The sequence below is a fragment of the Benincasa hispida genome, chromosome 11 (assembly GCF_027475165.1).
Source record: "Benincasa hispida cultivar pf3 chromosome 11, pf3_genome.v1.1, whole genome shotgun sequence".
In the NCBI taxonomy this organism is placed as follows: domain Eukaryota; kingdom Viridiplantae; phylum Streptophyta; class Magnoliopsida; order Cucurbitales; family Cucurbitaceae; genus Benincasa; species Benincasa hispida.
Window position 1 is genome coordinate 59,850,491 of NC_143488.1, and position 57,618 is coordinate 59,908,108.

The following is a 57,618-nucleotide window of genomic DNA, read 5'->3' on the forward strand; positions in this document are numbered from 1 at the left end:
CTCCTTGCATCTGAAGATTCATCATGAACGACTTAAACAAACAAAAACTTGAATACATACTCGATTGCTTGTTAATTATGCCCAAAAACGCAGGGACCCTTACAAATTAACTTTGGTAAATGTAAAGAAAGCTTTCAATAGAGGCAATTATCTCGTAAACATCGATCAACAACAGCATCCACAACCACACTTAACACTTAAACGGATTGCAGAATATTTAAAACCCACCAAGATTGTAAATGACATTCAATACAGCAATGGAATTTGGAAATTAGAACAACCTGTCTCTAATACCAATTGCAGGTACTCTAAATATAGAGGACCTTTGAGCGGAAACGGATCATTCCAAGCTCCATTGTGAAAGAACTCAAACATTTCCAATTATACAAAAACAAATTATGCATTAAAGATAAATTACAAAATGTTTCTTAAATAAATACAATGGATTAAGTGACAATACCTTTGAAGAACTCTTTCTTCACGTATTTCCCTCTATCGTTCAGCAATGCAGTAAACAAGAACTTGAACGCAACAATCAAGAACTCAAACTCCCTTGAACACCAACAATGAGTATCAACTCAATCCTCAATCAATCAAACACAACCACAATATTACCTTGGTATTCTCGGTGTGAGAATCTAGGAGTTGTGGGTTCTGGCTGTTTTTGGATAGAGGGAAAGATTGGAGTAAACAATTGAGTATGGGATCACACAATCGTGTAGTAAAAGAAGTCTATCGTATAGACTCGACGCTCGATCGTTTAGGCTCTGTAAAACTGTCATATAGTAAAAATATTTTTACTTGATAATAAATTATGTGAGACGTATCGATTGAATTATTTGAAAAACTATTTTCCTTTTATCTCACAGTTACCATAAAACCGTGTATAACCACCCACTAAGGTCGGTTATTTAGAAAAAGAAACACTAATTATCATATAATTAATAAATTATAAATAAATACAATAACTAACTTATCATATTATATTTATAACCTATAGTTTTAATATTGCATCATATGCAACATATAAACCATAGTTCTTTTTCTATCATATGGCATTTAATATAAATCATACTTATATTAACTCCTCCAATCAAATAATAATGTATCAAATCAATTATATTATATATAATTCAATTAATTTAGTTATATCATATATAATCAAATTCCCTCTTGTTAATGTGAACATTTAAAACTAACCCAAAAAAAGATACGTGAATAACTTACTAAAGTCTATTGAGCTACCAAGGGACCTTATGGATCTGTAGCTTGAAGCTCCAACGGTACGTGAATAACTGACTAAAGTCTTTAATCATGATATCCACCATCCGTTAACTGTCGGGCACTCCACTAAAAACTGACACTGCACTCTTCGTACTACAGATATATTTATGTGTCCATGGGATATAACCAATCAACAGTGCAATGACCCTTCACAAATTGCTCGTAAGTACAGCTAGGCCAAATTACCGTATTTCCCATGTAGTTACATCTAACTCCTTAAGTACCACTGATTCCTTTAATGAACAATAATTCATAGTCCTACTATGGCTAAGTTCTCTCTTGGGAGAGAGGGTGTAGCTACTATGTTCAAGACCCGGAATCAGCCCTTAATGGAGAAATTTATCTACTTACCCCTACATCGGGGAATGAGTGAATTCCATCTTATGAAGCTGAGTTTCCAGCTCCCCAGTCAGACGAATCCCCAAAATGGTAGGCTTGTTGAGTTGGCAATCTGGCCACTCTCACCCATATAAATCAAAGAACCGCCTTCATGAGCAGGAGTTCACAACTCACTCATGATTCAGGTCATGTCACCTATGGTCATCCTATTGTAATGTAAGTCTCTATTATCAATGGTGTTATATAAAGAGACTAATCATTTCGTGGTCCAATTTTATACAAACTCTTTGTATAGGATACACCCACTCCCATGTCTCTACATGAATGGTTAGGATCAGATCATTTGTAGCACTTTACAACACTTGTAACATCTACAATGCGGGTCGTATCTGTAGTGTCACCAGGATAAGTTACCCAACCTTATTCATCTACTACAGACCATTTAGGTTATTATTTAAACAAGGTCCACCTGTATGTCTCTACATACTTGTTTATATTTACATAAAATAACCTCTAATCTTAGTTTATTGGATTGAGTAAATGCTTATAAAATAACACTTATTTTATTAATAACAATATGTTTATACAGAGTTTACAAACTACGAAATTACAAGGAGATTTAGGGCACCATTCCTAACAATCTGTAGGTCCACGAGGTCCCCCTACTAGCTCACAAATGAATTAGCCTTAGAGTAGTATGATAAGTTAATTTGAAACATTCAAATTAGAATTAAGGGAATTAGTAATTATATGTGATATAATTACGCATTAAATTTTGGAATTAAACGAAATTGAAAAATCAATTAATATTTAAATATGATTTGAATATTAAATTCATGAATAGGGATTCATGAAGGTGGAATTAGTGTTAAATTAATTTAATATTTGATATTGAATTAATTAGAATTAATTACATTATTTAGTTAATTAGTTATTATTAATTTTATTAAAAAATTAACTAATGAATTAATTTTGTAAAATTAATTTCATTTTTGAAAAATTTATTTTGGTAATCAATTGGAAAATCAAAATTGAAAAGAGATGGAAAATGGAAATCCCAAAGGTGGAATTTCTCCACTTTCAAACCAAGAAGCTCACACACACTCCACAATGGTCTTGAGTCAATCTTCCAGGCATGGGCTGCAATTCATGCAACAATCCTCTTTGCATGAAATTCATGAAATAAATAAAGAAGATTGAAGTTCAAATCGGGCATGCTTTTCAGTGGATTAAGCTGAAAATCTTCAAAGATTGAAGAAGACTCTTAAGCTGATAAACCAGAACCTTTTCTCCATTTTCCTTTAATCTAGGTTTATTTTGAGTCCCACAACTTAATCTAAGGTCTTGAGGTGGTTCACAAGCAGATTTGGAGGACATTTACAGCTGGAATTCGAGTTTATGAGCATGCTTAATTTAAAGCCAAAATTAATGAATTAGAATGCTTAATGATCCGTTTTACTTCTACTGTATATTTTCTAACTCTAACAATTAGTATCAGAGCATCATTTAAGCTTTCAATTTAGTTTAACTTTGGCTTGATGGGTGTTTTTCATTAGTTATATGAAAATGGCGCACTGATATTGTTTTTTGAGATTTGGCATTTAAATTCTCTTCGATTCATTTGTTAAATATGTAATTGGCTCTTAATTGATGAGCTTATATGTGTAGTCAAGAGTCTGTAATGTATTTAGAGTCATTAGAGTTGAAATTAAGATGTAATTCATGAAAGAAGTGAAGAAGGTTGAGTTGCAGAAATATGTTTCCGAGATACTGTCCAGGTAGTATTGCAACGCTCCTCTTGAGCATTGCAACGCTACTCATATTGCTAGCAAGAGTGACACCAAAATCGAGTGAGAATTCAATCGAGCAACGAGTTTCAATCGGTTAAGCGTCGAGAAGCGAGTTTCAACCAATCAAGCAGCGAGCATCGAGTTCCGAACTAGTTTCACGAGCGAGGACGAGCGAGTTTTGGCCAGTTCGACCGGTTTTCTTTAAATCCTGTCCGATTCGGCCTCAAAATTTTTTTTGCTGGTCTTGTTCAGGCAGTTCAGGTTTGGTTCAAGCTGTTCGGGTTCGGTTTGGGGCGATTCGAGCGGCCCAGAAGTGTTTTGGAGCCAATTCTTGTTGATTTTTGTAATTATTAGGCCTTTGTTTGCTTGAAAATGCCAAAAACTAAAACCATATCAGAATGTGTTTAATTATTTATATATGTGATGTATGTTATAATTAAATAAATCTTGTATGTACATCAAGTATGTCATATAGATTTAAAACCCCACCATAAGAAGCATGTTACATGCATTAAAAATATGTTATAAAATGTTATAATATATAGTATGCATATTTAAGGTTTCTTTTATTTAATATAAATGTGATATTAAATATTGAATGCCTTTGATGTATGTTGTGGATGTTTAGCATGTTTAAATTTTGTAAATTATTATAAAATTGGGTTAGACATTTAAAATCTGTAACAAAGTGTTGGGATTAGTGTCTTAATTCTCCCGGAGTCTCATTGTTTTTTAAAGATACACATTATTTAATGAATAAAATAAGTGTTATTTAATTCTAGCATTTACTCATATCCAATAAACAAAGCTCCTCGGTTATCTTATGTGAACTTAAGCACGTATATGTTATATACAAGTGGATCATGCCTTAAGTGATAACCCAAATAGGCCTGTAGTATAAGGATTAAGGTGGGATACCTGATCCTGGTGACACATGGATACAGCCCGCTTTGTAGAGGTTTGCAAGTGTTGTAAACTACTACAGATGATAGATCCTGATCATTCATGTAGAGATGTGCGAGCAGGGGTGTCCTATACAAAGAGTTTGTATAAGACCTGGACCACGAGATGACTAGACTCTATATATAACGTCGTTAATACTAGAGACATGCAGCTCACCTAAATGACCATAGGTGACACGACCTCAATTCTGAACTCCTACCTTTGAGGGCGGTCCTTTGATTAATATGGTTGAGAGTGGCCAGATTGCCAATTCAACATGCCTACCGTTTTGGGGATTTGTCTGTTCTGGGAGCTGGGAACTCAATCCATAAGATGGAATTCACTCCTTTCTCGAAGCAGGGATAAATAGAGAGATTGCTCCCTTAAGGGCTGATTCCAGGGCTTAAACATAGTGGCCACAACTTCTCTTTAGAAGAGAAGACTAAGTCATAGTAGTACTATGACTTATGTTCATTAGAGGGATCAGTGGTACTTAAAGAGTTAGATGTAACAACAAGGGTATAACGGTTATTGGCCAAGCTGTACTTACGAGCGATCTGTGAAGGGTTGTCGCACTGCTGATTGGTTAAGATGAACACATAATATATTTGTGGTAAGGAGAGTTTAGCTGTCGGTCTTTAGTAGAATGTCTGACAGTTAACGGATAATGGATCCCATGACTAAAGACTTTAGTCAGTTATTTACGTACCGTTGGAGCTTCGAGCTATAGGTCAATAAGGTCACCTTGGTAGCTCAATGGATTCAGTTAAGGGTCAGTTCTTGGTGTTGATTTGAAATGTTCAAATTGACAAGAGGTATTTTGATTATATATGATATAATCGGTATGATGTATGAGATACATCTAGTGGAGGATTGATGTGAATGAGATTTATATTAAGTACCATGGAATAGAAAAAGAACTATGGTTTACATGTTTCATGAGATGAAATATTAAAACTATAAGTTATAAATATAGTATGATAAGTTGGTTATCATTTATATTTATAATAATATTAATTATTGGATAATTAAATCTTTTTCTCTAATAACCAATTGAGTGGGAGGTTATTGGTGGTTCATGGTAACCGTGAGTTAAAAGGAAAATTGTTTTCCTAATTTTAGTAAGTTTTTACAAAAGGTTGAAAAAAAATTTTAAGATTTCTCTCGCAAAAAGAAACTCACAGAAGCTTGTCAAGTAAATACAGATTTACTAAGCGACAGCTTGAGCAAAATAAACGATCGTGTAGTGTTTTGTAGGCGACAAACACGGTACTAAGCACTGAGTTAAATGATCGCTTAGATTTTGCTAGACGATCACTTAGCTCTAGCTAAACGATTGGGCATCGACCTATGCGATAGGATTCTGTCTTCTCCCACTTGCCCAATCATGTACACAATTGTTTATTCCTCCTTCGCCTGCCTCATACCAAATCCACACAGAGTCCACCCTTTGGATTCTCACATCGAGAATACCAAGGTAACCTTCTTGGTGGTGCCATACTCAACTCGACACCGTCGAGGTTCTGTGGAGGTCGTTCGTGTTGCTAGGGCGTTCGTGACTAAGGCGATCACTGAGGACGAGTGCAAAGTGTTCGTGCAGTGTTGCGGTTGTGTTGTTCAAGCAGATTTAGAGGAGATTTGCAGGTGGAATTCGAGTTTCAAGTGGTTATTCAAAGGTATGTCATGAAACCATCTTAATAGTTTATGAGCATGCTTAATTTAAAGTCAAAACTAATGAATTAGAATACTTAATGATCTGTTTTACTTCCACTGCGTGTTTTCTAACTCTAACACCTAGGTCATCCTAGTGAAATAGAAACCTAACTAGTCAATGGAGTTCTATCTAGTGGTTACTTTTTCGTGGTCCAATCTTATGCAAACTCATTGCATAGAATACCCCCATTCATATTCCCTACACGAATGCGTTGGATCATTGCATTTGTATCAAATACAAAATCAGTCGTATCTATAGTGTCACCAGGATAAGGCTAAGATAAGGTACCCAGCCTTATCCATATACTATAAATCCTTTAGGCTATATCTTGAACACTAATCCCCGTATGTCTCCACATACAGTTCAAGACTCATACAACAGTCTAGGATGTTAGTTTATTGAATTAGGAGTATTTAGGCAAGATAAATACAAGATAAGCAATAACTATTTATTGTAATAAACATTTATAACACTTTATAAAAGATCTATCAAATGTTACATTTACTATCTACAAGTTTCATGGCATAAAACCTAACACTAAAAACAAAACACACTCTCAATATGAACAAATGCGGCAACCTTAAATGAAAGTCATTATTCTCCTTTTAAAAATTCTGGCCAATTAAAGAAAGAGTTTCTGGAAAATATTCCTCAAGTTACTTCATAAATAAAGAAAATATCGAGCAATATACATGTGTTGAGATTTTCCAAAGTAGGAAAGAAAAAATATTCCGCATATAATTTTCAAATTAGAAAAGAAATTCGGTAGGAAATAGTATTGTTTGAGACAAATATTAAGACTTTATTTGTGATAACCGCAAAAACCATCATAAACTACCTTAGAAAAAATATAAAGATGACCAACAAATCTCCAACATATATTATAATTTATATGTGTATACACACACGTTCTTTTTTTTTTTTTTACACACAAAAGTCCTTAAAAATAAATAGAGAGAATCTTTATTTTATTAAAAGAAAAAAAAATACAGAAGAGAAAATTCGAAAATTCAATGGCCAGTACATTACGTACGGCCAATAAGTTTAATTTTGCTTTCTTTTTCTTTCTAAGTTTCAACCTTTTTTTTTTTTTTTTTTTTTTGGAAGAAGTCGAATATTGCTCAACACTAAATGGTGAGTAGGGTACAATACGTACAACTGGCAAAATTATGCCCTTTCTTTTTATTTCTCTATAAATTTCAATATTGTTGTTTAGTTTGTCTTTTAAAGGGAAATCACCCATGTAGTTTTGTAGAGGTTCAATGTGTTGGAGATGTAAACGTGATTATAATTACCGTAATAAATTTGTAAATTTCAGTAAAACAAATTCACGACGATTTAGAGCTCAAACAGTTGTACTATTATAGAATTACGTAGACATTTGTTGATGCGTGCAAATCTTATCATATCATTTTGACAATCTAGTATCCTTGTTCAGCTGAACTGCACAATATATGATACTAGTATGGTATTGTGTCACACACACTATGATGCTTAAGTCAGTAAATTGTAATGTTCGATAGAGTTAAAACTCCAATTAGTTGTATACTTCTAACTGTTATGTGCTTGGGGCTTGTGCACTTATGACGATATTATGTTGTGAGGTCATTTAGCTTGATTTGATGAGTTTCCTTTTCGTGTAACAAATTTTAAGTCCAGTGCAGATGTCGTATTGTTCAAAGACTCCTTTTTATTTTATGTTGACGCAGACTTCGTCAATATCTTTAGGTCTATTTTTCTTTTGGGTCTAGACCTTGACCGAGATTTATCTCACAACATAACTTATTTACGATTGAGAGAGATAGTCAATGCACTTTGTGTTTGTTATTATTAATTTTTTTTCAATCATCAAGATTGTTGGTCTAGTTTATATACTTTTTAATCATTTAAAAGCATGGTTTAATTTCTTTCTTTGTATGTGTTTTGGACCTAAACTTTCTTAAGTAATTAGTTGGTTCTATAATTTATTGGTTAATACTGTTTAATCAATTAATAAGTAAATCCTATTATGACTTATAATAGAAGAAATCAGAGATTAGTCCAAACATTTGACCGTTACAATATTGACAATTGGATTTCTTTTTTAAAAAAGCAATCACAATAAAGGTCAGCAAATAGTTGTACAAATTAATTAAGTAGGGACCCACTGAAGCTTGTTTCTATTATGCAAGGGGCCCACATGTAATACTCATAGAATCCACAAATCTAAATATAGAGGTTTTGTAGGTCATTGATTATTATTATTATTATTATTATTTTCTTGTTCATTTTCAAATAAATAATCTTGACTTTGCTTGTTGAATATTTATCACTAAATAACATTGACTTTGCCTCATCCATATTTGAATTAGGTATATGTTAAACTACTTTTGCCGATTATTATATACGGTGTAGTTGTACTAAAATGTGTTTGTATGTTAAAAAATAAATAAATAATAATAATAATGCTGAAATATTGTTTGGTTCATGAAATTTAAGTCAAATGAATTGAAACTAAAGAACATATTAAATTCTAAAATTTACCTTTGACCTTAGTGTGTTAATATTTTTATTAAAAAAAATATGTTAAAATCTTAGAGGCTTTTTTTTATAGGGGTGTTCAAAAATTTGATCATCCGAAAAATTCGATCAATCCAACTCATCTTGTAGATTTTGGATTGGGTTATCAATTTATTTGAGTTGGATTGGGTTCAAATAAATGCAAATTTTATGACTTAGATTGGTTTATAGGTTTACCTAAAATAACCAAAACCAACCCAAACTTATTATTAGTTTTTAAAAAGTATGTTTTTTTTACTTATGATACAATTATATATACATATATTTATTTTAATTTTATTTAATTTTATTTTTTTAATATTTTATTCTTCGACAACTCCTAAAAATAATTTTTGAGTGCTTTGAAAAATTTTCATAATACAAATTCAAATTGACTTGTTCATCTCAATGCAATATATGAAAATAATTCAATAAAATTTATATATATTAACATTTTAGTTCATTTTAAAACAAAAATTCAACTAAATGACCCGATTAATCCGAACCATCCTAACCCAATGTTTCATGGTTAGGTTGGGTTGGATTCGTTATTTAAGAAGGGTTATTTGTATTAAAGAAGCTTACAATCTGAACATTTTGAATTAATCTAAAAAATGTTTCAACTCATTCTAACTCAACCTATGAACACCCTACCATTTTAATAGACCATTCTTTAGAATTAGAGAAAATTACCTTTTTAATCCACATGTTTTAAAAAATATGTACATCTGGTCCTCGAATTTTAAAAATTTACCTTTTTAATTCCCAAGTTTAAAAAATAGGTCTATTTGGTCTTTGAGTTTTCAAAGTGTACCTTTTTAGTCCAAGAGTTTATAAAAATAGGTCTAAAAGATCCTTGAAATATTTTTGTTTGATTTTTTAAAAAAATTATATGATATATAAAATTAGAAAAAAATAGTTTTGGAAAGGATGTAATTTTAAAATTATACTTCTTATTTAAAATATAATATAATTATTCAAAATAATAGTATAAAGATATCGGATAAACTTTTTAAACATCTTTTTAAAAAATTTAAGGACTAGAAATGTATATTTTGAAAACTCAAGAATCAAATGAGGCTATTGTTATAAATCTGGAGACTAAAATGGTTTTAGAATTTAGGGACTAGAAATACATACTCTTCAAAATTTGAGGACCAAAATGATACTTTTCCGTTAGAATTATTATACTTGAAATTCTGAAATTTCACATTAGGAAATCATGCATAAACTGAAACCCAACACATATAGATTAGGAAAAATTTGGGACGAAATGCACAATATTCATAAGAATTTTTCATTTTCTTCCTAACAATTTGCAAATTATGATTCTACCTTCGAATTTTTAGATCTCATTTGGTACTCATTTATTTTTAGTTTTTGGTTTTAAAAATTAAACTTATTTCATCTACATTTCTTACAATGATTTATATCTTCTTAAGTCCAATGATTGAATTCTTGGCCAAATTCCAAAAACAAAAACAGCTTTTTGAAAGCTACTTTTTTTAGTTCTCAAAATTTGGCTTAGTTTTTTAAACCATCGGTGAAAAGTAGATAACAAATAAATAAATTTGGAGGTAGAAGTAATGTTTATAGACTTAATTTTCAAAAACAAAAATAAAATACAAAATAATTATCAAACGGAACCTTAATTTTTTAAAGACATGTCACAAGGGTCTTCTTGAAATAAATTATAAGATGGTCTAGCAATAAAATTTTAAATTAAATGACAAATTTGAAAATACCTACAATCATTTGGGGTGATTTCTATGATTTTAGCCGAAGGAAAGATTGAAGAAGCTTATTTCTCAAGGACATTTTGATAATTTCATCGTTTTCTATTTCCACAGTTTGACAAAATAGGTGCAACTGTGGCCAGGTTTTATTTTTATTTTTAATTCCTTTTATAGTATTAGGGTAGAATTCCAACCTTTTGACTTTTTAGTGAAGTTAATTAATGCATATTCTAAAACAAACTAATGCATAACTCAAATAAACATATAGAATATCCAAAAATAACATGAATCATCAATAGGCTAAACTAGAACTAAGACTCGAATATTACCACACAATTTATGTTGAGATTGATGTCCTAAATCTCTTGTAATCTCGTAGTTTGTGAACTTTGTATAAACATATTGTAGTTAATAAAATAAGTGTTATTTTATAAGCATATACTCAATCCAATAAACTAAGATTCGAGGTTATTTCATGTAATTTAAACACGTATGTAGAGACATATAAGTGGATCTTGTTTAAATAATAATCTAAAAGGTCTGTAGTAGATGGATAAGGGTGGGTACCTTCTCCTGGTGATACTACGGATACAACTCGCTTTGTAGGTATTACAAGTGTTGTAAAGTGTTACAAATGATCTGATCTTGATCATTCATGTGGAGACATGTGAGCGGGGTATCATATACAAAGAGTTTGTGTAAGACCGGACCACGAAATGATTAGTCTCTTTATATAACGCCATCAATAATAGAGACTTATATTTTATTAGGATGATCATAGGTGACATGACCTGAATTCTGAGTGAGTTGTGAATTCCTGCTCATGAAGGCGGTTCTTTGATTTGTATAGGTGAGAGTGGCCAGATTGCAAACTCAATAACCTTACCATTTTGGGGATTCATCCGACTATGGAGTTGAGAACACTACACGAGACGAAATTCACTCCTTCCCCGATGCAGGGGCAAGTAGATAAATTGCTCCTTTAAGAGCTGATCCCGGGGCTTGAACATAGTGGTCACACCCTCTCCTGGCCCGAGAGGGACTTCGTCATAGTTGAACTATGACTTATTGTTCATTAGAGGGATCAGTAGTATTTAAGAAGTTAGATGTAACTACAGGGGAAACACGGTATTTTTTGCCCAATTATACTTACGAGCAATTTGTGAAGAGTTATTGTATTGTTGATTAGTTATATCCAATGGACACAAAAATTTATCTATAGTGCGAAGAGTACAGTTGTCGGTCTTTAATGAAATTATCGACAGTTAATGGATGTTGAGTAATTTACTTAAAGAGTTTAATTAATTATCCAAGTATTGTTGGAGCTTCAATCTATAGGTCTATAAGGTCCCTTTTGTAGCTCAATAGGATTTAATTAAGAATTATTGGATTAATTGAAGTGTTCAAATTAATTGAGAGAATTAATTATATATGATATAATTAATTAAATAATTATATATGAGATATAATTAATATAATATAGTTGATACATTATAATATAAGGTAAAATGAGAGGAATTTGAATTTGATTCAAATACTAATTATATGAATGAGATTTATGTAATTAAATTTAATATAAATATGATTTATATTAAATGTCATAAATAAGTTGAGAGGAATTAAATATTTAAATATGATTCAAATATTAATTATATGAATGAGATTCATATAAGTGAATTTAATATAAATGTGATTTATATTAAATGTCATGTATTGTTGAGAGAAAATACATATCTATAGAATATATTGTATTTGATACTATATGTAATAGATTATCTGTTATATGGGAAATAACATATAGTTTATATACATATAATAATGTTGTTATTATATGTATAATTATTATTAATTTAATTTTATTAAATTAATATTAATTAATTAAAGGGATTGAGTTACAACTTCATTTCCCACTAATTTCTCTTAGTCATATACGTGGGGTGAGTGAGAGAACGTGAGTTGATTAGATTCATCTTCTTCCTAAAATAAAAACGCTCAAAGAGAAAGAGTTCTTTCTAGAAAAATTCACAAAGAAGAAAAGTTCTTCTCCTCCCTCTCTTCCTCCATCTCCCTTCCCTCTTCCAAGGATTAAAGAAAATCCCACAACTCTAGCTTGAATCTTTTATCCCAAGAGAATACAGAGGGTTCTCAATGAAGGAACTCTTATACAAGAGTACCTCTGAGCGGAAGCGGATCGTTCCAAATACATTGTGACAGAATTTCCACATTTACAATCTAACAGACAAGATATGCATTATATTACAAATTACTGGAATGCTTTCAAACTAAAAAAACAAGAGAACAAGAAAACATATCGGTTGAAGAACTTTTCTTCACCAAAATCTCGCGCCCTCCAAGGGACTGCTGCTCTCGCTCTCGTTGGAACGTCCAAGCCTTCGTTCACCAACACCCAGTCGTCTACTCATGAACGGTCTTTACATGAACATAAGAATGGGGATGACACCACCACTTGGAACCCTCGGTACTCTCAGTGTGAAAATCCAAAGTGTGGGCTTTGTTAGAATTTGGTAGAGGGAAGGAGAAAAGAAGATCGTATACAACGATCAAGCAAATGAGAGAAAGGAAGGGTCTATCATATAGACAATGCTTGATCGTTTAGATGAAGGTATACGATCATGTATTAAATAGGCAAAAATCGTATAAATGATCGTTTAGTAATCGCTCGGGCGCTAGACGGTCGTTTAGAAAAACTTAAGCGATCCTTTAGAAAAAGGGGCGTGTGTATACGATCGTGTAGCAACGATGAGCTATCGTATAGTCTCTCGGTTTTCTATGTGATGGGCAATATATACTTCATGAGCGAATTACATGATCACTTGCAAAATAAAAATGATTTTAATTTTATTCTTTAGTTACAAAAATGAATGAAACATCCCATTAACACATGGTTACGAAGAAAACAGCAGGCACAATTATCCTATAATTATCCAATTAAAGTAATAAATATAATCATATTATATTCATTAACCTATAGTTTAATATCACATATAAACCATAGTATTTTCTCCTCCACTACATATAAATCATACTTATATCCATTTTCCTCTAATTAATGTATCTCATACATAAAGTCAATCATGTCATATATAATTAACCAGTTATCATATCATATATAATCGAACTCCCTCTTGTCAATTTGAATATTTCAAATTGATCCAAAAACTGATTCTCAACTTGAATCCATTGAGCTACCAAAGGGACCTTATGGACCTATGGCTCGAAGCTCCAACGGTATGTGAATAGCTAACTAAACTCTTTAGCCATGAGATCCACCATCCGTTAACTACCAGATATTCCACTAAAGACCAACAGCTGAACTCTTCTTACCATATATATATTTCTGTGTCCATCAAATATAACCAATCAATAGTACAATAACCCTTCACAGATACTCGTAAGTACAACTGGACTAACTTACCATTTTGCACTTGTAGTTACATCTAACTCCTTAAGTACCATTGATCCCTCTAATGAACAATACAACATAGTTCTACTATGTGTGGACACCTCTCGGGCCATGAGAAGGTGTATGGCGCCATATCGTTCAAGCCTCGGGATTAGCCCTTAAGGGAGCAATCTATCTACTTACCCCTATTTTGGGGAAGGAGTGAATTCCATCTTATGTAGCTGAGTTCCCAGCTCCCAAATCAGACGAATCCCCAAAATGGTAGGTTTGAGTCGGCGATCTGGCCACTCGCATCCATACAAATCAAAGAACCGCCCTCTAAGGCAGGAGTTCCCAACTCACTTAGGATTGAGGTCATGTTACCTATGGTCATCCTAGTGAAGTTAAGTCTCTGCCATGAACGGTGTTATATAACGAGATATAAACACTTCGTGGTCAGGTCTTATACAAACTCTTTGTATAGGACGCCCCCGCTAGCATGTCCCCACATGAATGATCAATATCAGACCATCTGTAGCAAGTCACAACACTTGTAACTATTCTACATAGCGGGTCGTATCTATAGCGTTACCAGGATAAGGTTTCCTTCCTTTATCTATATACTACAGACCATTTTGGTTATCACTTAAGACACGATCCACTTGTATGTCTCTACATACATGCTTACTTTACATAATGACAACAAGGAATTTTAGTTTATTGGTTTTGTGGTAAAGAAAATAAAACATCCAATATTCATAGACAATAAGGGAAGAAAATACAATATATTATACATCACAAGTGTTTGTTCAAAACTATGTTTACAAACTACAGGACACAAGAGTTTAAGGCATCATCCCCAACACTCAAGTGGTGGTGGCCCATTTGGAGAAGGATTTTCGTTCATGATTTGTTCGAGGGATTCTTGAAGAAAGTGTTCTTCAAAGGTAAGGGTTTCTGAAACCCTAAGTTTTCCTTTATTTATTGTATGCTATAATTTATGTAAATGCATATTTTGATCTTGTTTTATTGTAAAACTTAAATTCAATGAAAAATGGAAATTGGGACGATCTTACTTCCGCTCATGGTTCTCTCCAGTTAGAGTTCCTTCAGTTTAGCCTTTGAATTCATCATCACACTCATTCCATATTTCTATTCACATAGTAGTTTTGAAACATTTATAAAATATCAATAGTAACAATATTGCAGTTTTTGAAGAAATACGAGTATGTTTTTAAACGAATGACATCGTTCTTGAGTACCCTTTTAATTTAGCCAAGTAAACATTAAATATATGTACAAACAACACCGCATGCGAACCCATGATCGAAATATGCAGCTGAGCAACAAAAAAGCAGAGGATTGAGACACGTGTACAACTAACGGTGGTGCAGAATTGACGATCTAATTGCATAACAGAAGGAATAATATCCCTCCATCTTCGGAATTGCCATAACAATCAATGGAGACCACAAAGCTGGCTGGAGTCAAAGACCTACACCTATAAATATCCCATAGATTTCAGAGAAAAAATAATGCTATGGGATACAGGGTAAGTGCTACAAAACTGTTAAGAGAAAAGGCTGAGCTAAGTGCTTAAGTGAAGAAATCCGAGAAGAAGACGAGATAAGGCCGAGAGGTGAATCTCAGATCAAATATGCAAAACACACAATTGAAAGCTCTGTGCAAAGATCCTTGTTACCGGTGGAGCAAGCCTGAGAAGGAAGCTCTTCCTACCATCAAATCCATCCGATCTGGCAAGCAAATCTTCATCGAATCAGTGCCAAGACATTGGCACTTGTTTGTATCTGTTCTATCTCTTTCATCGTTGTATTTCACTGTTTCTTTACCTCTGCATTTATACCATGTATTAAATGCTGAATAGAGATATTAAATGTTTCGATAGCTTTCATTTACCATTTTTTGTTTATTTCCGTTCACCCGCCAATCACTTTCTTCATGATGTCTTCTTAATTCCTTGATAAGAAATATGAATTAACCAAGTACTTAATCTGTGTTAAAGATATAAAATGTGTTTAGCTAAGGCATGCTAGACAGCATCTTCACCTGTGAGAGCAGAAGTGAAGATGTCATTTTGATCTATCGAGAGAGGGTTAGAAGAATGTGTTAACTAAAATGAGTAGTACTTCCAGACATGGAAACAACCTTGCGTTCATTACGTTATTCTCTGTTTCACCACAGACATATGGGAATGTGGCCGATCACTGAAAGGTGTAAGCCAAGAGAAGAGCGGAACAGTATTTCTAGCTTCGACGCAATTGAGAACTTGTGCTGTTTATATTATTTATCTTCCTCTCTCTGTTCTGTTTATAAGACTTGCCGCCGCATTCCACGTCTTTGCACAACTTTCACAGCCAGCCTTGACCCCAGCTTCTTGTAACAGGAAGCCTGTATCTTGTATCATCTAGCTTAGGTTTATTGTATTTCATTTTATTATCGCATCTCTACTTCTTTACTTTATTTTATCGTAATTTATATACCTGTATAAACACATTTTTAAAGATTGAAAACCTGGTCGCATATTTCATGAACATACCACAATAACCTAAATCAGTCCCCGTGTTCGACCTCGGATCACACCGAGAAACTTGCGGTGGAATTACACTTGGTTCTATCGTAAGGAAACTTGTAACAACGCATGCATACTACGTGAACACCCATCATTAACGCATATCTAGTGGTAGTATCGCATCATTTTGAGCATAGAACATCATCAATCACACCTATCAAAATTTGCGTAGTAAGTTTATGGCGCCGTTGTCGGGGACATGGTTAACAGTTTATTGTTTGAGTGTGTTTTTGGTATTTTTATGGACAGATCTCATTGTACTGGCTGTTCAACATAGAGAGCAGCCTAACGGTTTATCAGTCCTGGTGTTGAACCAGACTTCGTAACTGACCCTGAGATCGAGCGAACTTTCCGCACAAGGGTACGTCAGAACTGAATTAGGCGAAAGAAGGCAGCCAGCATGGCGAACAATAATGATAATGCGGTACCGGCTGTGAACCAAGGGCCTGTTCGACTGGCTCAGGATCCTATCTTCCTAGCGGCTGATCGTAACATCCCAATGCATAATTATGCGGCACCCAATTTGTATGATTTTTTTCCTGGAATCTCGAGGCCGACTATGGAGGAGAACGTGCGATTTGAGATTAAGTCGGTCATGTTGCAGATGATTCAAAATGTCGGGTAGTTCAGGGGTCTGCAAGGTGAAGACCCATATGCCCATCTGATCAGCTTTGTCGAGATGTACGGTTATTTTTCCCTACCTGGTGTGACCTCAGAAAATATAAGATTGTATCTGTTCCCTTACACCTTGAGGGATGAGGCTAAGAGGTGGGCTTACTCACTAGAGCCAAATGAGATCACTTCATGGGAGTAATTGGTTGAACGGTTCATGAAGAAGTTATTCCCACCTACCTGTCAATGCAAGGCGACGAAAGGATGTGTTGAACTTTGAACAGAAGGAGAATGAAACCCTAAGCACTGCCTGGGTGCGATTCAGAAGACTGGTGAAAAACTGCCCGCATATCGGGATTCCCGATTGCATCTTGATGGAAACATTTTACAATGGCCTGAACAGAGCAATGTAGGTTGTTGCTGATGCCTCCGCAGTAGGAAGATTTATGGATAAGACATACACGGAGTCCAAAGTCATCCTCGACCACATCTCGCGGAATATGGATGATTGGATCGACGATGGTTATGGAGGTCGAGGCGCCGATAGAAGGAAAATTGAAACAGCCATTGACCCTGCGGAGACAATCACCACATTGGCCGCACAAATGGCCACGGTGACCTCGATCCTTCGATCAATGGCAATCAACCAAGGAGCCATTGCTCCACAATCAGCGCAACCCACTGCACCGACTCAAGTGGCCGCAATCAGTTGCGTCAATTGTGGAGGGGTGCACGAAGCTGATGTGTGTCCATTGAACCTTCAGCAAGTGTGTGCTATACAGAACAACCCCTTCAGCGACACCTATAATCCGGGCTGGAGGAGCAATCCTAACTTCGGTTGGGGAGGCAATCCCAACCTAGGGGGGCCAATGAACCATTAAGGAGGCAGTAGAGGAAATCCCCCTATTCACCAAAACCAAGGGCAATCAAGACTACATAACCAGTAACCATCATCATCTAACACCTCGGGAAGCTTGTTAGAGACGCTGCTGAAGTAGTATATGGATAAAAATGATGCAGTGATGCAAGCACAAGTGTCCTCTATAAGGAATCTAGAGATCCAAGTGGGCCAGCTGGCCTCTGAGCTAAGAAGTCTAACACCGGGAACATTGCCCAGCAATTCAAAAGCCCCGGGATCTACAGGGAAGGAGTAATTCCTTAAGACATTGAGCAGGCAAGCCTGTCCGCCTGTGGAGATGTGGATTGCGATCACCCAGGACAATGTAATTTTCGGTCCATATCTCAATACTATGTTTAATGCTTTATTGAATTTCTGTCTCTTTAAATTTTGAATTATGTCTTCAATTCTTCATTTAATTCAATTTTGACTTTATGAATTTATTTCCTCATTCACTTCTCTACATTTAATTCTGTCTCATCTTTAATTCCTTGACTTTTTTTTTATCAATGTGTTGTGCTTTAAATGGTAAATGATTGAGTAATAAAGGAATATCTATTGTCACAAGCCACAACACTTGCGTTGATGAAAAAGATATAATAAAAATAATAACAAAATCCTCAAACAACAAATATGCAAGGCGAAAATGGACGCATATCAAACCAATCAGGAATGCTTTGCGTTCACCTAACTCAACTGTATTGAGTTGAGGGGTGTGTTGCACTCGCATATGTCCTTTGCCCGTCCTTAGCCAAATGTACTATGTTGAGGTATCCTACAGAAATGCGTTGGTTAAGGGGTGTATTGCGGGGATATATGCGTTGTTGCCCGTCCTCTGCAAAGATACAGTTGCGTTGGTGAGCACAATGCGTTATTCTTTTTCATACGTCAATTCAAATAAAATAATAAAGAAAAATTCGTTTGGCAATTTAGGAAGAAGTCCAATCGATTCGTATCCCCAAGCAATTATGACTTGACAGACGAAAGGACATTTTTTCTGAAATTCCATAAATGATGGAGGTGGAACGACATGCCTGTTGAGCTATTCGAGGCCAGTCGCCATAAAAATCGCGTTGGGCCCCACCACGGCCCAACCTATAAATACGACCTCCTCTTTCATTGGAACCCTTTACCTCACTTTGACAAACCAGAAACCCTAAGCGTCTTGCATCCCAAACCTTTCTTTCTCCCCAGCAGCTCAAGTTTTTACCAGGCCTTTCCAAGCTCGTATCCATGGCTAACCAAACCCCAAACCAATCCGTTTCACCTACCACCCTTGATCAAGTAGCCATGCGAGAGGCAGCATTCCTGGCTGCCAATCGCAGGCTTGTCGCCCAAGCCCACACCATCCCTAGACTCGCCAGAAGATCCCGGAGAAATCCCTTGACCGTTAGGCCTCCAATGTTCAAGAGAGGAGGAAGCATCGAGAGCATGCCTACACCAACACCTTCCATCTCCACTGAAAGCGAAAAAAAGAGACGCGATGATACGAAGGTGTTTGGTAACATCCTAAGTACCTTGGAGCAAAGAGGTGAACTGCCCGAGTCAGGGGTTGTAAACCAACCACTGCCTATGGAGGAGGAGGCGACGATAATGGTGGATGAAGCAGTGAAGGATGGAGTAGTGGTGGTGGAAGAAGTGGTGGTTGAAGAAGAAGAAACGGGGAATGATGTTCTGGTCCTAGAAACTCAGGAGGCAACTATCATCGCAGAAGTCTATCACGGACCTCCACGAAGAGAATAACAAGTGATTGTGAGAAAGGAAAGAGAAGAAGAAGAGATTACGATGGAGGAGGTTAAGGAAGGCGAGGTTGCATTGGAGACCCCTACCATTACGTTGGAGGAGGTTGCAGGGGATGCACAACAAGAAGGGGTTGAGAATAAAAAGAAGAAGAAGAAGAGCAAGGGAAAGAAGACTGGAGAGGTGGAGTTTTCACATTATCGCAAGGCAAGAAAGAACAAAGAGCAAAAGGATGATGATGAAGATGAAGAGGCTAAGAAGGAGAGGAAGAAGAAGGAGAAATGGGAGAGAAGATTGCGTCGGCATGAAGAGAGGCGCTTGAGAAAAGAAGAGGAAGCGAAACAGAGGGCTGGGAGCCCTGATGGAGAATCAGCCTCCGTAAGGGAGGATAGGGGGGAAACGACATAGTTAATGGAACCGGCGCAACCAAAAGCAACACAAATAGTTGCAACGGATGAAGGGGAAGAAGAAGAGGGAACCCCCCTTATGCGGCGTCGCAGGGAGAATGCGCCACAAGGGTCCACATTTGACCCTTAAAGATTAATTTTGGCATTGGAAGAGAAAAAGAGAAAAAGAAAACAAGAGAAGGAGAAGCAAGAAAAGATGGAGAGGTGCAAGCTCATTATCGCAGAGGGGGATAGAAAAAGATTGGAGTTTGAAGAAATGCGACGCAACAATGACCTTGCCAGACTTGAAGGGATCCGGAAGCACGAGGAGGAACAGCGCCTGTTGCTGGCCTCTGAGCAATTCGAAGAAGAGTTTGTGAGAGAAGAAAGAGAAGAAGAGGAAGAAGAAAAAAGGAAGAAGGAAGAAGATGACAGATTGTTGTTGAAGGAGAAGAGGAAGAAGCACGAAGCCAATAAAAAGTACTTATATAAGAGCAAGGGCAAAGAGCTCACTGAGCGCAAGAAAGAAGAGCAATGCAGAGAGCGAGAAACGAGAGAACGACAAGCAGCCTGCCTTGCGTTGGCCAAAGGCAAGGCTATAGCAACGCATGCGAACCCATGATCGAAAGATGCAGCTGAGCAACGCAAAAGCGGAGGATTGAGACACGTGTACAACTAATGGTTGTACAGAATTGACGGTCTGATTGCATAACAGAAGGAATAATATCCCTTCATCTTCGGAATTGCCATAACAATCAGTGGGGACCACAAGGCTAGAGTCAAAGACCTGCACCTATAAATACCCCATAGATTTCAGAGAAAAAAGAATGCTACGAGATACGGGGTAAGTGCTACAAAACTGTTACGAGGAAAGGCTGAGCTAAGTGCTTAAGTGAAGAAATCCGGGAAGAAGACGAGATAAGGCCGAGAGGTGAATATCAGATCTAATCTGCAAAACATCTGATTGAAAGCTCTGTGCAAAGATCCTTGCTACCGGTGGAGCAAGCCTGAGAGGGAAGCTCTTCCTACCATCAAATCCATCCTATCCGACAAGCAGATCTCCATCGAATTAGTGCCAAGAAATTGGCACTTGTTTGTATCTATTCTATCTTTTTCATCATTGTATTTCACTGTTTCTTTACCTCTGAATTCATACCATGTATCAAACGCTGAATAGAGATATTAAATGTTTCGATAGCTTTCATTTACCATTTTTTGTCTATTTCCGTTCACCCGTCAATCACTTTCTTCATGATGTCTTCTTAATTCCCTGATAAGAAATATGAATTAACCAAGTACTTAATCTGTGTTAAAGATATAAAATGCGTTTAGCTAAGGCATGCTAGACAGCATCTTCACCCGTAAGAGCAGAAGTGAATATGCCATTCTGATCTATCGAGAGAGGGTTAGAAGAATGCGTTAACTAAAGCGAGTAGTAGTTCCAAACATGGAAGTAACCTTGCGTTCATTACGTTATTCTCAGTTTCACCACAGACATGGTGGAACGTGGCTGATCACTGAATGGTGTAAGCAAAGAGAAGAGCGGAACAGTATTTCTAGCTTCGACGCAATTGAGAACTTGCGTTGTTTATATTATTTATCTTTCTCTCTCTGTTCTATTCATAAGACTTGTCGTCGCATCCCACGTCTTTGCGCAACTTTCATAGCCAGCCTTGACCCCAGCTTCTTGTAACATGAAGCTTGTATCTTGTATCATCTAGCTTAGGTTTATTGTATTTCATTTTATTATCACATCTTTACTGATTTACTTTATTTTATCACAATTTATATACATGTATAAACACATTTTTAAAGATTGAAAACCTGGTTGCATATATCATGAACATACCACAATGACCTAAATCAGTCCCCGTGTTCGACCTCGGATCACATCGAGAAACTTGTGGTGGAATTATTCTTAGTTCTATCGTAAGGAAACTTGTGACAACACATGGCATACTACGTGAACACTCATCATTAACGCATATCTAGTGGTAGTATCGCATCATTTTAAGCATATAACATCATCAATCATACCTATCAAAATCTTCCCTCTAACGGAGAATCCCAGAAGAAGGAAGGAAGTTTATAATGAAATACTTCCCTCCAATGGAGAATCCAGGAAGAAGGAAGTTGATAACCAATTTCGAACAGGATATTGATCGCTGAGCGAGGTTTAAGAGGCGGGTAAGAGATTGCCCGCATAACAGCTTATCAGACTGCTTACAGATGGAGATTTTTTTATCACGGATTAAACTCTACTTCGCAGGCCGCTGCCAATGCGGCAACCGTTGGAGGTCTACTGGATAAAACTTATGATGAGCCCAAGAATATCCTTGATCGCATTTCTAAAAATCATGAAGATTGGAGAGAAAGCAATCAAAGATTGAGAATAAAGGATGTGACACGAACAATGGTGCCATCACATCCCTTCAGAGTCAAATGACTGCGATGATGAACTTAAAACAGGGAATCGTAATCAACGGCCCAAAAACACATAGTGGGGAAGTGAACACAATCAACCAGGCTACCGCAAGGTGTGCAACTTGCGGTGAAGGACACGCAAAGGAGGAATGCCCGCCAAACCCATAGTCAATTTATTTTGTGAAGAATAATCCATTCTCTAACACATACAACCCTGGATGGAGAACCTACCCCAACTTTGCGTGGAAAAACCAACAACAAAATTTTCAATCAGTGGCGTAAAAAAAGGGCCACCCGAATTTTTCCCGCGAACCAATGGTCAAACAAGTAATCAAGCCAGAAGTTCGCAGGCGCCGCAATCTTCCACTTTGGAAAGTTTGTTGAAGTAATACATTGAAAAGAACGAAACTGTGCTTCAAATCCAATCGACGTCCATCTGCAACCTGAAAATACAAATAGGCCAGATTGCGGGCGAACTCAAGAACAAACCGCAAGGTGCCCTACCAAGTTCAACAGAACTCTCACGCAACCCAGTGGGTACAGGTAAAGATCAATGTCAAGTCGTGACATTGCGTAGTGGAAAGACTATGGTGGGGGAGAAGAAAGAGCCTAGTCAGACTGCTCCAATTGCGGTGCAACCAGAGATTGCGTCCACTTAAGAGCCAAAAGAACAGGGGACCGTAAGAATACAGCTGCCACCATTCCCACATAGACTCAGAAAGAAGAAAAATGATGAGATACAGTATCAACGCTTCATGAATATGCTAAAACAATTGCATATTAACATTCCGTTCACTGAAGCAATTGAGAAGATGCTCGCATATGCGAAGTTTCTAAAGGATATGGTGACAAAGAAGAGAGGCATTGGTAAGTTCGCCACAGTGGCTTTGACGTAGAGTTCAAAATTATAATCCCACCGAGTATGCGCAACCCTGGGAGTTTCACTATACCTTGCTCCATTGGAGGATTATATATCGGGCAAGCGCTATGTGATCTTGGGGCCAGCATTAACTTGATGCCCCTGTCAATCTTCAAGCAGCTGAATGTGAGGCAACTTGCGCCCACGACGGTGACTCTCCAATTAGCGGATAGATCTCTTATGCATCTAGAGGGGAAGGTGAAAGATGTGTTGGTTGCAATCGACAAATTTATATTACCAGCAGATTTCATCATCCTAGACTACGAAGCCGACAAGGATGTGCCCATCATCCTAGGGTGACCATTTTTATCAATCGGTCGTGCCCAGATTGATGTGTACAAAGGAGAGATCACCTTGAGCGTGAATAGACAAAAACTCAAATTTGACATTATCCAAGCCATGAAATATCATGATGAAGAATACCTTAATGAATCCAATGATGAACAAAGTTTGAATGACGAAGAGAAGCCTGACGATGAAAATGAAGATGAGGATGCGATCGTATCCATTATAGCATGCAATGCGATCACAAAAAAAAAAAAAAAAACCAAAGAAGATGAGGTGATCACATCCCAAGAAGTTAAGTCGATAGTGAATGAAGAAAGAAAAACAACAAAACCGTCCATAGAATAACCACCAACAATAGAGCTGATGACCCTTCCTAACCACCTAAAGTATGCATTTTTGGGGCAAAATGAAAAGCTACTGGTAATCATTTCCTCTGCACTTAATGAAGACCAAGAAAATGCACTACTGAGCATTCTGAAAAAGTATGTAAGAGAAATTGGTTGGACGCTCACAGACATTAGAGGAATCAGCCCCGCATACTATATGCATAGGATTCGACTCAAAGAAAATCACAAAGGATTGATCGAACATCAGCGCAGACTCAACCCTGCGATGGAGGAGGTCGTAAAAAAGGAGAAAATCAAGTGGTTAGATGTGGGCATCATCTATCCAATAGCAGACAGCACGTATGTCAGCCCATGCAATTCGTACAAAAGAAAGAAGGGATGACGGTAGTCCCTAATGCAAATAATGAGCTGATATCACAAAGGACCGTCACCCGATGGTGGATTTGCATGGATTACCGCAAACTAAATGCGGCAACAAAGAAGGATCATTTCCCTTTACCTTTTATTTACCAAATTCTGGATCGTCTAGTTGGAAACGACTTCTACTGCTTCTTGGATGGGTATGCCGGTTATAACCAGATCATGAGTGCTTCTGAAGATCAAGAAAAAACCACATTCATCTACCCGTATGGAACATTTGCATTTCGACGCATGTTGTTCGGCCTCTGCAATGCGCCGAGCACTTTCCAAAGGTGTATGATGGCCATCTTTTTGGAATATCTTGAAGACTCTATAGAAATATTCATGGCTTCTCTGTGTATGGACAAACATATGAAGTCTGTCTTAACAACTTGGAGAAGATATTGAAAACATGTGAAGAGACAAACCTCATGCTTAATTGAAAGAAATGCCATTTCATGGTGACAGAGGGCATTGTGCATGGGTACAAGGTCTCTAGGGACGGGTTGGAGGTGGACAAGGCAAAAATTAAAGCAATTGAAAAGCTTCCACCTCCAAGGAGTGTAAAGGCTATCAAAAGCTTCTTAGGACATGCTAGATTTTATCGACTTTTTGTCAAAGACTTCTCAAAGATTGCACGACCACTGAGTGTGCTGATGGAGCCAGATAAAAAGTTTGACTTCAATGAAAAATGCCTCAATGCATTCATGATTTTGAAGAACGCATTAACGACCATGCCTGTGTTGATCGCACCAGATTGAACACTACCCTTTGATTCAATGTGCGACACGAACGGTTATGCGATGGGAGCAGTGCTGGCGCAGATAAGAAAAACAATGCTACATCCAATCGTATATGTGAGTAAGACATTGAATCCTACTCAAACTAACTACACCACCACGAAAAAAGAATTACTTGCGGTAATATTTGCGTTGGAGAAATTCAGAGCATATTTGCTGGAAACAAAAGTACAAATCCACACTGACCACTCGGTGATAAAATATTTGATGACAAAGAAGGATGTAAAGCTGAGGTTGATTAGATGGGTTCTCCTTCTCCAGGAATTCGATATGGAAATCATTAATCGCAAGGGGACGGAAAACCAAGTTGCGGATCATTTATCCATATTAGAAAATTCAGAAGTTGACCGCAATCAGTCAAAAGTGAGCGCAACGTTCCCAGACGAGCAGCTATTTTAGATTGAAGAATTGCCATGGTACACAGACGTGCTAAATTATATGGTTTGTGAGCAATTTCCTGAAGATTAGACCGACCACCAAAAGAGGCGACTCAGACATGAATGCATATCATATTATTGGGATGAGCCAAATCTGTATAAGAGGGGGCCAAATCAAATTCTGTAATTATGTGTACCGGATGCTACTCACCAATGCATATTATCACAATGTCATGATTCGCCATATGGTGGGCACTTTGGAGGCCAGCGCACAACAGTGAAAGTATTAAAAAATGGGTATTATTGCCCAACACTATTCAAGGATGCAAGAGACTACGCGTGACCGGTGCCAACGCACGGGTAATATTTCATGGAAACATGAGATGCCCATGAACATCATTTTAGAACTGGAATTGTTCGACGTCTGGGCATTGATTTCATGGGACCATTCTCACCATTGAATGATCACAGGTATATCCTGTTAGCCGTCGACTACGTTTCCAAGTGGGTAAAAGTGGTAGCATGCACCCCAAGCGATACGGCGGTAGTCTCCAAATTCCTGAGGAAAAATATTTTCACTCGTTTTGGCACTCCACGTGCCATAATAAGTGATGAAGGCACCCATTTTGTCAATAACACTGTCAAAGAATTGTTATGCAAATATAATATCCTCCATAAAGTGGCCACCGCATACCATCCACAGACGAATGGTCAGGCTGAAGTGTCCAACCGAGAAAACAAGCTGATATTGGAAAAGGTGGTAAAACCTTCGCGAAAAGATTGGGCAACAAAGTTGGACGATGCGCTATGGGCATACAAGACCGCCTATAAGACACCTATAGACATGTCTCCGTATGCATTGGTGTTTGGTAAAGCATGTCACTTACCACTTGAGCTGGAGCACAAAGCACTGTGGGCGGTGAAAAAGCTTAACTTCGACTTAAAGGCAGCAGGGGAAGCAAGAAAAATCCAATTGGTCGAGCTGGAGGAATGGAGAACTCACGCATACGAGAACGCAAAGATCTATAAAGAGCGCGCAAAGCATTGGCACGACAAACAATTATGCGGGGAGAATCTCCAAGCCGGGCAAAAGGACTTACTATTTAATTCACGACTACGACTCTTCCCTGGAAAATTAAAGTCACATTGGTCCAGACCCTTCATATTCAGAGAAGTATTCCCGCATGGCGCGATCGAGTTATCCAATGACGACGGAACCAACATATTCAAAGTTAATGAGCAACGAGTGAAAATATATCGCGAAGAAGACTGGCATCGCAAGGTCACCTCCGTACACCTGAGAAATGCTGAATGAAAAAGAAGTTGGCGGTCCCTGCGTAATCATGCGATTCAAATTCATCAGGCACGCAAGTTTTGTGAAGTATCCATTGAAATCCTGAATTCATGAACTTATCTCTATTCCCTTTTAGTATTATCATTTCACTATCTGATTTATTATTATCGCTTAACAAACAAAAAAAACAAAAAAACAAAAAAAATAAATAAATAAAGAGGTTTTGTGAACTTTTTTTTATTATTATTTGACCCTCTCAATGCCTTTTTTGCAACGATCGAGGTGAACAATTGCGGAGGAGCTACACGAAGACGCAACTACTTTATTTCGTCACCGCAATCCAAAGGAAGTCAATCACCGGAAAGCAAGATGCGTCCACAAATAATGCGGGCGACAGCCCAAATTTGGGGGTTGTATCTTTCCTTGACTTTATTCATTCCAAATTTTGCACTATCACATCGCATTTTAATTTTAAAAATTTTATCACCGCATCCTCTTTGGTTGGCGCAATCATTTAACATTGATTAATTTAGTAAGTCACCCCATGATTTCTCTTTGCCAATTATGATTTCAATGATGAAACGCATGCTTCTATTTTTTCATATATACTAGAGTCAACTTATTTTAGGATAGTCACGTCATAAAATATTTCTAGAAGTTAGTGGTCTGCTAGCTTTCTTTTAAACTGACCCTTTACGAAACTTCTTAAGAGCATCGCATGACTTCTTTCAATCTTTTAGCAATAAGGACATTGCCGCATTTTAAATTTGGGGGTGCGTTATTCTTTTTTCGGCCTTGCTATTTTTAACCTTACAAAAAAATTATTTATGTTGCGATCGGATCCTACTCGTAGTTGGATTTTCGCATGACACACGTGGGGGCAAGTCAAAACGAAGGTAGGAATCGTGATCAACGCATAAATAAAATGATCCCAACTCCGCTGCCAAATGGGCGTGAGTTTAGACTAAGAAAGGGCGCCTTGCTCGTAGTTGGATGTCCGCATGACATACGTGGGGGCAAGACAAAATGAAGGCTAGGCACTTGGATCAGCGCAAGGTCATAAAAAAAAAATTTTAAAAATGTCTAAAACATGCAAGGATAAAAATCATTTGAAAATACCCCAGTGAAAAAGTTTCTTTTTGTGAAATAAATGATGCGATGCCCGGGAATCTAGTAAAGTCTTTTTTAAGGTTAAACTTGCAGTCTCTAAATTTTAGAAATATTTTAAGAAGAGACCTGGATAAGAATTAAGGAAATTTTGGTGTATAGGATTTGAATAAGGCATCCTTGAGAAATCTAGGAAAGAAAAGCGGTCGACTTTCTAAAGGAAATCTTTAGCTTATGCTTGAGGACAAACATTGTTTAAATTTGGGGGTGTCATAACGGGCAGAAATGCACGTTATTACAGCGCAAATTTATAAAATAATGCAGGATTGCGATGATAAAAATTTACAATATTGCATCCAAAAGCATTGTTCACAACATTGCGTTCGCATGCGTCCATCGCATTAAAACAGCCAACTTATGTATTTTTGTGCAGAAAATGTGTTGACGCAAGGCGAAAATGCGATCCAAAGAAATTAACGTCCGAGCACATTAAGAGATTGTTTTGACACAAGGCTATGCGATCATTTGCGCTGGCGAATATATGCTCAAGAAGGTTGCCGCATAGAGCCAGCACATCATGGTGGGCGCATCTGGGTGAAAAGCGTAGTAAATCACAATGGGACAGAATTCTGATGACAGTCGATTCTGAATTAAGTTGACAAGCTGTTAACGACCTATTATAGCAAGCACACTCAACTTTTCGATGACAAATATTAGGCGCATCAAACAGAGAATTAATGTCATCCCATCAGTGCAATCATAAGAGAAAAGAAGCCTTTCACCTTGAAGCTCTATAAATACCAAAGGCCACCTTCAGTGAAGGAGTTCGTTCAGTTAGATAATTTTCCCTTTAGATAGAAGTAGCCTTGTTCATAGTTTTCTTTTACTTAGAAGGTCGAGCAAGAGAAGGGAAGAGACGCCAGAAAATTACCCTGGTCAGCTCGAAAGAGTGCCAGGGAACGTGGAAAAATAGAGAAGGGTCCAACTCTTGCGATAGTAAGAATATCTTTTGAACAGAGTAGAGAAGAACAGTGTAAAAGCCTTGGGAAGCAAGAAATTGCTACCAGGCTCTTTATTCTTATTCCGCATTTTCATTCTGTATTTCGATTATATATCTATAAAATGGAACTTTCTTATCAACATTTGTTCACTCTCTTTAAAACACGCATGAGTAGCTAAATCTATCGAATGGGTTGAGAAGTACTTAGCTAACATGACCTAGGATTTTCATCGCATGCGATCATCTTATCTTATGTTGCGTCCATCACCCCTTTAGAGCTACTCGAGAGAGAGTCTAAAGAAAGAACCTAAGAATTGAGCGAGCTAGGTTAGAATCTAGACTCGAAAGAGCAAGATTAGATCTACATAAGCAAGAGATAAAAACTAAGAAATAAGCTCTGTTTGTCAACATGCATCGTATGCACCCTAGAGATAGGTTATGGTACTATGCGGTCTCCTTGTATATGTGTGTGTCAATCTTCATCGCATAGACAAGTATAAAGGCTTATGTGTAAGTCCTATAGACATCATCGCATATATCGCATGCGTTCGAAAACTAGAAGCCGTAGCATTTGCGTTGAGAGATGATTTGTTGTTGTATGTGTGTAGCATGATCGAATAACATGAACGCAATCCTAGGAAGTGTTAGCTAAACCCCTTCTCAACCCGTTCCCCTGCATATTCATCGCATCTTTAATATTAACTCTATTCTTAACTCTGCCGCAAATTTTTTATACTGTAAACAACAAACTGTTGACATAAAATTTGATGCTTCTATTTTAAGCACACACACTACGATATATGATGCATGATACAAGTCCATGTCCCCGGATACTTGTAAATGCATAATGTGATGATGTGTAATGCGATGATATGCGATACTACTTCTAGATGTATGCGTTATTAATGAAATGCTTGTAGTATGCTATTCGTTGTCACAAGTTTCCTTGCATTGAAACCAAGTATAATTCCACCGCAAGTTTCTCGGAGTGATCCGAGGTCGAACACATGGATTGCGTAGTTAATGCGTTACATTCGTGATATATGCGACTGGGTGTTTTTCAATTAATAAAAGTTGTGTTTATACAGGTATTTAAATTGCGTTAATGTAAAATTATGCGGTAAGTAAAGTTGCGATAATAAAATAAAATGCGATAAAAGTAAACTTAAGCTATTATGATACAAGATGTCGGATACTGATACATGATACTGAGATTGAGACTGACTGTGAAGATTATACAAAGGGTCGTGTTATGCGGTGGCAAGTCTTAATGTATGGAACATAAATAGAAAGGATAATTAATATAAGCATCGCAAGTTCATTAATTGCGTTAAAGATTTCACTACGGTTCCACTTTCCCTTGGTGTACACCTCTCGGTGATCGGCCGCGTTCCCACATCTCTGTGGTGAAACAAGGATGAACATAATGAATGCAAGGTTGCTTCCATCTCTGGAAGTACTTCTCACTTTAGTTAACGCATTCTTTTAACCTTCTCTCGACAGGCAAAATGGCATCTTCACTTCTACTCTCACAGGCGAAGATGCCGCCTAGCATGCTTTAACTAAACATCTTTATTTCTTTAGCACAGATTAATTTACTGGTTTAATTCATACTAATTACCAAGGGATTAAGAAAACATCATGGAGAAAGCAATTAATGGAGGAACAGAAATAGACAGAAAAATGGAGATGAAAATGATCATGACATTCAATATTAATATTTAGCGTCTGATACATGGTGTGAATGATAGAGATTAAGAAGATGAATACAATTAATGATAAGACATAGAAACAAATACAGAAGAGTGCCAATGTCTTGACACAGATCTGAACGGTGGATTTGCTTGTCGGCGAATGAAGTGAATGGAAGGAACAGTTTTCCTCTCAGGCTTACTCGTCTGGTAGGAGTGACCTTGGTACAAAGCTTCACGACGGGGATTGAAAGAATTTTCCCTGAGACTCACCTCTCGGCCTTGTCTCTTAAATCTTTCCGGATCTTCTTCGATCAGCACTCAGACCAGTCTCTCTCTCAATATACAAATATCAAAATATGCCCGTATCAAGTATATTTCCTAATAGAATTTCAGAGGCTATTTATAGGCTCAGCTTTGACTCTCTGACTTGTGGACCCCACTTTATTGTTATGATAATTTCGGAAATGGTAGAGTGAATATTCCTTCTGTTACGCGATCAATCCCGTCTGAAATGCACAACGGTCAGCTGTACACGTGTCAGGATCCTCCGCAATTGCGTTGCTCTTTTGCATCTTCGATCGTTTGCCCCATGCGGTGTTGTTTTTTATTACCGCATGCAGTTGAAGTTGCGTTGATCGCTTAGCTCTTGATCGATTGTCGCATGCGCGGTCATTGCGTTGATCGTCTATTCATTTCTCAATGATTGGCGCAATGCGACATAGATGCATTGTTCTTTTTATCTTGAGCCATGAATGCATGCGGTGACTTGATTTCCTGCAAAACAGACTTGAAATATTCTTTTCTACCATCGCAATGGTGTCAGTGGATGCATTGGCGAAAATTTATAATTCTTGCATTTCTTATCTAATTTCTATACAATTGATGCAACTTTCCTTTCTTTTGGCCGCAATATCTAAATAAAGCAGTATAAATAACTTGTATTTCTACAAGTTATCACAAACCAACCAACTCTTGATTTATTGTTACCGCAAAGTGATCTACAAGTTACTACCGCATATTGTTTTCCTTAGCCCCTGAGTTCAATCCTGGGCTTACCAGGAAACTCAGTAAGGTTTATACTTGGGTCCTGCTGAGAAAACTTGTTTGCACAACGCATTTCCATCAATGCAATCCCGACCATTATTTCATCGCATAAAATAATGCATCAGTGTGTGCTATAAATACCACTAATCAAAACAAAACAATATAGAATTCATCATACTTTCTATTTTTCTTTATCTTCTTCTTCAATCTTCATTGAGTAGAATTCATCATAGTTCTCGAGTACCCATGGACGTAGGCTTATTGGTCGAACCACGTAACTCTGCGTGTTCCTTCTTCTTCTCTTTATCTTCTTCTCTTTATCTTCTTCTTCAATCTTCATCTGTTTCTATGCAAATTAACGAAAACACGATTTCATAATCAAATCACAACATTTTCAAAGTATCGAGTTGCAACGAGTAAAGAATTTCTCTCATTGAGTAGCATCGAGTAAAGATTAATACTCATCTAGTTCCATCAAGGAAAAAATAGAAACTCATCGAGGAAAGAAGAAAAAACCCATTGAGTAACGAGTAGAAACTCATCGAGTAACGAGTAGATACTTATCGAGGAAATAACAGTGCTTATCGAATAAGAGAGAAAAACAGAGAGAAATTCAGTGAAGAAATAGATCTTTCCTCAACCTTCTCTTCACCAACTCAGGATTGATCTTGATCGAATTGGCCTACACAAGACAATATAACCAAACAAAACTGGTATCAGAGAGTTTGAAGATCATCAAAATCAACATTCTTGAAGCATCAAGATACTTAAGAAAACCATTCTTGGCATTCTTTCCAGGTTAGTGATGGTTGTTTCTATATTTGAGATAGAAAAGTTTAATGGAAAGGGTGATTTTGGTCTATGGAAGGCCAAAATCAAGGCTATTTTTGGACAACAGAAAGCCACATAACCTTTTTAGACCCATCTACTCTGCCACCTATGTTAACAACTCAAGAAAGGGAAGATATGGAACTTACTATCTAAGAAACTTTAGTTCTTAATCTCAGTGATATCCTTTTGAAACAGGTGATCGATCAAGACACGGCTTACAAAATGTGGGTCAAACTGGAAGGTCTCTATACAACTAAGGATCTGCCTAACAAGATGTTTTTAAGGGAACATTTCTCCACATTTAAGATGGATTTTGCTAAAAAAAACTATCAGACAATCTGGATGAGTTTAAAAAGATAGTTTATGAGTTCAAGAGCCTTGGCAAAAATATTGGTGATGAAAATGAAGCCTTTCTTTTGTTGAACTCTCTACTCGAAGCCTATAAGGAGGTAAAAAATGCCTTGGAATATGGCAGAGAGTCAGTCACCACTGATGCCATTGTTTCAGCATTGAGAATTAGGGAGTTGGAGCTTCATACAGTAAAAAAGGAACAACCTAGTGAAAAAGAGCTATTTATCAAGGGCAAGAACAAGCAGAATCATTCTAAAGGGACCAAGAATTAGTTTGATAAAGAGTATAAACCAAAAACCAAACTGAGATGTAATTACTATAAGAAGAAAGGACACTTAATGAGGGATTTCTATAGTTTAAAACAGAAAAATCAAGAAAAAAAGAAGGATCATACAGGAAAACAGCCAGAAGCCTCAGTGGTTGAAGGGTCTTATTTCTATTAGGATGCTTTAGCCTCTACTAGAAACAAAATCAACCAAATAAGTAATCTTGAGAAGCATGACTGGGTACTTGACTCTGATTATACCTATCATATGACACCCTTTAGATCTTGATTTAATACCTACAAAGATGTGGATGGAGAATATGTGTACATGGGGAACAATGAAGCCTGCAAAATCAAAGGGGTTGGTTTACTATCCTTAAAGCCAAAGGATGGATCAATCAAGCTTCTTAGAAATATGAGACATGTACCTTTACTCAAGAGAAATTTGATATCTCTGAGTATGCTTGACTCCATTTGGTGTGAGTGCAGAGGAAATGATGGAATCCTAGAAGTGATTAAGGATTCTAAGGTAGTTTTGGTTGGTGAAAAAGTTAATGAACTCTATATAGTAAGAGGAGTAGAGATGATGACTAGTGCCTACTGTAACGAAAAAATTGATCTATGATGCAAGCAAGGTTCAAGTCCATGTCCCTGTTACCAGTTCCCCAGCAACGGTGCCATAAACTTGTAATGCAAAAATTAATCTATGATGCAAGCAAGGTTCAAGTCCATGTCCCCGTTACCAGTTCCCCAGCAACGGCGCCATAAACTTGTTGACTGTTCGCTGATAGGTATGATTGATGATGTTCTATGCTCGAAATGATGAGATACTACGGCTAGATATGCATTAATTATGGATGTTCATGTAGTAAGCCATGCGTTGTCATAAGTTTCCTTACGATGGATCTAAGTGTAATTCCACCGCAAGTTTCTCGGTGTGATCCGAGGTCGAACTCAGAGACTGTTTTAGGTTATTGTGCTACGTTCATGATATATACGACCAGGTTTTCAATCTTTAAAAATGTGTTTGTACAGGTATATAAATTGCGATAAAATAAAGTAAAGCAGTAAAGATGCGATAATAAAATAAAATACAATAAACCTAAGCTAGATGATACAAGACACAGGCTTCATGTTACAAGATGTTGGGGTCAAGGCTGGCTGTGAAAGTTATGCAAAGACGTGGAATGCGGCTCAAGTCTTATGAACAGAATAGAAAAAAAAAATAAATAATATAAACAGCGCAAGTTCTCAATTGCGTTGAAGCTAGAAATATTGTTCTGTTCTTCTCTTGGCATACTCCTTTCAGTGATCAGCCACGCTCCCACATGTTTGTGGTGAAACAGAGAATAACGTAATGAACGCAAGGTTTCTTCCATGTCTGGAAGTACTACTCACTTTAGTTAACGCATTCTTCTAACCCTCTCTCGATAGATCAGAATGGCATCTTCACTTCTGCTCTCACAGATGAAGATGTCGTCTAGCATGCCTTAGCTAAACGTATTTTATACCTTTAACACAGATTAAGTACTTGTTTGATTCATATTAACTATCAGGGGATTAAGAAGACATCATGGAGAAAATGATTAATGGAGGAACGCAAATAGACAGAGAATGGTATATGAAAGCTATATAAACATTTAATATATCTATTAAGCATTTGATACATGGTGTGTGAATGAAAAGATAAAGAGAAAGTGAAATACAATGATGAAAAAGATAGAACAGATACAAACAAGTGCCAATGTCTTGGCACTGATTCGATGGAGATCTGCTTACCAGATAGGACGAATTTGATGGTAGGGAGAGCTTCCCTCTCAGGCTTGCTCTACTGGTAGTAGAGATCTATACACAGAGCTTTCGATCCGGTATTCGGCAGGTTAGATCTGAGATTCACCTTTCGGCCTTATCTCGTCTTCTTCCCGGATTTCTTCACTTAAGCACTCAGCTCAGTCTTTTCTCTCAACAGTTTAGCAGCACTTAGTCCTGTATCAAGTAGCATCAGTTTTCTCTAAAATCTATGGGGTATTTATAGGTGCAGGTCTTTGACTCCGGCCTTGTGGTCCCCACTGATGGTTATGGTAATTTCGAAGATGGAGGGATATTGTTCCTTCTGTTATGCAATCAGGTCGTCAATCCTGTACAACCGTTAGTTGTACACGTGTCTCAATCCTCTGCTTTTGTGTTGCTCAGCTGCATCTTTCGATCGAGTATTCGCATGCGGTGTTTGTTTTATTACCGCATGCGGTTGAAAGTTAGCTCTGGATCGACTTTCGCATTGCACCGTCATTAAGGTGATCGTCTCTTCATTGTTGATTGACGGGTGCAATGTGACAGAGATGCGTTGATCAGTTTCTCGTGAGTCTTGAGCGTAAGCGGTGACTTGGTTTCCTGCAAAACAGAGTAAAATCTCCTTTTCTTCCATCTTTATGGCGTTAGTGGGTGTAATTGCGATCATTTATAATTATTATAATTCTAAGCTAATCTTCATACAATCGGCCCATTCGGCCCCTGTAACGCCCCAGGCCCAGGAGTCAGACCAAGATTCGGCCTCTGATGGCCCCGGCATTCCCCTGCGTCTCCTGCAACCTGGCTACGTCATCCTCACTTGCCTTGAATGCTTCTGGAAGTGAAAGTTGTCCCCACAAACCAACACGGATGCTTTCAACATGCTTTGTCCTCACTCACATGCATCCTAAAAAAATTCCCAGGAGGTCACCCAATATAGGGTTGACCCAAGAAAAGCACGTTTAACTTTGGAGTTCCTATGATTGAGCCACCAAAAAGAAAGGTGCACCTTGTTGGTATAGGTAGTAACTTTCAATTCTTTTAAGCCTTTCTTAACCATACTTTCATGTCCTCAGGATCCCTCTCACTCGGATGTGATATCGATTCATTCATGTACCCCTCCTGAATTCAAGTCGTTAGAGTTCCAACATCAAATTTGACAAAGGCAGACTTGTGGCACAAACAACTATCTCATATCCGTGCAAAAGAGATACAAGCACTGTCTAAATAGGGTATACTACCCAAAGGGATCAGTGAGCATCTTTTCTTTTGTAAACATTGTATTTTAGAGAAAGCTACCAGACAGAGCTTCACAAAATCTCAGCATACCACTGATAACTTGTAGAAATACAAGTTATTGATATTACGGCCAAAAGAGAGAAAATATGCATCGATTGTATGAAAATTAGCTAAGAAATACAATAATTATAAATTGTCGTCAATACACCCACTAACACCATCAAGATGGTAGAAAAGAATATTTCAAGTCTGTTTTGCTGGATATTAAGTCACCGTATGCATTCATGGCTCAAGAGAAAAAGATTAACGCATTTATGTCGCATTGCGCCAATCATTCAGGAATGAATAGACGATCAACGCAATGACGGCGCATGCGACAATCAATCAAGAGCTTTGCGATTAATTCAACTTCAACCGCATGTGGTAATAAAAAAAACAACATTGCATGTGGGCACACGATCGAAAGATGAAAATGAGCAACGCAATCGCGGAGAATTTTGACACGTGTACAACTAACTGTTGTGGCAAAAGCTGTAGCCTACACTGTTTACACCTTGAATAGGTGCCCTCATACATCTCTAGAGTTGTTTACTCCTGAGGAGAAGTGGACTAATCATTCTTCTAATCTAGACAACCTTAAGGGTTTGTTCATCAAAATAAGGAAAAGTTGAAGACCAAAGCTGCTAAGTGCATGTTTGTAGGCTTTGTAGAGGGAGGCAAAGGATTTAAATGTGACATCCAGTAGAGAGGAATTTCATAATTAGCAGAGACATCACCTTTAGAGAAGAGGAGATGTTTATGCAAAAGGAGAAGAGACTCAGGAATTGAGGTGGACTTAACTATTGAGCAACCAGCAGAACCTAACTTACCTAGTGACACAGAATAAGTTGAGGAAGAAGCAGGGGAACAAGAGGAGACTGTTAATCAGCAGCCAGACTTGAGTCAATATGCCTTAGCCAGGGATAGACGAAGGAGAACCATTACCCATCCAGTAAGGTATACTGAAATGAACTATATGAATTTAGTTCTAAATGTTGTTGTGGCTCCTACTGACCAAGAATCAACAACTTTTGAAGAAGCAATAAGTTGATCTAATGCAAGGAATTGGATAGAAGCCATGAATGAGGAAATGCATTCACTAAATGTGAATGATACTTGGTCTTTAGCTCCTCTGCCTAAGGGTTATAAACTAGTAGCTTCCAAATGGGTTTTCAAACTCAAAGAAGGTGCATCATGTGATTATATATATATATATATATATATATATATATACACACACACAAAGGGGAGGAATAGACTACTCAGAGATTTTCTCACCAGTTGTCGAACAAACTTCTATAAGGCTTATCTTATCCTTGGTTGCTCAAAATAACTTAGAATTGTATCAATTAGATGTGAAAACTATCTTCCTTCATAGACATTTAGAATAGACAATCTACATGATGCAACCTAAAGGATTTGAAGTTAAAGGGAAAGAGAATCTCTATTGCTTACTAAACAAGTCAATCTATGAGCTGAAACAATCACTTAGGTGCTTGTATAGAAGGTTCAATGACTATATATCTAGCATTGGATTCAAAAGAAGTTCCAATGACATATGTGTTTATCTAAATACAAGTTCCTACAAGGACAAGGTTTATTTACTCATATATGTGGATCACATGTTACTGGCAGGTAGGTCCAAGGAAGACTTAAGTCATGTTAAAAACCTCATAAAAAGAGAGTTTATCATGAAGGACTTGGGAGAAGCAAGCAAAGTGTCACACCCCTTCCCAGATTACCCTCTTAATCTGAAAGAGAATATGACGGTAGTAGTTACTAGCCCTCCTGCTAGCACTCACCACCCTAGCATTCCTACCTAAATACCGGCCTGTTAAACATTAATAATGTACGCATACAGCATTCCTCCTTAAGGTTCTACATGAGAGTATATGAACATATGCAAACGGTCATGACATAACATCTACGGAAACAATATTTACAGTTGGGTCCAAACATCACTGACAAGCCCTAGTCCCTTACAAAACATGTGTACATAAATAGATCATCAACCTAAGTCTTCTTAATAAGTCGGGCCTTTCAGTGGCATGTAGTAGCAGGATCAACCTTGAGAAATCTGACCGCTACCTGAAAAAGGAAAACACAGAAAATCTGTGAGCTAGTAGCCCAGTGAGTGACTATAGAATCATATTACACCATGCATTATATCACCATAAATATGTAAATATACCGATGAGCATCTCAAGAAACCTTCTCAAAATATAAGCATTAAGAACCATTATTAGACATCATTAAACATCATTATTCCTTAGTTGAGAACGAGCCTACATCGCTCTAGCTCCTAACATTTGTTACCGGCCAAGAAACCCATACTTCGGCCTCCCTTTTGTGGTATATGGCCTAGAAGACCCATACTTCGACCTCTCATTCAGAACTACCTACGTGCACGTGGAGTTTTCTAAGTACCGTCAATACCTTAAGTACTATTACCCAGATACCTTCTCTGTGTCCTTCAGTACCGGGTTATTTTCTAGCATCAAATTAAGTTTCATTGCATGCCAATTACACAAGGACTCATTCTATCATAGCCCTCCTCCAGAACAAATGCTTCATATTAGAAACTTAACTTTTGTAATAAATTCACAACACACCTTGGCCTGCATTAAAACATATACAAGCCGGAGGAGAAACGCTAAGCTATTCATTAAACATTTGTTGCTTGAGGAAATATGAATTCATCACCAACATCACTGTAACTTACATGGTCCTTTATGCATAAGTATTGAAAGCATTAAGTTCATTTAGTCACTCATAGCTCGTCGGGGCTCTTAACAGTTTATACGCCTCTCCTAGCTCTTCTTGGCCTGAAAGGACATAATTACCGGTTAAATTCCTTAGAATTCTTAGCAAAATACCTCAGATAGTTCGTTTACTAATGGAACTTTCATCAACAAAAACAGCACTACTAGCGAGATAATCATCATGAGTGAATTCATCTTCATGAGCGAGATCCTCATGAGCGAGATCAAGCATTTCACTAGCAAAACTTCAACCTAGCGAGACTTACCTCTTCTAGCTAGCTTTGCTTCCTCACCAACGAGATTCAACCCAAGGTTTAAGCGAGATTTCCTTCTTGAGTGAGATTTAGCACAAAAATCAGCAAGATTATCATCTTGAGCGAGATCCTCATCCTCCTTATCTCGCTCTCGCTCTCTACAGTGAGCTGTTTGCTTGTTCTTCCCTTTAGTTGTCTGCTTATGAACAGATTCTCTGTTTCAACTTCAAAAATTTATAACTCAAAATTCATAATACTTTTTAAGAAACTTTCTTCTACAAACTTGTTTAAAACTGAGTTAACTTTATTACCTTAAAATATCAGCTGAAAGTTCTTTGTAGTTTGGCCTATAGCTTCCAATCTTTACCTTGGGCCCTGATTAAACCGAGAATCTGCCCCCTTCTGCAATTTCTTCACTTTTATCCTTCTCCTCCTGAAATCTTTCTCCGGTAAGACAACCTCGAAAACTAGATTATCCCAGATTTCAAATGGCACCAATTTCACTAAATTTGCTCATGCAAATTATCGAAACCAAGATTTTGAAGTTCCACTTCCTTTTAATCTTCCTGCCGCCTCCCGAGTTCAAAGATTAAACCGCCACGTCACCCCACACTTAGTGCCTCCAGCCAAAGCCAACTAGTGAGTTTCCTCATTTGTGTTTTTTTCCTTCCCTTCCTCTATAACTCCTATAAATAACATCGGTTTCCATTTGTTAAATATTTAATATAACATTCCTTTGGCTAAACATGCTTACCTAGGAAACTTAGAGTTCGGGGTTTACACAAAGTTCTAGGGATTGAGATCCTAAGGAACAAGAAGGAGTCTATCCTAAGTATCAACCAGTTTAACTATTGTGAGAAGATCCTAAAAAGGTTCAACCTAAGTGATGTTAAACTTGTAAGCTTGCCTATTGCTCAGCACTTCAAGTTATCCTCTACCAACTCTTCTAAAGATTCTGACCTAGAACATAAAAAACAGATGTCTATTATACCCTATAGTCAGGCAGTTGGAAGCCTAATGCATTTAATGATTTCTACCAGACCTGATCTCTTATACTCAGCTAGTCTTATTAGTAGGTATATATCTAACCCAGGTAAGAGATATTGGGAGGCCACTAAATGGATCCTAAGATACTTAGTTTGGTCTAAAAACTCAAGACTAGCCTACCAAAAATCAGTTGAACCAAACTTAGAGCTATATGGATATGTGAATACTGACTATGCTGGTGATTTAGACAAAATGAGGTCCCTAACAGGCTATCTACTTCTTTATGATCCTAATCTAATCAACTGAAAAGCCACATTACAACCTATAGTGGCTTTATCTACAACAGAAGCTGAGTATATGGCATTAACTGAAGAAATTAAAGAGGCATTGTGGTTTAAGGGATTATTGAAAGACTTTGGATTAAGTCAAACCGTGGTAAGACTCTACTGTGACAATCAAAGTGCTAAACATTTATCCCGAAATCCACAATACCACACTAGTGTTGGGATTGGTGTCCTAATTTTCCCAGAGTCTCGTTGTTTTGTAAAGATACACATTGTTTAATGAATACAATAAGTGTTATTTAATTCTGGCATTTACTCATATCCAATAAACAAAACTCCTTGGTTGTCTTATGTGAACTTAAGCAGGTATATGTGATATACAAGTGGATCATGCCTTAAGTGATAACCGAAATAGGTCTGTAGTATAAGGATTAAGGTGGGATACCTAATCCTGGTGACACTATGGATACGGCCCGCTTTATAGAGGTTTGCAAGTGTTGCAAACTACTATAGATGGTAGATTCTGACCATTCATGTGGAGATGTGCGAGTGGGGGTGTCCTATACAAAGAGTTTGTATAAGACCTGGACCACGAGATGACTAGACTCTGTATATAACACCGTTGATAATAGAGACTTGTATCTCACCTAAACGACCATAGGTGACACGACCTCAATCCTGAGTGTTTTGGGAACTCCTACCTTTGAGGGTGGTCCTTTGATTAGTATGAGTGAGAGTGACCAGATTGCTAACTCAACATACCTACCTTTTTGGGGACTTGTCTGATCTGGGAGCTGGGAACTCAATCCACAATATGGAATTTACTCCTTTCCCGAAGCAGGGATAAGAAGAGAGATTGCTCCCTTAAGGGCTGATTCCAAGGCTTGAACATAGTGGCCACAGCTTCTCTTTGGAAGAGAAGACTCAGTCATAGTAGGACTAGTATTTATGTTCATTAGAGGAATCAGTGGTACTTAAGGAGATAAATGTAACTATATCGGCATAACGGTCATTGGCCTAGCTGTACTTACCAGCAATCTGTGAAGGGTTGTCGAACTACTGATTGGTTAAGATGGACACATAATATATCTGTGGTAAGGAGAGTTTAGCTGTCGGTCTTTAGTGGAGTGCCTGGCAGTTAACAGATGGTGGATCCCGTGACTAAAGAGTTTAGTCAATTATTTACGTACCGTTGGAGCTTCGAGCTACGGGTCCATAAGATCCCCTTGGTAGCTCAATGGATTCAATTGAGGATCAGTTCTTGGTGTTGATTTGAAATGTTCAAATTTACTAGAGGTATTATGATTATATATAATATAATCGGTATGATGTATGAGATACATCTAGTGGAGGATTGATGTAAATGAGATTTACATTAAGTACCATGGAATAGAAAAAGAACTATGGTTTATATATTTCATGAGATGAAACATTAAAACTATAGGTTATAAATATAGTATGATAAGTTGGTTATCATTTATATTTATAATAATATTAAATATTGGATAATCAATTCTTTTTCTTTTAATAACCAATTGAGTGGGTGGTTATTGGATTCATCGTAACCATGAGATAAAAGGAAAATGGTTTTCCTAATTTTAGTAAGTTTTACAAATTGTTGAAAAGTTTTCATAAAATTTTTTTAAGATTTCTCTCGGCAAAGAAAAAGAATCTCACAGTAGTCGTCAAGTAAATATAGATTTACTAAATGACAGCTTGGGCGAGCTAAACGATCGTGCAGTGGCGAGCTAAACAATCGTACAGTATTTACTAAACGATCGCATAGTTTTGCTAGACGATCGCTTGCTAAAGTAAACGATCGTGTAATATTTGTAGGCGATAGATCGAGCTAAGCGATGAGCTAAACGATCGCAAAGCTTTTGCTAGAAGATCGCTTAGCTTTAACTAAACGATTGGGCATCGGCCTATACGATAGGTCTCTGCCATCTCCCATTTACTCAGTCGTGTACATGATTCGTGTTTCCTCCTTCGTTGCCTCAATCCAAGTCCGAACAGAGCCCACTCTCTGGATTCTCACACTGAGAAAACCAAGGTAGCCTTGTTGCTGGTGTCATACTCAATTCGACACCGTCGAGGTGCTGTGGAGGTCGTTCATGCTATTGTTGAGGAGTTCATGACCGAGGCGATCGTTGAGGACGAGTGCGAAGAGTTTGTGTTGTGTTGCGATCGTGTAGATCGAGCGTTCGAGGTTGCTGTTGTCAAGCGATCATGCGCAAAGGAGCATGGAGACGCATTTTCAAATGTGCGTAGAGTTTTCTCTTTGTTCATTTAAGTTATTCATGTTGTAATTTCTGAATTATTTGCATAACCGTTTGTTTTAAAGTCGACTGTAAATGTAATGTTCATTCTTGATTGTGATTTGGAATAATCTTATTTCCGCTGCTCATGGAAATCTCGGATCCGATTTCCTTCAAATAGAACAAAACATATTGATATAAAGTATCATTTCATCAGAGACAAAATTGAGACAGAGTAATAGAAATCTTAAAAATTCACACATTAGAGAACGCAACAGATATGTTGACAAAACCAGTATCAAAACTTAAATTGATCAAATGTCTAGAACAAGTTGGTTTCGAACTTCCAGACACAGGGTAAATAGAATGGTCAGAATCAGGAAGATTAGAAGATTGCAGGCATTAGAGTCAAGGTGGAGAATTTGTAAAAACAGTGACTCAAATACTTTTCAGCTAGTTTAGTTTACATAACAAACGTTATATCTTGTAATGGTCAGATGGTGTGTTATAAATACTACTGATCAGAACAAAACAATATAGAATTCATTGTACTTTATATTTTTCTGTAAACTACAACTGTTGTAAGTAATCTTCAAGTGAGAAAGAAAAAGAATCTTCTCGTAGACGTAGGCTTATTGGCCGAACCACGTAACTCTGTGTGTTCCTTCTTCTTCTCTTTATCTTATTCTTCAATCTTCATCTGTTTTTCTGCAAATCAACGAAAACACGATTTTATAATCAAATCACAACGTTTTCAGAGTATCGAGTTGCAATGAGTAAAGAATTTCTCGCATCGAGTAAAGATTAATACTAATCTAGTTCCCTCGATGAAAGAACAAAAACTCATCGAGGAAATAAGAAAAAACCCATTGAGTAACGAGTAGATATACATCGAGGAAATAACAGTACTTATCGAATAAGAGAGGAAAACAGAGAGAACTTCAATGAAGAAACAGAGATTTCCTCAGCCTTTTCTTTACTAACTCAGGATTGATCTTGATCGAATTGGGCCTACACAAGACATTATAACCCAACAATATATTTTTGCCATATATTACTTAAAAATAGAAAATAGAAATTAAAAAATGGCATAATTGAATAACGAGCTTAACTCAATGGTATTAATTTGAACTCTGATTCAAGAGGTCGAGGTTTAATCCTCCACCTGCCATCGTTGTACTAAAAAAACTATATATTTTTTAACCATAATATTTCGGTTCTCTTAATTGCACGGCTTAATTGTGGCTGAAACTGAAGCGAGCGAGAATAAAGGGAATAGAATGTTGCTGTTATAAATGCTTAATATCTCAACCAAATTAAACCTTAATTAAAACGAGGTTTTTTAATTAATTAAAACAAAGAATCATACCATGTGAAACTCAAATACTCAATCGACAAGATTTTTGGGGACTGATGAGATTCTGTATTATATTATTTATATAATCTTAATTTCTCCAATCTAGAAACTCTCTATTTATTAAGAAAATTATTGTACGAAAAAACAAAAATATATCTATACTGCTTACTGGTATTGTAATTTTGTAAATTGGGTTTTTTTTTTTTTTTGGAATGAAAGAAAATATAGTTTTCATCTTCAAGAAAATATATTAAAGGTAATGCATATGTTGTTTTTCTTCTAGACTTTTCTCTCTTCGAAAACAAAAGGTTTAAATAAGAATTTGTAAGCTACATTTGACATTGTTTTGGCTATATCGAAAAGGCATTTAAAAAAAAATGACCCTTTTTTTTTTAGTTTTGATGAAACATATTTAAATTAAATCAGTTAAAATCATTTTAAAACACGTAATTCCACGTCTATTTTAAAATCAATGTTCTACTAGCTTTTAAATTCTCTTAAAATCAGATAAAAAATTTAACTAATATTTAGTTTTCAATTTTATACTTTAAAAAGAAGATTTATTTTATAATATTTATATATGTCTCACATAATCAAATCTATATTCTATTTTTCATGAGTTAAATGCATCGATTTTTAAAAAAGTATATCATATTGATTTTTTTAAGTAATACTATTTCCCTTAATATTTAAAAAAAATAATCTATAACGAACAAATTTTCTCATACTAAACAATTATTTAAAATTTTAAATTACAAAAAATTAAAAAAAAAAATGAAACGTTATTTTATTTCTTTCCATAGCTAATTTTTCTAAAAGCACAGCTGCCATCAATTATTTTAAAAGCTACAGCAATCTCAAACAAAATCATAGTCAACCTACCATTGTCTTATATAACCTCAATTAAAAGATCTAATTTTCGCTCCACAGATTGTTAAACTTATTATGAGTATGGTGAAGGAAATCGGACATGAGGATTCCCATGAGCAGCGGAAGGATCGTTCCAAATTTCAATCATATATGAACATACACAATTACAGTCACAAACAGAACCAACAGGCTATGCGCAAAACAGAAATTATAGCATGCTTTACTACACGATCAAGGGAAGAATTCACATACCTTTGAAGACTCATCTTCAACCCTTGATCACGAACGCTCGAATAACCCGCAAGACTGCAATACTCGAATGCTCGTACACCACGACCGTAACACCGCACGATCAACAAACAACTCGAACACCACGATCTCCAAGATCACGAATACAGCAACCACCATACGAACACCGCGAACTCAACGAACGACCTCCGAATAACCTTGAAAGTGTCGAGTTAAGTATGACACCACCACAATGGCTACCTTGGTATTCTCAGTGTGAGAATCCATAAGTGTGGGCTCTGTGTGGACTTAGTTACAGGACAAGACCGAAAGAGAATAATCGTGTAAACGATTGAGCAAGTGGGAGATGTCAAAATCTATCGTATAGATGATGCCCAATTGTTTAACAAAAGCTATGTGATCGTTTAGCAAAAGCTGCATGATCGTTTAGCTCATTGGTCGGCTGAGTGTCTATCATATAGAAACACTCCACGATCGTCTAGTCTCTCCAAGCTGTCGTTTAGTAAACCGTATTTACTTGATAACCTTTCCATAAGTAATTTCCGAGATTGGAAATCTCAATTCAACATTACTAAAATTAGGAAAACGTTTTTCCTTTTATCTCACAGTTACTATGAAAACTACCAATAACCTCCAACTCAATTGGTTATTAGAGAAAAAGAGATAATTATTCAATAATTAATATTATTATAAATATACATGATAACCAACTTATCATAGTATATTTATAACCTATATTTTAATATTTCATCTCATGAAACATATAAACCATAGCTCTTTTTCTATTCCATGGCACTTAATGTAAATCTCATTTACATTATTCCTCCACTTGATGTATCTCATACACCATACTGATCATATCATATATAATCGAATTACCTCTTGTCAATTTGAACATTTCAAATCAACACCAAGATTGATTCTTAACTTGAATCCATTGAGCTACCAAGGGCACCTTATGGACCTGTAGCTCGAAGCTCCAACCGTACGTGAATAACTAACTAAACTTTTTAGTTAAGGGATCTACAATCCATTAACTGCCAAGCACTCCACTAAAGACCGACAGTTGAACTCTCCTTACTACAGATATATTATGTGTTCATCTTAACTAATCAATAGTGCGATAACCCTTCACAGATCACTCGTAAGTACAGCTCGGCCAATAACCATTATGCCCCTATAGTTACATCTAACTCCTTAAGTACCACTGATCACTCTAATGAACATAAGTTATAGTCCTACTATGACTGAGTCCTCTCTTCCAAAGAGAAGCTGTGGCCACTATGTTCAAGCCCTAGAATCAGCCCTTAAGGGAGCAATCTATTTACTTACCCCTGCTTTGGGGAAGAAGTGAAATTCATCTTATGTAACTGAGTTCCCAGCTCCTAAATCAGAAAAGTCCAAAAAAAAGTAAGTTTGTTGAGTTGGCAATCTGGCTACTCTCACCCATACTAGTCAAAGAATGGCCCTCAAATGCAGGAGTTTCCAAAACACTCAGGATTGAGGTCATGTCACCTATGGCCGTTTAGGTGAGATGTAGTCTCCAGTATCAACGGCGTTATATACAGAGACGAATCATTTCATGGTCCAGTCTTATACAAACTCTTTGTATAGGACCCCCGCTTGTATGTCTCTACATGAATGGTTAGGATCTACCATCTGTAGTAGTTCACAACACTTGCAAACCTCTACAAAGTAGGTTATATCCGTAGTGTCACCAGGATCAAGTATCCCACCTTAATCCTTATACTACAAACCTATTTAGGTTATCACTTAAGGCATGATCCACTTGTATATCTTATATACATGCTTTAGTTTACATACGATAACCTTGGAGCTTTGTTTATTGGATATGAGTAGATGTCATAATGAAATAACTTTTATTTTATTCATAACAATGTGTATATATTACAAACAACGAAACTCTAGGAGAATTAAGACACCAATCCCAACATATGGTTACGGAGATAGACCAACACATGGAGTCTAGAGAAATAGATGCCCGAGATGGCATATCACTAAGGCCAACGGGGCCATGTCCAACCAATAGTCGCCTATGACATTGGAAGATTAGTTTGGATGAATTGGTGAGGTCAAGACAAATGAGGGAGCTCAAAGGACCTATAGGAACCCTTAGTAGGACTTGTGAGGGACCTTAAAAAACCCACAGAAAACCTCAATAATTGATGGAGTTTAGAGGACCCATGGGAACCTCAATAAAACCCATGAGGGGGAGCTCAAAGAACACTACAAGAATTTTGGTTTTTCCCAACAAAAGTTTTCCTGACGAAAGAAAAATCGTCGAGATAATCCATTTTTCCCGATGCTTATACTGAGGCTTCGGGAATAAATTATCTCCCAATGGATGTTTGATTAGGGTCGGGATAAATTAGTTACGACGGTAACCCAAACACCGTCGGAAGAATTAACCACACACGACGATTATATGACTATCGGGAGAGGGTCAATTTTTAAAAACATATTAGAAATTTTTATTGAAGTTCTCCCGACGGTGGTAGGTACAGCTCTCGAGAGATCCTGGTTAGCCTGATGGATTTTATAGTGTCGGACGTGCGTCAATTTTAAAAATATATTAGAATCTTTTTATCGAAGATCTCCCAACGGTCATTCAAACGACCGTTGGGAGTACGTACTTAGGCCGACGAATTTTTAAGTTGTCCAGATAGGACCAATTTTTTTAAAAAAAAATTAAGAATTTCTTTAGAGCTTTCCCGATGGTAACCCAAAGAACCGTCGGGCATAACTACTTATCCCGACGGTTTTTCCACTGTCGGGAGAGGGTTGAATATAACCTCTTTCTTCCCCCCATTTTCCACGCCGCATGTGACCTTTTTCGTTTTCTCTCTAACCCTAAATGTCTGTCTCACTCCTCCCTGCACAGATCGACTATCACACAAATCGTTGTTTGCCGTCAGTTCATTGTCCTCTCCTCTCCGTCGAAGCTGTTTTTCGTCCTCACCTCCTCACTGTTCATCGTTCGACGCCAGTGACCTTTCTTATCTTCAATCTCTTCTTCTTCGTTTTCATATCATTTCCATTTCCTACTTTTTTTTTTCCCTTTTTAATCTATCTCCGCAGTTATTATTGCTTGTTGATTCTTCTTCACCTCGTCATTACATTTTATGGTGATTTTCCGATGAGTTTTTATGGTTTTGATGATATCTATAGTAATTTTTGCTTTGTTTTGGTCGTTATTCTGTTCAAATGCGCACATTTCTATGCTTATCACTTTATTTTATTTTTGCTTATACATTTTTACGCTTTTTGTTTATTGAGTTGTTTTGTGCTTAATAATCCGTGTTTTTTTTTTTTTGTTTTGTTGATCTGTTGATTTATGTTCTTGCTTGCGTAGAAATTGATGCCGAAATTCCTTTGTGTAACTTGTTGATTTTCGTTGATGTTCTTGGACGATCTTCTTCATTTTAAGATTTTTTCTTGATGAATGTGAATTTAATTTCTACTTGTTTATTTCTTCCACTTTTCAGTGTGATTGACTTCCTTTTGTTGTTGCATTAGTAATTGATGTGTGTATGGAAAATGGTAGATATATATTCATTACAATTGCCCAACAATATATTTGGTACTGTCTTTTCTCCTAAGTTGTAAGTTTGTAGTATGTCTTGATTTGTTTGTTTTGTTTTGCACAGTGAAAGTTAATAATTAAATAAGATAAGATCATCTTAATGATACAGAATAATCATGTAAATAGTATCTTCTTTTTCATTTCACAATTTACGTATTGTTGTATAACATATATATTTTTGTTTGCATAAGAATAATGGTAGATCTTACAGCTCATGAAAGATAAATCGAGATAGATATGAGCTCTTTGACTTTCGTAGTAAACTAATTAAAAGACTATGTATGTTGTTATCCTGCAATATTGAGTTTAAGTTGGGTTTTAAGTTCTGTATTGACTTTGAGATTCAAATATGTTGATATGCATTAGTTCATTTCAATTCTTAATGTTCTCAGTTGAGTTTTAAGTTCTATATTGAGATTGAGAATAATTTTGAGATGGTATATGCTATATTGAGTTTGTAGTTAAAATAAGTTGGTTGTCTAGTTATGTTTATGCTTAAGTTGAGTTTTAAGTTATGTATTGATGTTGAGATTGTTATTTGCATATGGAGTTTGAGTTTAAAATGTGTAAATACAGGTTAGTTTCAAGCTAAAGTGGGTTTTATTTGTTAATATTCTTATATTGGGTTTAAAGTTGGTATAGGGGTAAATGTATAATTATGGTTAACTTTAAGTTGAGTTTTAGGTTCTATACTAAGTTTGAGATTGAAATATATAAATTCGAGTTGGTTTGTTTCAATTAATTAATGTTCTTAGTTGAGTTTTAAGTTTTATATTCATTTTGAGATTGGTATATGGTATATTGAGCATTAAACTTATTTAAATTTATATTTTGTAGGTATCTCAAGATTGATGTTGAAGATGCATCTCCCGACAAGCTTAGTTAGGTTGTAGAATTGTGTTTTATAGGTAGTTTGTTATTATGTAATGTTATTTCGGAGTTAAGGATTTGTGGATGTTATGTTATATTTAGTAGTTGTTTACTTGACAAATTCTTAAGATTCAAACATGTTTATTTGTAAAATTATTATACAGTAAATAAAGAAAAAAGTTAATGACTTATATTCTGACGGTCTACGGGTCGGAAAAAGTTTAATTTCACCCTAAAATAGTTCATTGTTAACTTTTGCCGACGGTAGTATCGTAGAGAAAGCATCAGGATAAGTAACAATATCCTGACGACCAAAACAAATCGTCGGCATAAGCTAACTTTTCCCGACAGTTGTAATTTATTCTTACCGTCGGGAGAAATGACTTATCCCGACGCTAAAAGGAACCATCGGCATAAGTTGACATATCCCGATGGTTGTAATTTATTTTTACCGTCAAGAGAAATGATTTATCCCGGCGGTTTCGTTTAGGGTTGGAAAAAAGCTCACATCTTTGATTCGTCAAGATATCTTTTTTCCCTATGACATGGTTTTTTTGGGTTGGAAAAGATTTCTCCAACGATGCTTTCCCGATGATTTTTCTGACGATTGGATTATCGTCGGGATAGGTTTTGCCAACTATTTTTTAAAATTTTGCCTACGGTTCTCATCGTTGGAAAATGTCCAAATTTTTGTAGTGGAACCAATGAGAAATCTCAATAGAACTCATGAAGAAGCTCTGGTAGAGTTCAAAAGAACCTCATAGAACCCATAATGTTAGCTAAGAAGACCCATGGGGAACTTTAATGACTCATGGGGAACCTTAATAGGACCCACGAGGAGAACTAAGAGGACTCATGAAGAAGCTCAAAAAATCCATGAGGGAATTTAGAGAATCCATAGAAAAGGTACATCGAAGTTCTAGTAGGATTGATGTTATACAATTGTATGCTAATTCAACTATATTCGTTGTGACAAATATAATTTCCATCTTTATTGCTAATGTAATGTTAAAAGATAAAAAATTAGTTAAAGGTAATGTATAGATTACTTTAAATCTAGACTTTTGTATCATTGAAAACAAAAGGTTTAAATTAAAAGTTGTAGTCAATCAACCATTGATACTTTGTATCTTCAATTAAAAAGATCTATTTTTCACTCAACAAATTGTTAAACTCAAAAGAAAAACATGGAAGGAAGAGGGGGGGGAAAAAAAGGTCAACAATACATTTATATAAGAGAGAATTTAATTTCATTTGATAACAATAATTTTGTTTGTCGTTTTCGTTCTATTTTCTTACAAAAGTGTGTTTCCATTGAATATACTCTTCAATATTTTTCTCTTTCATCTATCTCATTATCACATTTAAAGAAATAAATTACAAGTGTAGCCTAACTTTATCGTATCTACAAAGATCTTGAGTTTTTAAAATTATCTTAAATCTTTGAACTTTTAATATTATTGTGTTCTTTTTTTCTTGAGAAAATTAATATTATTGTGTCTAATTTTGATATACTAAAATTTTATTTGAATTTTATGGGTGAGGAGATTGTAAATCAAACTTATGTACTCCAATTTTAATATATAAGTTTATCTACTTTAATTTAAAAAGTTTTAAATAGGTCAAACATCTAAGGTATAAAATTGAAGGGCAAAACTGAAAGTCTAAGAATCTAGTAGACGTTTATATATATATACACGTTAATTTTAGTTTTTTACTTTTAAATTTTCAATATTTTTACTCTAATTTATTAATTTGTATCAACTCACTTATTATTAACCAGGAATGTACCAATTCGATAATCCATTTTCACAATGGTTCAATTAAAGGGAAAAAAACTGAAAAACAATGAAAAACATCAAAATGTAGCATTATTATATATATACATGCATGCATACACATACATATAGCATGAAATTAACATATATACGTCTAATGAGAAATAATGCACCATTGTACACGTATATTTTTAGTCTCTAAACTTAAATCGTTAAAAAAATATTTTAAATGATAAAAATACCTAAAATATTTATAAATAATAATAAAATGTCATAATTTATCTACGATGACTACAATAAATTATTATCTGTCTATCATGACATAGGTAGACCAATCACGTACAATAAAATAAATAAGAAAAAAAAATAATACCTTTTTGGTCCATAGACTTTGAGTTTAGTTTCCATTTGGTCCCTAAATTTCAAAATGTCACATTTAGTCCTTAAATTTTGAGTTTAGTTTTAATTTAAACTCTAGGTTTAAAATATTATAATTTTATCCTTGACATTTGAATTTGCTTCAATTTGGTCCATATGTTTCAAGATCTACTCTTTTAACCTCGATTATTCACTAAATACTCATTTTTCGTCTTTAGTGTTAATTTATGTTAATAAATTTAAAATAATTATAATAATTATAATTAATTAAGTTTCACTATTTTTTATTAGTTTTAAAATTAAAATTAAAATTCAATTTCATAATTATTTTTAATTAATTAATGAAAATTGACGCTAATGATTGAAAGTGAGTATTTAATGAAAATTTAGATTAAAAATGTAAAATCTTCAAACTTAGGGACTAGATTGAAATAAAATTCAAATCTGAAAAGTAAAATTATAACATTTTGAAAGTTATGGACTAAATTGAAACAAAATTCAAAACTTGGATCAAATGTGTAACATTTTAAAACCTATGAATAAAATAGAAACTAGACTCGAAACATAGGGACCAAAAAGATATTTCTATCCATAAATAAAGTAAAAATAGTAATAAATAAAAAGAAAATTAACCCCCTAAAAAAAACAAAAAAGAACCTAGGAGCAGGTGTATGGGAGACAACATGGTGTGTCGGTGAAATATTATAATCGGATGTGAAGTTACTGTGCCATTTCTGAAACAAAAACACGGTTTTGCCCAATTTCTGTAACCAAGCTGTATATCATAAAACGAAACTTCTCGATCATCACATCTTCCTATGTTGATTTCTTCCTCTATAAGGAATTCAATTTATTTATTCTTATTATTTTTTAAAAAAATAAAACAAAAAAAAACCCTTGCCTCATATTTTCTGTTTATTCAGAAAGAAAATAAGCACACATCATACGAAAATAGCCCTGATAAATAACGAAGCAAAAGATCACACTTTTTACCTAATTAACGAATTTATATTAAATTCAAAAACTCTATAGCCTAATAGATTTCTAATTTAGAAGCAATTCAAGAAGAAATTTGGTATCTATTTGCCATTACAAAATAGAGAAATATGCAATTTTATCACGCAACAACATTGAAAAAAATGGCCATTACTTCAAGGATTGGAAAGAAAGTAATCATTTAGAAGAGACATCCTTTTGGATTCTAATCAACACATTCACACAATAATATACAATAATGTTTCCTTTACAACTCTCAAATTGTTTGGTCACATATTTAATCAATAATATGAAAAATACACATTATAGAATCATTGAATGCACAAAAATAAAAATAACACGGATGATAAAGATGAACATGCGATGCAATAAATTAAGGTTGGGCTAAATCGAAAAATTCATCCAAAGAATTAAGAGTGGGTTTGAAATGCATTTTCAAGTGTTTAATTTTAAAAATAAATTATTTTTTAAGAAAATAAAATATTTGACACCACTCAAAATATCTTTTGAACTCTATCAATAATTTTTGTCAAAGTGTTTAAATAAAAATGAATATTTTGAAAAATATTTTCTTTTTAAGCCAATCCAAACGGTCTCCAAGTATGATAAAATGATTCTAAAGAATTCTTACAATTATCACAGGTGGTTATAAAGGCAAATTAGATCCCAAACTATTGAATTAAATACTAAAATTAAAATGAGCAACTAAACTACAATAATGACCTAATTATTCTCCCACATCTCAATATCATACTTTTGCTTGATGAATTATCAAAAATCAAGTTTACCTTTAAACAAGACTGTTTAAATGTTTTTTAAACTTGAATCAAGTGGTATTAATGGTAAAAAGTTCCCTATTATTGCATGCCTCTTACTAGCATATAATGTTCAAACCAAGAAACAAGCTTCATTTGCTCTAAAAATTAGACAAACAATATAATAAAAAAAAAAAAAAACTTAGTAAACAAATTCTTTTGAAGTACAAGTTAATTTATTCTAGAAAAAAAAAACATATAACTCATGAACTACTCAAGTATACTATGTGAGTGGTCCAAAATCCTAAGAAAATCATCTCCTAAAGCCCCTTAGATACCATCAAAACCTAACAAACTAGGTTTCAAGTCAACACACTTCACAAATTAAATAAAGTTATGAATCCACATACCTAATAATTGCTAATCCACCCGTAACGATTCGTTTCCATAACCCTAAAAAAATCGTTGTAGTGATTATGAGTATATATGTGTAAATCACATAACATAAACATTATAATTCTAGTCTTAAAATAATAGTACATACAATAAACACTCTATTGGAATTAAACATCATGTTAAACTCAAAAAATAGATATACATTTCAATCTAAAAAAAAGACACTTAAACTTTACCCAATATCTAAATATATGGTAGGGTTTAATTGCTTGCAAGACAATAATCAATGTCTAGATCCAAAAAGAAGAACTTTGATTGATTATTATCATAAGGAAAAAAATGATAAAAAAAAAAAAAAAAAAAAAAAAAAAAAAAAACAGATTAACTAAACCCAGAAGAAAAAGTAGCTAAAGAGATTGATATTGAGGCAATAAAATTCAATAAAACTTTCATAAATGAACTTGAAAATATGAAACTATGAAAATAAGATAACAAGAGAGAGAGAGAGAGAGAGGTAATACTAAATATGATCATCTCTTCTAAGTTTGTTTAACAAAGCTGTGATTAAAGCATCTCTTTTCTCAGCCCTAACTTCTTCTCTCATTCTCCTTTGTTCTTCTCTTTCTCTCCATCTTCTTTCCAACATTATCCTTTCATGTTCTAAAGCTTCCATGTTTCTTCTCCATTCCATTTCCTTCATTTGTCTCTCTTTTTCTCTTGCCTCAAATGCTTCCCTCCATTGCACTTCCATTTGCATTTGTTGATTCATGAAATCTTCCAATATTTCTTTCAAATCATTGATACTACTCTTTCCGCTGCCCTCGCCGCCTATCGTCGTCGTACTGCTCGTTCCTTTAATCCTTTTCCTCTTCCTACCACTGACTTTCGTCTCGCCTCCATCGCCATCACTATCGTCGTTTTCTTCATCGTCATCGGACGATAATGCCATCGTAGTCTTCTTCTTCGACCCGCTACCGCCGCTTTCCGCCTCCGCCCATAATATCCTTTGCATTCTTGCTCCAAATATTGCTTGTAATTCTGTGAAGAACGGGAATTGCTGCCTTGAAATTTCTGGCTCCATTGTTTCACAACCCTACATATATATTTCCTATCAGGGTTATTATTATGTCTTAACTATTGAGCTATATCAAACGATTGATTTGATGAAATTTCGAAATAATCATATGATTATATTATGAAATTAAATTTCTTCATATATATGTTGAAAAAAAAAAAAGAAGAGATTAAAAATTGAATTAATTACCTTGTAACGAGTAACGAGGTTTTTCCATTTACATTTACACTGTTCAGCGCTGCGATTAAAACCCTTTTCCTTCATTTTGGAGGCAGTAATTTCCCACAAGAGCTTGTTTCGTTTGGTTTCCATGAAGGTTTGATCCAGCTCGGCTCTGATCATCAAAAACTCCTTTGTTTCTTGAATACTCCATTGAGGGAATCTGTCGGCGGCGGAGCCGGTGGTTTGATCGGCTGAGACGGTGAGGCTTTGGTGGAGATGCGGCGGCGGAGGATGTTGAATTAGTTGCTGCTGGTGGAGCTGAATAAGGGGGTGAGGATGAGGATGATGACCTTCCATGACCAAAAAAAACTCGAGAAAATTATATAGATATCTCAAAGAAAAAAGAAAAGAAAAAAGAAAAAAAAAAAAAAAAAAAGGGATTGTCGTGGGAAGAAAGAAAATGAAAGGGGGGGGGGGGGGAATTTTTAATATGTGGGTTGGTGTGAAAACTAAGTGTGAAATCGTAAAAAAGGGGGCAAAAAAAGAAAGGGAAAAGGGGCAAAAAGGAAAATAAAGAATAAATTCGATGGGGTTTATAATAAAAATAAAAATGATGATTATTATTATTATTATTCTTTTGGGGGGAAGGAGGGGACATAATCTGTTAACGCGGAAATGAAAATTTTGTGTTTAATTTTTGTATATATTAAATTAAAAATATATATTAATTGAGTAGGTTAATTGTGGAGGTGTCTTTTTCTCCGTGTGTGTTTTGGGTAGGGAAATGGGCGCATTTTATTAAAATTTATAAATAATAATTATAATTTTTAAAAATTAAAAATATATTAAAAAAAAAAAAAGGCGTACGATTTGTTCCCATTGCGTTTGCGCGTCGTCAGCCTTACGGGACAGTCATTGTTTGAAGTTGGAGGCTTTATTCTAATTTCTACGCGACTAGTCAAGTCCTATACAAACAACTTCTATCCCAAGTTTTAATTTATTTCTTTTTTCTTTTTTCTTTTTCTCTAATGGTTTTTCCCAACCTTTTTAAATTTAAAATATTTATAAAAAAAAAAATTTAATGACAAATCTGTTAAAAATATTTACAACTAATAATAAAATATCATAGTCTATATTGTAATATTTTACTATAATTTATAAATATTTTTTATTATTTTTTTATATTTGAAAAAAAGTCCAATATTTAATTTTTGTTCATATATCTTTAATTTTAGAGTTTTATGAATAAGTTCTTCCTCTTTCTAAATTTTTAAGTTTGGCCATAAAAAAATCATTTAAATTATTTGATGTGAATGTCATTTAAATTTGTTCATATATTAAATTTGATCTGAATGTCATTTAGTATTGATATTTACTCACGAGGACCTGTTTTATTGTCAATTGAATATAATTCAACCAGTTGTGATGTAATAAGAAGATAAAGATGTTTAAATTCTCGTCCGTTGAACTAAATAAAATGTTTTCTGGGAAAATAATTGTTATTTAGCCTAAATTTTATATTTCTTTTTGTTTGACCTTAACCTTTAATGGAAAGAGAGAGTTTGGTTGTTTAGTTTAAAATTTATATTATTTATATATATCGATTATGTAACAGTTAAAATTTTAACTTTTGTTATTTTTAAAATTATTTTGAAATATGTTTTTAATTATTTAAAAGTAATTTTGATGATATAAAAATTATATTTAAAAGTACTATTAAATATTAAATTAACTTTGAATGATTAAAGGTGTGTTTCAAAGTGATTAATGGCATGATTTAGAGTGATTTTAAAATGGTTAAGATCAATTTTAAAAAAAGCACTCGGAAAATGCTTTTAATCATTCAAATCAATTTTAGTAATATGAAAAATGCGATTAAAAATTTCAAATCAATTTTAGTTATAGGTATGTTTTGTATCGATTTTTAATCTGACAAAAGATATCTTAATCATTTCAAAATCACTTCCAAGTAAACATTATAACATATCACTTTCAAATTGTTTGAAAGACAGACTTAAGCTCTAGAAGGAAATGATCGGTGAAGGAAACCATAAACTGTGGGTATCAATTCAAGTGTGTTTGAAATACATTTTCAAATATTTAATTTAAAAATAACAAGTCATTTTGGACGAAATTAGAGTATTTGACAACTACTCAAAATAACTTTTTAAGTAGATTTTAATTCATTTTTATTAAAAAAATATTAAATAAAAATTAACTTTTTAAAAAATATTTTCTTCCTATGTCAATTCAAACATGTCCTTAACTTATTTATCGTTTTTTAAATTTGTTATATTTGTTGGAGAAAGTGAACGCAGCAAAAATAACAATTATAACTTCTCTCAAGGCCTAAGGGATAAAAATATAATAGGTGTAATTTCTCACTATATACATATATAGGTGTG

General features: G+C 35.5%; 1 protein-coding gene across 3 annotated transcripts; it reads right to left on the reverse strand.

Annotated features, from left to right (window-relative positions):
• Window positions 1-43,131: 43,131 nt before the first annotated feature.
• Window positions 43,132-55,795, reverse strand: LOC120089995 (trihelix transcription factor GT-3b-like). 3 transcript variants are annotated; one of them, XR_016524194.1, is made up of 5 exons: window positions 55,241-55,718; window positions 54,498-55,069; window positions 53,991-54,033; window positions 51,825-51,866; window positions 43,132-43,431 (listed from the first exon to the last, which is right to left on the reverse strand). XR_016524194.1 is itself a non-coding variant. In XM_039047457.2 (3 exons), coding segments are annotated over exons 1-3 (903 nt in total). In that variant the 5' UTR covers window positions 55,571-55,718; the 3' UTR covers window positions 53,711-54,032. The 3 variants fall into 3 exon arrangements, 2 of the variants coding, with proteins under 2 accessions (XP_038903385.1, XP_038903384.1); XM_039047457.2 differs by lacking the exons at window positions 43,132-43,431; window positions 51,825-51,866 and having other exon boundaries at window positions 53,711-54,033; XM_039047456.2 differs by lacking the exons at window positions 43,132-43,431; window positions 51,825-51,866; window positions 53,991-54,033 and having other exon boundaries at window positions 54,399-55,069; window positions 55,241-55,795.
• Window positions 55,796-57,618: the final 1,823 nt, after the last annotated feature.

Coding starts and splice junctions, on each gene's coding strand:
- LOC120089995 (XM_039047457.2), bottom strand. CDS start 55,570: ATGGAAGGTCATCATCCTCATCCTCACCCCCTTATTCAGCTCCACCAG. Junction 55,070..55,240: donor ACCTCGTTACTCGTTACAAG/GTAATTAATTCA, acceptor ATATATATGTAG/GGTTGTGAAACAATGGAGCC.